The following is a 72,089-nucleotide window of genomic DNA, read 5'->3' as shown; positions in this document are numbered from 1 at the left end:
TCCATGATCCCCCGAGTCTCTAGCTCGGACCCGGGTACTGCCAAACTACCTTTCCCGGGGTTTCACTGCAGCTGCTGCTGCTGCCAACCCCTCAGACAGGTTTCTGCCCTCCTGGGGTCCAGCCAGGCTTGGCCCAGGAAGGCAGAACAAAGGACTTCCTCAGAGAGAGGGTGTTACACCCTCTCCCTTTGGAAAAAGGTGTCAGGGCTGGGGAGGAGTAGCCTCCCCCAGCCTCTGGAAATGCTTTGATGGGCACAGATGGTGCCCATCTCTGCATAAGCCAGTCTGCACCGGTTCAGGGATCCCCCAGCCCTTCTCTGGCGCGAAACTGGACAAAGGAAAGGGGAGTGACCACTCCCCTGACCTGCACCTCCCCTGGGAGGTGCCCAGAGCTCCTCCAGTGTACTCCAGACCTCTGCCATCTTGGAAACAGAGGTGCTGCAGGCACACTGGACTGCTCTGAGTGGCCAGTGCCAGCAGGTGACGTCAGACTCCTTCTGATAGGCTCCTTCAGGTGTTGCTAGCCTATCCTCTCTCCTAGGTAGCCAAACCTCCTTTTCGGGCTATTTAGGGTCTCTGCTTTGGGGAATTCTTTAGATAACGAATGCAAGAGCTCATCAGAGTTCCTCTGCATCTCTCTCTTCACCTTCTGCCAAGGAATCGACTGCTGACCGTGCTGGAAGTCTGCAAAACTGCAACAAAGTAGCAAAGACGACTACTGCGACCTTGTAACGCTGATCCTGCCGCCTTCTCAACTGTTTTCCTGGTGGTGCATGCTGTGGGGGTAGTCTGCCTCCTCTCTGCACTAGAAGCTCCGAAGAAATCTCACGTGGGTCGACGGAATCTTCCGCCAACAACCGCAGACACCAAAGAACTGCATCACCGGTCCTCTGGGTCTCCTCTCAGCACGACGAGCGTGGTCCCTTGAATTCAGCAACTCTGTCCAAGTGACTCCCACAGTCCAGTGACTCTTCAGTCCAAGTTTGGTGGAGGTAAGTCCTTGCCTCCCCACGCTAGACTGCATTGCTGGGAACCGCGTGTTTTGCTGCTACTCCGGCTCCTGTGCACTCTTCCAGGATTTCCTTTGTGCACAGCCAAGCCTGGGTCCCCGGCACTCTAACCTTCAGTGCACGACCTCCTGAGTTGTCCTCCGGCGTCGTGGGACCCTCTTTTGTGACTTCGGGTGAGCTCCGGTTCACTCCACTTCGTAGTGCCTGTTCCGGCACTTCTGCGGGTGCTGCTTGCTTCTGAGAGGGCTCCTTGTCTTGCTGGGCGCCCCCTCTGTCCCCTCACGCAGTTGGCGACAACATGGTCCCTCCTGGGCCACCGCAGCATCCAAAAACCCTAACTGCGACCCTTGCAGCTAGCAAGGCTTGTTTGCGGTCTTTCTGCACAGAAACACCTCTGCACGACTCTTCACGACGTGGGACATCCATCCTCCAAAGGGGAAGTTTCTAGCCCTTGTCGTTCTTGCAGAATCCACAGCTTCTACCATCCGGTGGCAGCTTCTTTGCACCCACAGCTGGCATTTCCTGGGCATCTGCCCACTCCCGACTTGATCGTGACTCTTGGACTTGGTCCCCTTGTTCCACAGGTACTCTCCTCAGGAAATCAATTGTTGTTGCATTGCTGGTGTTGGTCTTCCTTGCAGAATTCCCCTATCACGACTTCTGTGCTCTCTGGGGAACTTAGGTGCACTTTGCACCCACTTTTCAGGGTCTTGGGGTGGGCTATTTTTCTAACCCTCACTGTTTTCTTACAGTCCCAGCGACCCTCTACAAGGTCACATAGGTTTGGGGTCCATTTGTGGTTCGCATTCCACTTCTAGAGTATATGGTTTGTGTTGCCCCTATCCCTATGTGCCCCCATTGCATTCTATTGTGACTATACATTGTTTGCACTGTTTTCTATTGCTATTACTGCATATTTTGGCATTGTGTACATATATCTTGTGTATATTTGCTATCCTCATACTGAGGGTACTCACTGAGATACTTTGGCATATTGTCATAAAAATAAAGTACCTTTATTTTTAGTATATCTGTGTATTGTGTTTTCTTATGATATTGTGCATATGACACTAGTGGTACTGTAGGAGCTTCACTCGTCTCCTAGTTCAGCCTAAGCTGCTCTGCTAAGCTACCTTTTCTATCAGCCTAAGCTGCTAGAAACCCCTCTACACTTATAAGGAAATACCTGGACCTGGTGCAAGGTGTAAGTACCCCTTGGTACCCACTACAAGCCAGGCCAGCCTCCTACAAAGAGTCAAGGTCAGATATTTCATCCAGATCCAGCCTCTCCAATTGCACGCATGGCTCCTGAATTCCATGAGTTCAGGGCATGAACATTGACGAGGAATGCAAGATAATTTTGTCCGGAGCACGATCTAACAGTACAAACAAGGCTTATAGGCTCAAATGGAGGAGGTTTTGTATCTGGTGCCAACAAACCAATATACATACGTTAAAGGTCTTGCCGGAGCAAATATATCATACCTTGTTGCTCTATCTAAAACTGGGTTCGGACATGCATCAGGTAAGGTTCATCTGGCAAGGTTCATCTGCCGGCTATATCATCATACAGACGCTCTGCAAATGCACCCTCCTTTGATTCATCCAGGCTTATAAAACAATTTATGAAGGGTTTGTTTCGCACTTTTCCTCCTGTGCGACCACCTCCTCCTCAGTGGCATCTAAAATGTTTACACAATTTCACAATTAATGAAAGCTCCGTTTGAGCCCATACACAGAGCGGATCTGAAGTATCTCAAATGGAAAGTGGCAACCCTCCTTGCACTTACGTCTACTCGGAGAGTCAGTGATATACAGGCCTTTACCACCAAGGAACCCTACCTCACTTTCTCAGACGACTTTGTTCTTCTCAGAACAAACCCAAGATACATCCCTAAGGTGCCGCCATCTTTTCACCTAAACAAAATAGTGATATTGAGAACCTTCTTCCCGAATCCATCAACTGTGGCTGAAAGGACTCTCCACACGCCGGATATCAAATGATGCATGAAGTTCTACCTTCACCTTACTAAACAACTCCGTAAGACAGACTAGTCTCCTATGGCCAAGGTCGTCAGGGTATAGGAGTTACTAAAGGAGCGATAGCTCGTTGGATTGTATCTACCATACTAAGGCTGGAAACCACTAACCAGCCGGCCTAAGGCACACTCCACAAGAGCAATTTCAACATCAGTTGCTCTATTTCAAGGGATTGCATTGGACAAGATATGTCAAGCTGCAACATGGAAGACTACACATTCTTTTGCGCAGCATTACTGTTTGGAATCAACACAAAGAACTGATTCACTCATAGGACAGGCGGTCCTGCGTCATCGATTTCATTAATGTGAGCTTTTTTTCTTGAATGTACATGTTTAATTTGATATGCAATGGCTTCTATCTCCTGCACAATTATTGCTTGTTATGTATTAACGGATATATGTTGAAATGTGTGTGTGTGTATATATATATATATATATATATATATATATATATATATATATATATATATATATATGTTTTATTTTTTGGGGGAGGGGATGCTCGCACCCACCACGGGCATAACAGTTATAATGAGTACTGCTGGCTATTCAGATTCAAGCATATGAATTTATGAAAGATCCAATACTGGATAAGAAAACAAGGGCCAGATGTTTCAAGCGATTTTGCATTCGCAAACGGTGCGAATCGCAAAATTTGTCCGTTTGCGAATGCAAAAATGCCTTTCAGAATGTATGAAAGGCATTCGCAGTGCAATTTTAAGGAATCACTAAAATAGCGATTCCTTAAAATTGCGACCCCAATTAGAGAATTGCAAATTGCGATTCTCTAAGTAGGAAATCGCAAATAAGGAATCCTTATTTGCGATTTCTTAAGCACATGTATCAAGCTTTTCCTAAATGTGAATTGGCCATTTAGGAAATGCAATTACCACCAACAAAAGTTTGGTGGTAACCATGTGCAAATTTTAAAAATGCATTTTAACTGCATTTTTAAAATTGACATGTAGCGCACACATGCCCCCAAGGCATGTGTGTGCTTCACATGTCTGTAAAAATATTAGGCCCCCAGCACCATGGGATTTGCATTTCCTAAATTTCCTAACTGGAATTCGCAATTTAGGAAATGCAAAACCATTCACAGCAGGCCCTTAGGTGCAAATGGAGTTGGATTCTCTATTTGCGATTAGGTAATAGCATTTGCGAATTTTAAGAAATCGCTATTACCGAATCGCAAAAATCATACATACCATTTTGCATTTCTTAAATAGCGATTTCTTAAAATTCGCTATTTAAGAAATGCAATTTGGTTTTTTGATACATCTGGCCCCAAGTTACTTACCTGTAGCTACAGTTATCCAGCATTGGCATCTTTCATAAATTCACATGTGACCCACCCTCCTCGCCTTTGAGGCTCACATTTCCTTTCCATTGCACACTCTTCACTCTAGTGCTATAAAATCTGAGGGAATGAGCCTCTTTGGGGAATATTCTAGAGGGTGCTGGCGCCTGATTGGTCATAAGTCAAATTTGGTTATTTTGTACAAAAAGACATGGATAGGCTATATGTTTGAGTTTGCTAGCATTATAGCCTATGGAAGTTTTTACTTACTGCTTTTTAGGATACCGTGGGACTCCCACTTCAATGACAGGGATCATTCAAGCATGTGAATTTATGAAAGATACCAATACTGGATATCTGTAGTTACAGGTAAGTAATTTGTTTTCTTACTTTCTAAACCTGGGGGTGCAGGTGACAAACACCTCGGATGGAAAGAGATAGTTCAGGTATGTTAGAAGTCGAAACTAAAACGCATCCTGCTACAGGGCAAACTAACCCTAATAGCCCAGATGTTTTCCCTGGTACCCCCCATTCGCCACACACACATCTGCCTTATGAAATTTGAGTGTGTCATTCTTTTACATAATCTACTCTAAGGAGAAAAGCTGTTCAGTAGTAACCACTTGTGTATTTGGCAATGCGAAAGTTATATAACAAACCAGACACAGCAAGCAACCAGCCTTTGTTTATATGTTCATCTGGCTTAGAACCCAGCTCTCATCTTCATGCCTCTCCAGGTCCCTCACCACCATCCTCCCTCCCTTCACCACACAGACCCACCTTAACCTCTTGGGTGCCTTGGACGAGATGATCTCGTCCAAGGCTACAGTTCCCCTGTGCCTTGGACGAGATCATCTCGTCCATGGCACAGGGGAACTTGGGGGCGCGCTAGCGCGCCCCCCGTGCACCCCCCTTCCCCCCCCAAGTCGGGGATGGAAGGGGAAGACCTTCCCCTTCCACCCCGACCCCCCCCAGCCCCCCCCCCGTGACGTCAGCGCACGCGCGCGCGCTGATGTGTCACAGGGGCCTCCCTCGTCGCGCTGGAAGCTCTGCTTCCAGCGCGATTGAAAAAGAAATGCAAAAGCATTTCTTTTTCAATCACTTGGGAGGCCCGGAGGGGCTTCAAAGGGAAGGAAAAGTATTTCCTTCCCTTTGAAGTCCCTCCGAGGGTTTCAAAAGCCGGATTGCTTGCAATCCGGCTTTTGAAACCCCACTAGACACCAGGGATTTTTTTTTTTTTCTTTGAAATTGACAAAAGGGAGCGACCCCTTGGGCAAGGGTCGCTCCCAGGGGGGGCATTTTTTTTTAAAAGGCCTTTTCTGCCCCCCCTGGGGGCAGAAACCTCTAGGCACCAGGGACCATTTTTTTTTTTTTTCCTTTTTTTTTATTGAGGTGGGGAGCGACCCCTTAGGCAAGGGTCGCTCCCCTTGGGGGAAAATTATATTTTGGCCATTTCTGCCCCCCTTGGGGGCAGATTGGCCTATTTTGATGAGGCCAATCTGCCCCCAAGGGGGGTAGAAACCACTAGACACCAGGGATTTTTTTTTTTTTTTATTGTTATTGACAAAAGGGAGCGACCCCTTGGGCAAGGGTCGCTCCCAGGGGGGGCATATTTTCGGGAAGGCCTTTTCTGCCCCCCCTGGGGGCAGATCGGCCTACTATTAGGCCGATCTGCCCCCAGGGGGGGCAGAAACCTCTAGGCACCAGGGACCATTTTTTTTTTTTTTGTTTCATTTTTTTTTTTTTGGGTGGGGAGCGATCCCTTAGGCAAGGGTCGCTCCCCTTGGGGGAAAATTATATTTTGCCCATTTCTGCCCCCCTTGGGGGCAGATTGGCCTATTTTGATGAGGCCAATCTGCCCCCAAAGGGGGTAGAAACCACTAGACACCAGGGAGTTTTTTCTTTGCGTGAATTTCACGCAAAGGGAGCGACCCCTTAGGCAAGGGTCGCTCCCTGGGGGGGAGGGCGATTTATTTTAGGCCATTTCTGCCCCCCCTGGGGGCAGATCGGCCTATTATTAGGCCGATCTGCCCCCAGGGGGGGAAGAAACCTCTAGGCGCCGGGGCAAATGTTATTTTTTTTTTTTTTTTTTTTGTTCTTTCATTTTTTTAGAGATGGGGAGCGACCCATCAGGCAAGGGTCGCTCCCCTGGGGGGCAAATTGTATTTAGACCATTTCTGCCCCCCTGGGGGCAGATTGGCCGATTTTAGGTCAATCTGCCCCCAAGGGGGCAGAAACCACTAGGCACCGGGGATTTGTTTTTTGGCGCCAATGTCACGCAGGGGGAGCGACCCCGTAGGCAAGGGTCGCTCCCGGGGGAGGGTTGGGGGGGCAAATTTATTTTAGGCCATTTCTGCCCCCCCGGGGGACAGATCGGGGGGCAGAACACTCTAGGCGCCAGGGCAATTTTTTTTGTGTTTTTTTTTTTTTGTTGTTTCTTTTTTTAGAGATGGGGAGCGACCCATCAGGCAAGGGTCGCTCCCCTGGGGGGGCAAATTGTATTTAGACCATTTCTGCCCCCCTGGGGGCAGATTGGCCAATTTTAGGTCAATCTGCCCCCAAGGGAGGGTGGGTGGAAGGAAATTTGTAGCTCCTCTCAGATTCCAGAACTTTCTGCCACAGAAATGTGAGGGACATGTGGTTTTTTTGCAATATTTTGAGGTTTGCAAAGGATTCTGGGTAACAGAACCTGGTCCGAGCCCCGCAAGTCACCCCTCCTTGGATTCCCCTAGGTCTCTAGTTTTCAGAAATGCACAGGTTTGGTAGGTTTCCCTAGGTGCCAGCTGAGCTAGAGGCCAAAATCTACAGGTAGGCACTTCGCAAAAAACACCTCTGTTTTTTTCCAAAATTTAGGATGTGTCCACGTTGCGCTTTGGGGTGTTTCCTGTCGCCGGCGCTAGGCCTACCCACGCAAGTGAGGTATCATTTTTATCGGGAGACTTGGGGGAACGCTGGGTGGAAGGAAATTTGTAGCTCCTCTCAGATTCCAGAACTTTCTGCCACAGAAATGTGAGGGACATGTGTTTTTTTAGCCAAATTTTGAGGTTTGCAAAGGATTCTGGGTAACAGAACCTGGTCCGAGCCCCGCAAGTCACCCCTCCTTCGATTCCCCTAGGTCTCTAGTTTTCAGAAATGCACAGGTTTGGTAGGTTTCCCTAGGTGCCGGCTGAGCTAGAGGCCAAAATCTACAGGTAGGCACTTCGCAAAAAACACCCCTGTTTTTTGACAAAATTTAGGATGTGTCCACGTTGCGCTTTGGGGTGTTTCCTGTCGCCGGCGCTAGGCCTACCCATGCAAGTGAGGTATCATTTTTATCGGGAGACTTGGGGGAACGCTGGGTGGAAGGAAATTTGTAGCTCCTCTCAGATTCCAGAACTTTCTGCCACAGAAATGTGAGGGACATGTGTTTTTTTAGCCAAATGTTGAGGTTTGCAAAGGATTCTGGGTAACAGAACCTGGTCCGAGCCCCGCAAGTCACCCCTCCTTGGATTCCCCTAGGTCTCTAGTTTTCAGAAATGCACAGGTTTGGTAGGTTTCCCTAGGTGCCGGCTGAGCTAGAGGCCAAAATCTACAGGTAGGCACTTCGCAAAAAACACCTCTGTTTTTTTCCAAAATTTAGGATGTGTCCACGTTGCGCTTTGGGGTGTTTCCTGTCGCCGGCGCTAGGCCTACCCATGCAAGTGAGGTATCATTTTTATCGGGAGACTTGGGGGAACGCTGGGTGGAAGGAAATTTGTAGCTCCTCTCAGATTCCAGAACTTTCTGCCACAGAAATGTGAGGGACATGTGTTTTTTTAGCCAAATTTTGAGGTTTGCAAAGGATTCTGGGTAACAGAACCTGGTCCGAGCCCCGCAAGTCACCCCTCCTTGGATTACCCTAGGTCTCTAGTTTTCAGAAATGCACAGGTTTGGTAGGTTTCCCTAGGTGCCGGCTGAGCTAGAGGCCAAAATCTACAGGTAGGCACTTCGCAAAAAACACCTCTGTTTTTTTCCAAAATTTAGGATGTGTCCACGTTGCGCTTTGGGGTGTTTCCTGTCGCCGGCGCTAGGCCTACCCACGCAAGTGAGGTATCATTTTTATCGGGAGACTTGGGGGAACGCTGGGTGGAAGGAAATTTGTAGCTCCTCTCAGATTCCAGAACTTTCTGCCACAGAAATGTGAGGGACATGTGTTTTTTTAGCCAAATGTTGAGGTTTGCAAAGGATTCTGGGTAACAGAACCTGGTCCGAGCCCCGCAAGTCACCCCTCCTTGGATTCCCCTAGGTCTCTAGTTTTCAGAAATGCACAGGTTTGGTAGGTTTCCCTAGGTGCCGGCTGAGCTAGAGGCCAAAATCTACAGGTAGGCACTTCGCAAAAAACACCTCTGTTTTCTCCCAAAATTGTCGATGTGTCCGCGTTGCGCTTTGGGGCGTTTCCTGTCGCGGGCGCTAGGCCTACCCACGCAAGTGAGGTATCATTTTTATCGGGAGACTTGGGGGAACATAGATTAGCAAAACAAGTGCTATTGCCCCTTGTCTTTCTCTACATTTTTTCCTTCCAAATATAGGAGAGTGTGTAAAAAAGACATCTATTTGAGAAATTCCCTATAATTCACATGCTTGTATGGTCACCCCGGAATTCAGAGATGTGCAAATAACCACTGCTCCTCAGCACCTTATCTTGTGCCCTTTTTGGAAATGCAAAGATTTTCTTGATAGCAATTTTTTACTCTTTATATTTCAGCAAATGAATTGCTGTATACCCGGTATAGAATGAAAACGCACTGCAGGGTGCAGCTCATTTATTGGCTCTGGGTTCCTCGGGTTCTTGATGAACCTACAAGCCCTATATATCCCCGCAACCAGAGGAGTCCAGCAGACGTAACGGTATATTGCTTTCCATAATATGACATTGCAGGGAAAAGTTACAGAGTAAAACATAGAGAAAAATTGATGTGTTTTTCACCTCAATTTCAATATTTTTCTTTTTCAGCTGTTATTTTCTGTAGGAAACCCTTGTAGGATCTACACAAATGACCCCTTGCTGAATTCAGAATTGTGTCTACTTTTCAGAAATGGTTAGGTGTCTGGGATCCAGCATTGGTTTCATGCCCATTCCTGTCACTGACTGGAAGGAGGCTGAAAGCACAAAAAATTGCAAAAATGGGGTATGCCCCAGTAAAATGCCAAAATTGTGTTGAAAAATTGGGTTTTCTGATTCAAGTCTGCCTGTTCCTGAAAGCTAGGAAGCTGCTGAGTTTAGCACTACAAACCCTTTGTTGATGCCATTTTCGGGGGGAAATCCACAAGCCTTCTTCTGCAGCCACTTTTTCCATTTTTTTTAAAAAAAACGAAATTTTCACTGTATTTTGGCCAATTTCTTGGCCTCCTTCAAGGGAACCCACAAAGTCTGGGTACCTCTAGAATCCCTAGGATGTTGGAAAAAAAGGACGCAAATTTGGCTTGGTTAGCTTATGTGAACAAAAAGTTATGAGGGCCTAAGCGCGAACTGCCCCAAATAGGCAAAAAAAGGCCTGGCACAGGAGGGGGAAAAGGCCTGGCAGCGAAGGGGTTAAGCAACCGTTTCGTCTAACTGCTATGATTCCCCTTGCAATGCAGGCCTTGCTTTCCCTGCTTAGGAACTAACATTGTTATCATGCTCTGCCCTCCAACAGTTAGGAAGTCACCCTGCTCCCTGGTCCAGCCTCCCCCACCATAAGGAATACCACTATCAGCCCGCAGTCACACACATCTCCTTGGCCGCTCTTCCTTCACTGGCAGGTGGATAGCCTTGGTTATATCAACAAGCCTCTTGTGTGAACATATTTTCTCTCTCTGAAGGACCAGCAGAAGAAGAACCCAACTGTGCAATCCCCATCCTGATGAAGGTCACACTCCACTAGCTATCACCCGCAACCCTTTCTTTGCACTTCCCTACAAGTCCCCACCACTCCACGTTCAAGGTTGTGCCTCTCAGTGCAAATCATGCATGTTGAGAATATTCACAACATCATCACAAACTCTGCCCCCATGTCCTTGCGAATTTTTAATCTCCTCCTGAACGATAATGGCATGTTTACAAAAATAGAACCCTTTAGTGTGGAGGCAGAGTTGCAGCAATCGTTCCATATACCATTACATGCAAAAGCTCTCTGATCCCCAAAGTCTGCCTCAGGGGTGTATCACTGAGGTCCCCTTTACTTGGGCATTAATTTACAACACTCATAAAAAGCAAGCCACCACTTTTCCTACTGACCTCTTAGGACCCAGAATAGCACGGACTAACCATCTTAAAGTTCTGCATCCTCATAGGTGCTTGAACATTGGGTGGATGACTTAGAGAACCAATATGGCCAAGGTCTTTATCAAAGCCATTCTCAGCCTCAGTGTGGCGCAACTGGTCAACCCACCCACAAAGCAGGGAATCACACACATTTGTAATAAAAGTGGTATGGTCAACATCCCATACCAACTTGACGGGTATAGATGAAGGTCATTTGGTTACTAAATATGTCCACCAGCAAAGACAACCGCAGATATGACCTAATTCTCTCGCTGGTCTCCAGCTTCTAAAATCGTTAAGTACCTGGCTTTCTCATAGCTCCACACCATCAATAATTTCTCCATCACGGATGGTTGAGTTACTAACGATGTCTCCTGAGTTAATGTTTTAATTAAGAACCTCAACAGGCTCACTGCTGTGGTCTTTCTGCGTGCCCTGGCAGTCAGAGTCCTTCTGTGGAATAGCATCCTGACTGATATACTAACCAGTATTAACAGATGTATATCTCTTGCCCTAGTCCATGTGGCTCTTGCGACAAAAGTGAGTCCCAATTGGCAAAATATGGTAACAGCAAATGCTTCACATATCCACCAGCTAAAATGCAGTGGAAGAGTCTTGAAAAAGGATGAAATGACACTTCCCTACCAACTATAAAGCCTTCTGTACGAACAGAAAATTGATTGTTTAAATAAGTCTACTTCGAGGTCCGCATTTCAGATGGAGGCACTCAAGTAAAGGACTCATCTCTGCCCCTCATCCAGCGACAGCAGCCACATCATCCTCACCCCCAAGCCTGCCACATCCCTGCAATGCGTGAGAGCCTCCGACCCACCACTCTATTTTGTATTTACTAAGCCACTCAAAGCCTAATTTGTGTGGATTTCTTAAAAAAACAAAAAATAAAAAAACATAACTTGTGCTACCTTACATGAGGGAGGCGTTACACGGATGGAGCATGGGCATTCCTTCCGGCACAAAACCCATTTTAGGCATAACGCAGACATCCTAGCGCCATGATGCCTGCATTGGAGCAAGGCAACCAAAAGTTCTCCAGCTCTACGAGAGAGCATAACTGCACCACTTCTTACTATATATGGCACCTTTCTTCTCTCTCCATTTGGTGCCATACAGCACAGCATCGTCCCTTGCTGCATTGCGGCAAAGTATAGAAGATCTGGGGTTGTAGCAATAAAAATGAAGCTGTAGCAATAAAAATAGTCTTCGGGCAGAAAGCTCCATCATTATTGAACCAACCAACATCCAGCTCTTGTGCAACCATTCCTGATCTGCATTGTGCAAAAGTATCTGTTCGCAAGGCTAAGGTAGCTAAGATTATCAGTTCATCAAAACAATTCCCCCTCGAAGGCGATCTGTAGTGCCGACATCTTCAAATTGGCACATCACACATTATTGTCGACCTCTGAGCTGCATTCCACATCTTCATCACACTACCCTCTTTAACCAACTTTCTTAATTCCTTGGACAAGAACATAAATTTGATGCCATCGAGATAAGAATAAATGTCAGATTGCAGAGTGGACCTGTGCCACGGAGTCTCTGAAATTGTATCTGTATAATGATAAGAATGGTACTTTCTGGCATTAACAGGAGATATTTTCCTGTGCCACTTGCATTGTATTCAAATCCAGGGGACTGACGACGATACCTGTCCACGGGCATCTTCTGTACTGCAAAGTAGAGCTGCCATCTAGTGGTCATGCAGAGAACTGCACCCAGTATGCTGTTTATGGACTGTTGATGATTTAAGAATAAGTGAACTGACAAGCTGAATTCTTGTCACTGGATGACACATTTAGGCCCAGATGTAAGTACACTCCATTTTGCGATTACCTAATTGCAATTATTTGCGATGCGCAAATAGGTAATCGCAAAATCGAATCACTGTACGTTAATCCCAATCCCAATGTGCGAGCCGCAAATAGAGTAGCAATTATCCATTACCAGTTTAGCAAATGGAATCGTAAATTGCCATTTCGAAATAGCGATTGGAATTGCAATTTGCATACCCTCCCTCAAGTACATGAAAGGGCTTCCTGGGCCAGGTGCCTGATCCCAAACCAGGAAGTACTTATCATTTCCATATTGTGCAGCCTACTGAGAGAAGATGGAGCAGCCTGCTGCTGTGAGTGAGAGTGTTGAGGCAAGGAGAACACAACTCCTACTAAGAATGGCATGACAAGCCAGGGTGCGGATATCGGGTCTGGAAGGAGAAAGAGAAAACTCAAATGTACAGAAAAGGAGCTAGAAATCCTCATTGAGTAATGCTGCAGTTATGAACAGTTCTTTGGCAAGGTCTCAGTGACGGGCCCTGAGGATCAACAAGGAAAAATCTATCTGGAAATGCAGGCCCGAATCAACGCCTTTGGAGTGACAGAGCGGTCAGTGGATGAACCTTGCAAGCGGTGGTATGACCTCAGGTCAAGGATTAAAGAAAAGTTGGCCGCTCGCCTGGCTGAGAGTCTTGCCACATGAGAAGGCCCTTCTACAGCATCACCACTCCCAGCCATGGAGACCCTAGTGGAAGAGACCATTGAGCCAGAGGCAGTTGGTGGATTTGAGCACATAGACACCTCAACAGCAGGTCCTAACCCAGGTAAGTGCAGCACGTCCACTGTCACCCTAAAATGTAATATGTATGCAGACACATATATAGCTAGCCTTCAGTACAGCCATACAAGTGAATCATGGCACATGTAGTACATTCGACATAGTGTATTTTGTACATAATTTAAATGTGTAGTAACCACAAATAAATATTGTGCAGATACAAATCAAACACAAACAGTGATTCTAAGTTTCCTCTGTACCACAGACAGTGCTGCACAGCACACAGAATGGCTGACTCAGATGAAGGCAATGCCACTCATATAGATACGGAGGACAATCAACATCACACATACTATGGATCCCCCCATCACAAAGGCACACCAATAATTCTGTATGTTCACTGCAGCCTGCATGTGAAGAGGGGTTCACTGCCCAGGCACAGCCAAGCGTTGACACCGCTCCTGTAGTGACACGCCAGCAGCGCCTCCTGGGACATGGTAGGGCACGATGAAGGCCAAGACCTGTTGCACAGGCAATCCCCTCCAGTCCACAGGCTGTTGACAACATCCAGGTATTTGGAGGCATAAATAACTCCATGTTGCTGGTTCAGTGCCTACAACAAAACCAGATAAAAACCATGAACATGACATTGCAGACCATGCAACAAACAATGGCATTCGGATTGGTTAATGTGTCCAGGCAGTTGGCTGAAAATCAGAATCATATTGGCATGAAGATGGCAGCGTGACAGCTGCAATAGAACAGTTGTGCGTCCCACTTGTTAATAATGACACAAAACAAAAGCACATAGAGCGGCACCTTGCTACCAAAATGGACACACTAAGCCGGTCATTTACCAGATTGGCAGATGCCATGACTGCGCTTTGCAGGTGAACTGTTAATGTCCAGGTTGACCTGTGCCACTGCAGTGGTGACGTAGCAAGGGGTTTGCAGCACATAACAACTCTTGTGCCGTTGAGGCACTGTAAACAGGGTGCAGTGCAGGTGGCTCAGCTGGTGACGATGAGGGGATTGAGGACCACTCTAACATCAGTAGTGTGTCCACTGATGGTACCACAACCCAAAGATGCTGCAGCTGCACACATGCTAACTTTAGGAAAGTGGATTATTCGTAAGTGCAGGTAGGTACCTACACTTAGTAATAGAACACAGTCCCACACTAGGTCCAGTCAAGGTCTCAATAAATTAATCATTTCTCAACCATTGGTAGCTCGGCCTACGAGCGGTTAGGCTTAGCTTAGGAGATAGGTGTGTAAAGCATTTAATATCAGCAAAACAGTAAATAAGTAAAACAAAACACCAATGTGTAGAATAAAATTACACCAAAACGACAAAAGTCCAATGTAGGCAACCGTAAATATGATTTTTTTAAAGATGAAAGGTGTAAAATGTTGCATTCTAGTGCCTAAAAGCAAAAAGCATCAACCACAGGCATCTGGTTGTGCTTGACAGGGGCAAAGTGAAAGTTTGAGGCCGAACACAATGGAGCCCAAGTCGGATACCATGAGCGGTAGACCTCAGTCAAAATTTTACTTTCTGACTTAGTCTTTTTTTCTGGAGCTTTTTCTCTCGTCGTCGGGTGAGGTTCCTCTTCAAGCTGGCTTGTGATGCAATGTTGTCGGCTTGGCACAGCGCGAGGTCATAGTCAACTCCTGGAAGTATCGTCAATAGGGAAAAGCTCTGGGGCTTCAGTTGGACAAACCTGAAAATCAGGCCGGGTCGCAGTTAGACGTCGACGGCTTGAGTCTCGACGACGGTTCAGTGACCTTGGGCAGCTTTTTTACAAAGTTGCTCCAAACTTCTTGATCTTCTTCCAGAAGTCGTCTTTAGGGTCTTGAAGTGTCCACAAACTTGGCCCAAGGTTCCAGAAGTTCTGAGTTGCTCCTTGGGAGTTGGGACTACAATTCCCAGAATGCACCTGGTCAGAATCCTCAAAAGGACACTGGATGCTGGTCAGCTGGGCTCTTCTTGCAGGACGTGATGCAGGGGACCCTGGATAGCTCCTTTGTACCCGTTGCCTCTGGGGAGTCCACTCCTGGCACTGTAGAAGCAAAGCAAAGTCCTTTTCTTGGTGAAACCTAGAGTATGCCACTGGTGCAGTTCTTGTGGGTGCAGTCCTTCAGGTACAGATCAGTGGTTCAGCAGAGCAGTCCTTCTTCTCCAGACTTTTCTTCCAGCAGAATCTGAATTGCTCGGCAGCTCTTCCATATTTATCCTTGTCCTGGGTTGGCATGCAGGGGGGCACTACTGACCAATGGTTTGTATGGTGCCACCCTCTGGGGTGACCATTTCCTGCAAAGTGTTGCAAAAATCAATCCCAGAAAGCAACATTCTTTAAAAATCTAAGATAGAGAAAATCTCTCTGTGGAGGTTACATCTTGCTGAGCTCACCGTGCCCCACTCGTAATCTAATTACTGGGTCTCCCATGTGTCCTCCTTTGAAAACCAGTTTGGCCACTGAACCCCCTTCCTGCTCTGCCATCTGCTGTAGCAGTTCTCCTCCCACCAGATGCTTCCTTTGTTTCAGCCCAGGCCACTTCACACCTCATTAAGGTAGCTTGGCTCAGGCTGCCAGAGGCTGACCAATCACGAATGGGCACTACAGGGCTGATTTTGGTAACTTTCAGAAAGCGTTCTAAAACTCTTTCCCTGGGATAGTTATAATAAATCCAACATTGGCAAGTTGGCTGATTTATTATAACTCTTAATTTGATATCAAACATGACATATTGAGCTCCTTCCTAGCAAAAATGAGACTTTATTATTTTTAAATAATGTCTCCCAATATTAGCCTATGGAGCTAATGTACTACAAAGGGAAAACAATTTTGACAGTTCTTCTCTCACCAGGGCTTATAAAACATATTTTATAAAGTACCTGCTAATATTTAAACTGCACCCAACCCTTAGTGCACCTAGGTCCGACCTTCGGGGTGACTTATATGTAAAAATAAGGTAGTTTGAGGCTGTGGAAGTACTTTTAATTCTAAAGTAAAATTTGGTTTTTATTTTATTTTAAAAGTAGCCAGTAAGGCAGGCCTGCCTTAAAAATGACACGAGGCGCCACAGCAGTGCATTCAGGTGTGCCCTAACTCCACTGGGTTCGCTAAACCTTCATGCCTTACCATATAGTAGAGTCTTATAGGTAGGTTGTCAGTCAATTTTATTATACCTAATTTGCATATACCATTTTAAACAGAGCATTGGCCCTGGGACTGGTTAGCTGTGCCCGGGCATAGTCAGAGTCCGTAACCACCAATATCAGTTAAAAAGTTTGGGGTGGTCAAAGCCAAAAGGATGCCTTTCTCACACTGACACACGAGCAGAGTACACTATAAGGTTGGATATGCAGAACGCATTAATGTTGTAAAATCAATGTGTTTCCTATATCTGGAAAACCACATTTCTGATGGATTAACCAGCATTACCTACTTTGCAATTTCTTTGTAAGTTAATGATGTAATTAACATATATACCAGCCATTAAAGTAAACTCAGACTGAAAAAAGAACATAGGAGGTTGCACCATCAATTAATATCCATAGCCAGAGATGTCTTATGAAATCATCCTTCCTTTATTAATCTTCCATCTTGGCAGATGACTCAACATGCAAAGATAGTACGCTTTGTTCCAAAGGTTCTTGGATATAGACAGCACATACATCCAGCCAACGTGTTTCTTCTACAGAATGTAAACTTCTTCAGGGCATTAGTTTGTTGAATCTCAATCATGTACCCAACTATACATTAATATGATCATATTGTTCCACGGGGCATGCAGTTAGTCAACTAGCACCCAATACTCTTATTAGTCCTAAAGTTAGGATGCCCCTTTATGACACCATGATACATGCCACAGTATTTTCCTAAATAATTGTTGACAATGTGGTTCCGTTGCTGTCTTCCATCCACTGATCTCCTTTCTTCTGCATGCTGCTGTCTTTTTTGGTGATGTGTAGTACTCTCCTGGTGGCACTGTTGTGCAACACTGCACAAGATGCTGTAATTGTGCATGCTGTTTCTAGTGCATACTATAGTGCTCTTCCACTCTTGTGCAAACACCGGAATCTGTTTTTCAACAGCCCAAAAATGTGCTCAGTTATTTTTTGGTTGCATGTATGTGTAATATGGTAGTGCTGCTCAATGGGTTTATTTGGTGAGCGGTATGGTGTCATTATCCGGGGCCTTAAGGCATATGCGCTGTCACCTGTGGAAGACATGCACAAGTGTCTGGTCACAACATGAATGTCACAGTACTACTCTTCAAACATTGCTGTACGCTGCATTATCTAATAGATATCCATCTATTCTCCCCATTTTCTAGCCGTCAGGAGATGCGTCTGTGCCTAAACATGAAGGAATCATGAGTGCTTTCAGGATACTGGGAGACATCAGTGATGATGTTGTGTTCACTACACACCACTTGTATGTTAACTGAATGTGTATTTTAGTGGTCTTGGAATATGTATTCCAGATGCGATGGTGGGCATATGGCCATATGTTCCACTCACACACCCTACCACATGCGAAAATTGGCAATCCTGTAGAAATCCAAATTTGTGGCTTGGATTTCAGTGGCGTTTCTGGGTAGATTGAAGTATTGCTTGATATGTGTTAACAGGGCATAAAGGAAAGCGTGAAAATACTGTGACAATGCACTCTGCACCACCAGCAACAGCAATGACACCCTGGTAAGTACCAGATGCTAACAGGTGTACTGAGCACAGCACCTTCAAGTGTGGGGGATGGCATTGCTGTGCAGTGTGTTGCTTTCAAGTTGTGGTCTCAGGAGTGCAATCCAATCTAATATTACAGCACTACTCAGCCTGTATTTGTAATAGATCTCCTCCTCTGTCTGGTTGAAGATGGTCACCCTGACTCTGTATATTCTCTCCTGTCTCCTCCTTCTCCTCCTCAGCTGAGCCAAAATCCTCATTCTCCTTGCTATCACATACAAAGCTGCCATTTTGGAAAACTTCTGATGCATTTTGGGCTTTTTTTTTTGTAGATTGCAGTCAGTTACCACCTTCTCTAACTTGATGCAAATTTGCACATATTAAATTGCGACCGACTTCCCATTCGCAAATTGCGACTGTATTGAACATACAATTTGGGACTCGTTATTTGGTATTTCCTAATAGAGAGTCACAATAGTTAGTCGTAATATTTAGGAAATCGCAAACCATTCGGTTTGCTATTTCCTGATTGTGAATGGGTTTTGGACATACCGTTTCATCAAAATAGTGATCACAAATCACTTAGAGCCACATATATGAAGATCAGGTTTTGTGACTCGCAAATTGCGAGACATAACGACTTGCAATATGCGAGTCGCAAAACCTGATGTACAACAGTATCAATGACACTGTTTGCGATTCACAATGGGGTCGCAAATGACCTACCTCATGAATATTCATCAGATAGGTCGCAATTTGCGACCCCATTGGGAATGGCGGCACTCACAGGGATGGTGGCCTGCTGGGGTCAGCAGACCACCATGTCTGTGACTGCTTTTAAATAAAGCTGTATTTTTTTTTTTAATGCAGCCGTTTTCCATAAAGGTAAACGGAATGCATTTCGAAAACAAAAATGAAAAGTTTTCTTTTTAGTTTTTCACAGCAGGCAGTGGTCCGTGGGACCACTGCCTGCTCTGAATTTTTTTTTCTCGAATGCATTCACAAAGGGGAAGAGGTCCCATAGGGACCCCATACCTTTTGCAAATGGGTTAGAACCAATTTGAGACTGGTGCTAACTGCGATTGTTTTGTGACCGCATTCTCGGTCCCAAAACAATCATACATCGGACTGCGACGCGCAATTAGGAAGGGAACGCCCCTTCCTAGTTGTGACTCGCAAATCCTTTTTGCGATTTGGTAAATAGATTAGCGAATCGCAAAAGTGGGTCTGTACATACCAAAATGCATTTTTTTCGCCGCAAACGGCCTGATTCTGCGAATCGGGCCGTTTGCAACGAGAAAAAAACTACGTACATGTGGCCCTTAGCGACTGATTTGCGAGTCTCTAACACTACATATATCTAGCCCTAAATTCTGTAGGTATGAAAATACGTTAAACTGAGATTTTATATATATATATATATATATATATACATACACACACATATATATATATATATATATATGTGTGTGTGCATATATATATATATATATATATATATATATATATATATATACATAATTCATACACAAGTCCCGGAATACAGGAGCTCCATACAGCGGTCCTGAATGGGCTCCGAGAGGCCCTAATAAATCCTCCAACACTCCCTTCAAATATCAGGAGAACCAGGACACCTCCAAAATGAAAAATATTTCTTGAATTAATTTATTCTAGCATAAACATCCAACGCGTTTCGGCAACCGCCTTACTGAGTCGCGGCGGTTGCCGAAACGCGTTGGATGTTTATGCTGGAATAAATTAATTCAAGAAATATTTTTCATTTTGGAGGTGTCCTGGTTCTCCTGATATTTGAAGGGAGTGTTGGAGGATATATATATACATATATACATATATATGTGTGTGTGTGTGTGTATATATATATTGGCGTGCTTTGTTTTGAATATATATATATATATATATATATATATATATATATATATATATATATATATATATACACACTCACACACATTTTGATTGCTGATATTAGTGCTGAGTAAATAACTTCCTGTGCCCTCTCTATTCCATTGCTCTCAGATCCAAGGTGGTGATAACTTGACACTTCAACAGACTCCTGTACTACGAGTAAGGGCTGACACCCAGTGGTCATACCTAGAACCGCACGCCGCGTGTAGTGGGGCCTGTTGGTTATTAGAGATCTCACCACTATTACTGTTTATAAGATCTATGTATTTATTATAAGCAGACGTTTAGAGACACGGTATTAAAAAAAGCATCAGGGACTGAGAACCAATGTAAATGTATTAAATCAAAGCATTAGTGCCCGGATTCATTACAGAGGTCGAGGCATCTATTTGCGAATCGGTGTAAAATTCATTACACAACGTCTGTTCTATTCCATTGTTGTCTAGGACATCTGATAAGCGCAAACACGACTGACTAATCAAATTAGTCAAGCAGTTCCCTGAAGGCTGGAATACATTTCTAACCATCTTGCCTGACACACTGAGCCCTTAACCAGGGCTTTAAGTGGGATGAAAAAACTGGGGGGGGAGAGGGGTTCTCTCAAATGGGCGTGGCCGATGTAATTGACGGCGTGGCTTAAAAACATGTAAGTTAAAATTCTGTGCCTAGCACAGTGTGCTTCCTTCTGTTGTTTCATCCAGATATGTAATAGAACAAGAAATATTGAAACGCCTACTCTCTAAATTGGCCCGCCTGGCAACAACCCCTCTATTTTAAATGCCAAAAATAATGAACACCATGCCATAGTGTGCCAGGAGACTGCACCCTGCAGCTTGGAGATGCGCCATGAAAAGTTGCCTTGGGTGAAATCCTCTCTACCCATATGCTTCTTTTTGAAAACATCGTGAACGCGATCGATGTTGTCCTACCTAAACAAAATTGACTTTATCGTTTTCATGCATTTTCTTTTGTATCAATTCTATTCTTCCGTATTGATGGTCACAATTATTACTATATATTTCTCAGTCTGTTATTAGTGGTTTAAAAAAAAAAAAAATGAGCCTTGCTTCCTTCCCTCCTCTAACCACGGACAATGTTGGTTTCAGTAACTCCACGAGCAAACACGGGTTCATAGGACATTTTCATTCTGGTTGAAGTAGCCATGTTGCCTCTCTCCAAAACCGTCATTTTTTATGTCATTGAAATGTGTATGATTATACAAAAGCGTTTGTAGGAAGTTGGCTCTGTATGTGCTATTTCAAAGTAAGGAATAGCATGCACAGAGTCCAAGGGTTCCCCTTAGAGGTAAAATAGTGGTAAAAAGAGATAATACTAATGCTCTATTTTGTGGTAGTGTGGTCGAGCAGTAGGCTTATCCAAGGAGTAGTGTTAAGCATTTGTTGTACATACACATAGGCAATAAATGAGGTACACACACTCAGAGACAAATCCAGCCAATAGGTTTTGTTACAGAAAAATATCTTTTCTTAGTTTATTTTAAGAACCACAGGTTCAAATTTTACATGTAATAGCTCATTTGAAAGGTATTGCAGGTAAGTACTCTAGGAACTTTGAATCATTACTTTAGCATGTATACTTTTCACATAAAACACAATAAGCTATTTTAAAAGTGGACACAGTGCAATTTTCACAGTTCCTGGGGGAGGTAAGTTATTGTTAGTTTTCACAGGTAAGTAAGTCACTTACAGGTTTCAGTTTTTGGTCCAAGGTAGCCCACCGTTGGGGGTTCAGAGCAACCCCAAAGTTATCACACCAGCAGCTCAGGGCCGGTCAGGTGCAAAGGTCAAAGAGGTGCCCAAAACACATAGGCTTCAATGGAGAGAAGGGGGTGCCCCGGTTCCAGTCTGCCAGCAGGTAAGTACCCGCGTCTTCGGAGGGCAGACCAGGGGGGTTTTGTAGGGCACCGGGGGGGACACAAGTCAGCACAGAAAGTACACCCTCAGCAGCGCGGGGGCGGCTGGGTGCAGTGTGCAAACACGCGTCGGGTTTTCAATGGAAGTCAATGAGAGATCAAGGGATCTCTTCAGCGTCGCAGGCAGGCAAGGGGGGGGGCTCCTCGGGGTAGCCACCACCTGGGCAAGGGAGAGAGCCTCCTGGGGGTCACTCCTGCACAGAAGTTCTGTTTCTTTGGGGGCTGGGGGCTTCGGGTGCAGGGTCTTTTCCAGCCGTCGGGAAATGGAGTTCAGACAGTCGCGGTCAGGGGGAGCCTGGGGATTCCCTCTGCAGACGTCGCTGTGGGGGCTCAGGGGGGACAACTTTGGTTACTCACGGTCGTAGAGTCACCGGAGGGTCCTCCCTGAGTTGGTTGTTCTCCACCAGTCGAGTCGGGGTCGCCGGGTGCAGTGTTGCAAGTCTCACGCTTCTTGCGGGGAGTTGCAGGGGTCTTTAAATCTGCTCCTTGTAACAAAGTTGCAGTTCTTTTGGAGCAGTGCCGCTGTCCTCGGGAGTTTCTTGTCTTTTTCGAAGCAGGGCAGTCCTCGGAGGATTCAGAGGTCGCTGGTCCCTTGGAAAGCGTCGCTGGAGCAGGGTTCTTTGGAAGGCAGGAGACAGGCCGGTAAGTCTGGGGCCAAGGCAGTTGGTGTCTTCTGGTCTTCCTCTGCAGGGGTCTTTCAGCTCAGCAGTCCTTCTTCTTGTAGTTGCAGGAATCTAATTTCTAGGTTCAGGGAGAGCCCTTAAATACTAAATTTAAGGGCGTGTTTAGGTCTGGGGGGTTAGTAGCCAATGGCTACTAGCCCTGAGGGTGAGTACACCCTCTTTGTGCCTCCTCCCAAGGGGAGGGGGTCACATCCCTAATCCTATTGGGGGAATCCTCCATCTGCAAGATGGAGGATTTCTAAAAGTTAGAGTCACTTCAGCTCAGGACACCTTAGGGGCTGTCCTGACTGGCCAGTGACTCCTCCTTGTTGCTTTCTTTGTTTCCTCCAGCCTTGCCGCCAAAAGTGGGGGCCGTGGCCGGAGGGGGCGGGCAACTCCACTAAGCTGGAGTGCCCTGCTGTGCTGTGACAAAGGGGTGAGCCTTTGAGGCTCACCGCCAGGTGTTACAGTTCCTGCCTCGGGGAGGTGTTAGCATCTCCACCCAGTGCAGGCTTTGTTACTGGCCTCAGAGTGACAAAGGCACTCTCCCCATGGGGCCAGCAACATGTCTCTAGTGTGGCAGGCTGCTGGAACCAGTCAGCCTACACAGATAGTCGGTTAGGTTTCAGGGGGCACCTCTAAGGTGCCCTCTGTGGTGTATTTTACAATAAAATGTACACTGGCATCAGTGTGCATTTATTGTGCTGAGAAGTTTGATACCAAACTTCCCAGTTTTCAGTGTAGCCATTATGGTGCTGTGGAGTTCGTGTAAAACAGACTCCCAGACCATATACTCTTATGGCTACCCTGCAATTACACTGTCTAAGGTTTTGCTTAGACACTGTAGGGGCACAGTGCTCATGCACTGGTACCCTCACCTATGGTATAGTGCACCCTGCCTTAGGGCTGTAAGGCCTGCTAGAGGGGTGTCTTACCTATACTGCATAGGCAGTGAGAGGCTGGCATGGCACCCTGAGGGGAGTGCCATGTCGACTTACTCATTCTGTTCTCACTAGCACACACAAGCTGGTAAGCAGTGTGTCTGTGCTGAGTGAGGGGTCTCTAGGGTGGCATAATACATGCTGCAGCCCTTAGAGACCTTCCCTGGCATCAGGGCCCTTGGTACCAGAGGTACCAGTTACAAGGGACTTATCTGGATGCCAGGGTGTGCCAATTGTGGAATCAAAAGTACAGGTTAGGGAAAGAACACTGGTGCTGGGGCCTGGTTAGCAGGCCTCAGCACACTTTCAATTCAAAACATAGCATCAGCAAAGGCAAAAAGTCAGGGGGTAACCATGCCAAGGAGGCATTTCCTTACAGCGTTCTACATTTATATTTGTTCCCCAGTCATTTCACAATTTACATAAACGAGTTCCCGGTTGTTGCTACCGAAATAAACCTCTCGTCACTATATGAACACGTATTTTTGAGCGCTGCCTGTTCTCTATTTTTAAGTTGATACCGAGAGGCAGAGGGTCAGCTTTTTACATCAAGACCCCGAAGTTGAGGGCAAAAATGGAAAGACTGTTAGGGACCCGTCTCAGCACCTGCTTTTTAGAACCGCCAGTGCTAGCACCGGCAGGGCCGGTTTGGGGTGGGGCGGCGCGCGCACAGGTGTGGGAGGAATTTTAATAAAGTAAAAAAATAAACTTACCTTCACTCCACTTACTCCCGTCGCTGCAGACAGGCACATACATGCTCCCAGCCGCCCTGCGGCCAATCCTGACGCTGCTCGGAGCTGGCTTGGCGCTCCCAGGCAGACTAGAAGCCTGTGTTTGCCTTCTCCAGCCCTGCAACATGGTGCCAGGCTGGAGAGAGCACACTGCACATGTGTGTTTGGCTGGCCTGAGACTGCCGGCCAAACACACATGCGCCCTGAGGGTAGTGCACAGTGTGCTCCCTTGGTGCTCGCCCCTTTCACAACAAAGGGATAATAAAGGAATAATAAACATAGTTTATTATCCCTTTGTTGTGAAAGCTTTGCAGCTTCTGCTGCTGGTGGGGGGAGGGGGTGGAACGCACCTTCGCCATAGCGGGGGAGCCGCAACTGCCAGCAGTTCCTTTCACACTTGCATCTGGAGTCCCCCAGAGGAGCCAAGGTCAGAGCACTGTTGACAGGACACCCACATGGTTACATTCCTTGTTAATTTCTAGTCATTCTGCACCATGGTGCCAGTTGCTACTCTCTCCAGTGGCACCAAGCACGATTTCAACTGCGGAATACTGCGCCATTTGTAGCACAGTGTGCATTTAATGAAAAAACACAATGCTACCTATCCTGCCAACTGCATGCATGGGAAAACACATGTCTCTGCTACCTCACAACACAACTCCTGCCTCATACCTCCCTGCTGAACATTACTGATCACCAACTTCTAGTAACCTTTCCATCCAGACCACTTACTGCCAAACTCTTTCTCGTGCCGGCCTTCAATGCACGTAGTCACAGTGTGCATTAATGGGGAAACAGCCTCTACAAACACTGTGTTTGTATCCAGAAATCCTTTACCATGCAGTGCCTTTACCATGCATAACTTTACCACCCATGCATTTAACTCGCTAAGTGTGGGTATATGTATGCATGAATATATATATATATATATATATATATATATATATATATATATATATATATATATATATATATATATATATATATACGCACTTAAAGAGCCAAAGGTTAGAGGGACGTTATAGTTAGGAAATAGAATTTAAAAAAATCTTAGAAATTCACTGGAAAAATTAAAGGTTACAGGTATGTTACAGTTAGGCTCACATTTCACTCATACAAAACCAGTGAAATTCAGCAGTTATAGTTACCTGAGCTAACTATGACTTACTTCCCCCCAATGCACTGCTTATGACCTCACATATTGCATCACTCATGACATGGTCAGTGACATCACTGATGACATCTCAGTAGCCCTCACTGATGACATCACTGATGACATCTTCCACAGAGGCACTCACACCCCTATACAACTTCTCATACACTCACGCACCCACACAATCACTCACATACCCATTCAAAGGCCCATACAAGTACACACACAACCACTCACTCATCCATAGAGCTACTCATACGACCAGTCATTTACCCATACAGCCACTCACAGAGCCACACACTCACCCATATAGCTACTTACACACCAACTTACTTACCTATACAGCCACTCACACACCCACCCATACAGCCTCTCAACACAGCCACTCACGCACCCAAGCACACACACTCACTCACACACCCACACAACCACTTACATACCCATTCACAAATCCATACAAGTACTCACACATCCACTCACTCACCCATACATCTATTCACAAACTTACTCTACAATACAGCTACTCACACACTAACTTATTTAATCAAACAGCCACTGACTCACCCAAACAGCCACTTACACAGCCAGTCATTCAGTCATACAACCATTCAGACACCAGTTCACTTACCCATCCATGGGCAGCCTCTTTTGTAGAACCTTTTCTTTGCAATCTCAAGTTGCTTTATCATGTCTCTGTCATCCGAGCAGTTGCGCTTAGTTCTTAAAAATTCAGTATACCGGATACTTTTCAGTAAGACTTTAGGAGGAAAGCTCGTTCCATGTAACCCACTATTGGTGGTTGTTGGCTTTCTATAGATGGTAGTTTGCAGGTTGTTGTTTTGTACATATACCAAGGTAGTCAATTTGAGCAGAATCCATATGGCATGTGAATTTAAGACCACAGTTGTTATCACTGAGCAGATCAAAATACTCCTTGAACTGCTCTTTAGTGCCATTCCAAATCAGAAACAAACATCTATAAATTTAAGTCAGATGACAATTTTGGTCAGATATAATTTTGGTCAGATATAATTCATACTGTTCATTCCATGCAATCTCTCCCTCCCACCACCCCTTAGTGAGATTGGCATAGCTTGGAGAGAATGAAACTCCCATCACAGTCTCACAGATTTGTTGGTATAACTGATGATTGAATAGAAATATATTATTTTAAGACACATTTCTGTCAACTTCAGTAGGATCTTGGCGTGGTCAGTTTCTCTGCTATTTCTCTACCTTAAAAAAGACTCAACTGCTCTTAGTCCTATATCATGTTGGATGGATGTATAAAAAGAGACTACAGGAGACAATCTTCATGCCATTAATTGTCTGCAGTTTTTCTTTTTAGGGGGGAGACTACACAACCCCTCACTTTAAAAAAAAAAAATACATTATTTGTTTTATTTGAGGGGAAACCACCCCAAACCTCCATTTATTAATTATTGTTACTATCCTATGCCCTTTCCCACCCCTAAACGGTACTAATATTTTTATCACACCATGCCCCTACCCATCCCTAACCTCTAAAAATACCCTTCCCACCCTTTACCCCTACTCACCCCTGAACCCTAAAAAATCACTTACTACCCTATACCCTTACTTACCACTGACCTCTAAAATACCCTTACCACCCTATACCCCACCAACCTCTAAATCCTAAACCTTACAACCCAATACCCAAACCCACCCCTAAACTCTAAAGATACATTTACCAACCCAGGACCCTACCAACCTTTAAACCCTAAAAAACCCTAACCACGTTATAGCCCTAATCATCCCAAATCTTAAAAGAACCCTTACTACCCTATGGCCTTACCTGCTCCTAAACCCTCCAATACCTGTACCACCAATACCCCTACGAACCCTTAACCCTAAAAAACACCTTTACAACCCAATACTCTTACCCACCCCTAAACCCTAAAATGACCCTTATCAACCTACACTCACTCTAAACCCAACCCTAAACCCATATATAAATGTATGTGTGTGTGTGTATATGTGACATATACACACACACACACATATATTCACTTAAAAAAACAAAGGTTACAGGGATGTTATAGTTAGGTTCTGAATTTATTTGTACAAAAACATAGAAATTCATCAGATTTAATTATCTCAAGTAACTATAACTCGTGCCCTAAGGTAACTATAACTTGAGTCCCCGCCATGCAAAATTTTTTCGTCAAAAATGTAACTGGAAATATTACATTGATATTATCAGTGATGTTATCAAAGATGTCATAATTGACATAATTTGTGGGGTAATTACCAGTGCATAGTGAGGGCATGAGTTATATTTACCAGGCCCTGTGGCCAACCCCCTATAACCACCCAACCTTGCGACACAAATGGCCATACGCAGTGGTGTTGATCGCAGGGCCTGGAGACAGAGAGAAAGTAATTGAGAGATTCAGAGAGAGACAGCGATTTAGGCTTTGATGAATGATATAGCTAGAATGAGATATTTTAGGACAAATTAAAAAGAAAAGTGAATTTGTCATTTAAAACAAGTGAGATCACCTTTCAGTATGAACCCTTAACTTTTGAAGTTTAAATTAAATTAAAGAAGGGAAAATACCACAGACAAACCTGGAGTATAATCCTCAACTTTCAGTGTGAGGATCTGTGACCTTAACCATTACACCACAGGTGACTCCTTACCTTGCTGTTTCCAGACATACCTATGACATTCAACCCACACATGTAATAGGAAAGAAACATGAATGTTCCTTTACTAGCAAGGTTTAACAGTCAAAACCCTAGTCAATAAACAAACACACTGCCAAGCGATACTAGGATTTGCACCTTCAGCCTCCTCATTGACAGCACAAAACCTTGACCATTAGGCCAGCAGTGACTCTGTCCGCTCTGCATCCAAATGTACGTATAACATTCGCACCAAACATCTTGCCAGTCTTACTCTTTGAAGTCATTGCAGGGAGAGGCCTTTGCAATGACAATCTCTCTCTCTCTCTCTCTCTCTCTCTCTCTCTCTCTCATACTATTATGGGGTGGAAGGACCCCCCAAGTCCTGCGTGTGCTGCCATTGCTTCCACAAGCAGGGAGCTCTTTAAAAATCAGCTCCCTGCTGGTGGGAGCGATGTTTTCATCTTTTTCCCTGCACGCATATTTCTGTGTAGGGAAACAGATGAAAACTCTGCTTTACTCCAGTATTGGAACTTTCATAGATTCACATGCTTGAATCATTCCCCGTCGTCGAGATGGGAGTCCCGGTATAATTTTCATAAGTAATGTTAAAACATATTGAAGAGAAAAAGGCCCTAGGCCTCTTCAATTTGATAGTCTATCAGAGTCATTTTGTGAAAAAGGACCAAACTTGATCCTCCACCAATCAGGCGACAGCACCCTTCAGAACCTCCTGAGAGAAGCTCTAGCACCTCAGATTTTCTACCGCACGTCGTGCTAGGGAGTCTCTTCAGAGCTTTGCTCTGTTTTCACACCTTTATTCAGCTCTTTTTCTCTCAGAGAAACTCATTTATTTGGATTTGTCAGCTAATTTTCAACTATGTCTGACAAGGAAAAGAAAAGTCTCTTTAGAGACTGCAAGACTTGTGGGAAGAAAAGACTTCATTCTGAAGATCCTCATCAAGATTGCATTTACTGCCTCTATCCAGATCATTCAGCCAAGGACTGTAAGATTTGCCGTACTTTTTCTTCTAAGACCTTAAAGGATAGAGAAGGCAGATTATTAATATGGCTGCAGAAACTGAAACATGGGAAGGATCCAGTTTCTGATTCTGAGAGTGAGGAATCATCAACATCCAAGAGATCAACTAAAAGGGCAAGATCACGCTCTAGATCTCCCTCACAAACCTCAAGGAAAGCCCTCAAAAAGACTGCCTCAGGGTCTTATAAGGGTCGCAGCCCATCTTCTTCCCCAACTAAACTCTCAAGTAAGGAGGGGAAAAGACATTCTTCCAGTTCTGAGAGGCACAGGAAATCCTCATCTGTTCCACCATCTGTGCCTTTCAAAAAGCCATCTTCTGTGACTGGAAGAAAGGCCTCGTCGACGGATTCCCCGTTGACGGCACCGTCCGTGGGCACATTGCCGACGACTCCAGCTACTTTAGGTGTTCCATCGTCCACGGCTCCGTCGGCGACATTGTCAATGACTACACCGTCGACGAGAACTACAACGACGACTTCAGTCGATGGTAGACTCGTCGGCGAAGCTTGCGGCTATTAAAATAACAGTGCGTCCAGCGTCGACGGCACCGTCTACGACAAAGTCAGTTTACACATCGTCGACGACACCGTCGACGAGGGAAAAATATAAAAAAAGAACAGAAAAATTAACTCCAACCCACACTTCACCTAGTAAGGTATCCTCCCTGGTACCAGTACATCTTTTGGAGGGAGATGAAGATTCAGATGAAGATGGGCCTTTTGGTACAGCCCACACCCCCTCTGAATTGAATGTAAAATATCAGGAAGAGGAGGAATATGAGGAAGCTTATGATCCCCAGGCTTCTTTGGAGCATCAGCAGTATCAACAGGGAACGTATATCCCTTCCGACCTGCTTACTGGCCTTAGAGCCATGTTGGTGGACTATAACAGAAGGTTTCCTCCACAAGGCGAACAGCCTCATCCATCGCCCATTTCTGGTCCTTCTACTCCACATCAAAGACCAACGTCTTTGCATCTCACAGATGTGGCCACCCCAGACATGACAATTCCCCAAAACACTGACATTTCAGAAGGAGATCAAGAAGAAGGAGAGTTCATAGATACTCACTCAGAGTGGGACGAGTATATTATTCCTGCTCCATCTTCTCCTTCTCATTCGAAGGTGGAGTCCCCACCTGAGGACATTGGAGGTTTTCACAATCTCTTAGAGAGGGCAGCCAAGCGTTTTGCATTACCGCTACCTACGAAGCAAACAGATTGTTTCCTTTATGATTTTAAAGAGCCCTTCCAGAAGTCTGTGCGCTCTATCCCGATGGTGAACTACTTGTGGGAAGAAGGCCTTAAAGTCATGACTAATCCAGCAACAGTCACAGCAGTTTTACCACGTCTGGATAAGAAATACAAAGCTCCTGATGATGCCCCAACATGCTTGACAGGCCATCCTCCTCCAGATTCGGTAGTAGCTCAAGCGGCTCAAAGAAGATCAAAGAATCCTTCTGCTCCGATTTCCGCGCCCCCAGATAAGGAGGGTAGAAGGCTAGATAACATAGGAAAAAGATTCTCTTCTATGGCCAGCCTAGTGCTTAGAGCTGCCAACTCCTTGGCTATTTTGTCTCGATACGACAGACAGCTTTGGGCGGATATTGCACCTTTCATTAATCAACTGCCAGAAGACGTAAAATCAGAGGCAAATAAGACTGTGCAAGAGGGTCAACGCACGTCTGCAGATCTTATAGACTATGCAATGGATATAGCGACCACTGCTTTCAGACAGCTTGCAGGTGCTGCTGTACTAAGAAGACAGGGCTGTCTCAAAGCCACCTCATTTTGTCCAGAAGTCCAGAATAAGATCCTAGACTTACCCTTTGATGGCCAAGCGTTATTTGGCAAACATGTGGACGAAGCCCTACAGTCAATTAAAACGGACACGGACACTGCAAGGTCACTAGGGACCCTGCAATATCGGAAATCGTCCTTTCGTCCTAGGGGGCGCGGCCAGCCCTCTTACAGAGGGGGATATCAACAACAGAGATACTCTTCCTATCCATCATCTTCACAACAATTTCGACCATACTATTCCCAAAGACAACCGACTCAACCAGCCTATAATAGACCGGCAGGCCGTGGACGCTCAACCCGCCCTGCTAAAGACTCAGCTCGTAGAACCTGATGTTTTCGAGGCGCCGGCTACGCCCAGTCTTCCTCCTGTCACCCTGGGCGGAAGAATTTCCTTATTTCTCAGTCAATGGCAGACCATTACGTCAGACAAGTGGGTCCTACAATTAGTGGAACGGGGCCATACTTTAGAATTTGTCCAGAAACCTCCCTCCAACCCTCCCCGCAGGACTCCTTCAAGATACCCTCAACAACTCAAAGAAGAGGTCTACAAGCTCCTTCTCAAGGGAGCTATAGAGAAGGTGCCTCGGGATCAACGAGGAACAGGATTTTATTCCAGGTTCTTCATAATTCGAAAAAAGCGGAAGGATTGGAGACCGATCCTCGATTTAAGGCAACTAAATGTATACCTAAAGAAGCAATCGTTTCGAATGATCAGCCTGCAAGACGTCCTTCTGCGTCTCAATCAAAGAGATTTTATGTCATCGCTAGACCTCAAGGACGCATACTTCCACATACCAATCCACCCTGCCCACAGAAAGTATTTGAGATTTACCGTAGCTGGGAGCCATTATCAATATCGCGTCCTTCCCTTCGGGTTCAAATCAGCCACAAGAATATTTACCAAATGCCTAGCACCCGTGGCAGCCTTTCTCAGAAGAAGAAAGCACCAGGTCTATCCATACTTAGACGACTGGTTAATAAAGGCAAAGACTTACACAGGAGCACACAAGTCAACAAGAAAGTGCGTTTCCTTGCTGACCAATCTCGGATTCACGATCAACTGGGAGAAGTCCAACCCTCTACCAGGCCGCAGTATTACTTTTCTGGGAGCAAAACTGAACACGGAATCCGGCATCGCATGTCCCACGTTAGAGAGACAACAAAGGTTATTAACCCTAGGGACTTTCATACACAAAAGACGAAAGGTTACAGTCCGTCTCTTCAAATCACTATTGGGCATGATGTCTTCATGCATACCTCTGATCCCTCTGTGTCGGCTGAAGATGCGCCCCTTGCAGGAGCAGTTAAACCGCCAATGGCTTCAAGTATCAGGAACTTTCGAAGACCAGATACAAATTACTCCGATAATGATCAAAACCCTCAAGTGGTGGTCTCAAAAGCATCATCTCTCAATCGGTCTCTCGTTTCTTCAACAGCCAGCTCCGTGGACCATAACAACAGATGCCTCACTGGAAGGCTGGGGCGCAGTATTACAGGACCTGAAAATAAGTGGCAAATGGCCAACTCATCTGGCATCAAGGCATATCAATTGGCTAGAACTCACGGCAGTGCACCTCGCCTTACAAGCGTTTCTCCCAAGAATCTATGGATCGCGAGTGGTGATAAGAACGGACAACACCACTACGATGCACTATCTCAAGAAACAAGGAGGTACAAGATCTCTCACCCTCTCCAGGGAAGCCCAAGCGATCTGGAACTGGGCCTCGCAGCAAGGCGTCACACTATGGGCGGTGCACTTGCCGGGAATAAACAACAAGGCAGCAGATGCACTCAGCAGGCAGAAATCGGACTGCCACGAGTGGGAACTAGACCAGACGGTACTCACCCAGATTTTTTCCCAGTGGGGAACACCAGCAGTGGATCTGTTTGCGAAGAAAGACAATGCCAAATGCCAGTTCTTCGCAAGTTGGCATCACCAAAAGGGATCTTGGGGGAATGCGTTTTCGATAGTCTGGTCAGACATCTTTGCTTACGCCTTTCCTCCCATTCCGTTGATACCAAGGGTCCTCACGAAGATGAAAACAGAACCGTGCACTCTCATACTGATAGCCCCGTACTGGCCGCGCCAACATTGGTTCACAGAGCTCCTCATTCTCTCAGTCAAACATCATATTCCGCTGGAGCCGTTACCTCATTTACTAACAATGAACAACAGCCAAGTTCGACACCCCGATCCGCAGTCAATGCGGTTAGCGGCATGGCTCCTCACCACAGAGAATTTGCGCATTTGAATATCCCGCAGGACTGCAGAGATATTTTGTCACAGGCCAGAGCGGATAGCACTAACAAGGCGTATCAGTGTAAATGGAAGAGATTCTGTGCCTGGTGTCATCAGCGTCAAATCGACCCTTTTCTTTCACCACCAGAAGAGATGTTGCTGTATCTCTTAGAGTTAGCTCGATCTGGCCTAGCACACTCGTCCATTAAAGTTCATGTAGCAGCCATAGCTGCATACAGACGTTCAGATGACACACCCTCGCTCTTCTCTTCTCGGCTGATTAAGAGATTTCTAAAGGGGCTCTTCAGGGTTTACCCTCCTTTCAGACCTCCACCTCCTTCGTGGAACCTGAACATTGTTTTGGCACAACTGATGAAGCATCCTTTTGAACCGATCCACTGTGCTTCCCTCAAACATTTATCGTGGAAGGTTGCCTTATTGATAGCTCTTACATCAGCTAGGCGGGTCATTGAGGTACAAGCGCTCTCCATCCAAGAGCCATTCCTACAGTTTAAACAAGATAGACTACTAATGCGCACTAACCCGCATTTTATTCCAAAGGTTCCGTCAGACTTTCACATTAATGAACCTTTGGTCTTCAAGTCTTTTTTCCCTCATCCATCTACGCCAGCGGAGAGAGCATTACACTCTCTAGACGTGAAAAGATGCGTTCAATTTTATTTGGACAGGACAAAAGCTTTTCGGTGCTCTAATCAGCTATTTGTGGCGTACAGTGCCCCTAGAAAGGGGTACCCGCTATCCAAGCAGAGTATTTCAAGATGGATCGCCTCTGCTATTCGCTTCTGCCATCAGGCAGCGGCCAAAACTTTGCAGTCATCTGTGCATGCTCACTCGACGAGAAAAGTCTCATCGTCAGCGGCACTGTTTGCCGGAGTGCCACTACAAGACATATGTAGGGCAGCAACATGGAAGAGCTGTCATACCTTTACTAAGCACTATTGCTTGGAGTCCCTCTCGCACGGAGAGGTAGCAGTGGGCCAAGCGGTTCTCAGGAATCTCTTCAGGTGAAGGTGAGCCATTTCTCCTACATCCTTCCATCCTAGAAAAGGTATGCACATTGAAAAAAAAAAAAAAAAAAAAAAAGAAATGTATCTAAAGATAATAGAACACTATCATAATCCCATAAGTAAGCGGGTTATCAGATATTGATCAGGTTACATTAGTGTCTTATGTTTTAATACTGGTTTGTTATTTAAATTTCATCATGTATCTTCACAGGAATATCCCTATTTATATTAGCGATAAAAGGATACTTATATTTAAGTATATATACGTGTGTATAGATAGATGTGTATATATGTATATGTATATATAGATATATATGTAGGGACATATGTCAGTACACTTATATACTTCATCAATTTATACATGATGATGATAAGGCTTTATAGTCTGAGATAACCTGTTTATTAAAGGGGTTGTCATTGTACAATGTGCATAGTTATTGCTTTCTACTCTGATTCAAGCATGTGAATCTATGAAAGTTCCAATACTGGAGTAAGAAAATAAGTTACTTACCTGTAACTGTAGTTCTCCAGTATTGGAATCTTTCATAGATTCACATGCGACCCACCCACCTCCCCGGAGAAGCTCACTTCACCTCTTTCTTTCTAGTAGTACATATACTCATCGTAATATACGCACTTGTGCGTGGAAAATCTGAGGTGCTAGAGCTTCTCTCAGGAGGTTCTGAAGGGTGCTGTCGCCTGATTGGTGGAGGATCACGTTTGGTCCTTTTTCACAAAATGACTCTGATAGACTGTCAAATTGAAGAGGCCTAGGGCCTTTTTCTCTTCAATATGTTTTAACATTACTTATGAAAATTATACCGGGACTCCCATCTCGACGACGGGGAATGATTCAAGCATGTGAATCTATGAAAGATTCCAATACTGGAGAATTACAGTTACAGGTAAGTAACTTATTTTCTTCTGACATAGGGAGCTGGACACACATCTATGTCCTGGGGTTGGGCACCCTTGGACATAGCAGGAGCTGGCCCTGAGGGGTGGTGGTCCACAGGGCCATTATTGGCTCCGTGAGGGGCGCCTGGCCCCTATCCAACAAAATCTAGCCGCAGGGAGGTGCTGGTACCAGGGGCTCTGCAACTGACCCCTTTCATTCTTCTATTAAAGCTTTGGGGAGGTGGTGGTCCCTGGGGCTGTGGAGGGAGGGAGGGTACACAGTTCTCCTTTTATTCTTTTATTAAAGCCATGGGGAGGTGGTGGTCCCTGGGGCTGTGGGGGAGGGGTGCGGGGGGAGGGTCAGGCCGCCCTCTTGTTTAATTTGATAAATCCCTGGGGAGGTGGCGGTCCCCGGAGTTTCAGGGGGGGGGGCAGGGGGCCCTGCACATTCCATTGTATATTTGCCCCTAGAAGGTGGCAGTCCCCAGGGCTGCTGGGGGCTGGCATTAAAATGGCAATACTCTTGGGACTTGGCCCAGCCGGGGCCTCACAGTAACAAACACAGGAGATCGTGCTTGTTTTTTTTTTTTTTTTTTTTTTTTAAATGTCGCCTGATCTGCGTATCTGCCGTGACTCGTGGAGAATTTATTTGTTAAAAATGCGTTTTGGTTCTGTGGGAACCCAGCACCATATCTAAGGGGTCAGGGCAGGGTGTCATTAGCCTGGCCCCTTTTGTGTTTTTTCCACCTTTTTTTCTGGGACTCGGCTGGAGCAGAGTCCCAACATGGTTGCCAAGACTTCCTTGCTGAAATGTTGGCAGCCAATCCAATCCGATCTCAGCATGAGATCGGGAGGGTTTGCGAAGCCTTTGCGTCTTTATATATACACATTTGGATTTTCTTTAATTTCTCTAAAACTACTGAACGGATTTACACCAAAATACTAAAAAAAAGGGCTCTTTCTGAACCAAGAGCTACCTTTCTACCAAATTTGGTGCTATTCCGTCCAGTGGTTCGGGCGCTAGTGCTGTTCAAAATCCCTACAGAAAAATGCATGGGGTAAAAGTGTTTTGGTACCCCCTCTCCGCTTTTTCTCTGCCTTTGTTTGATGGATCACCCAGAAACTTTCCAGACAGACGCTGAAGGGAGCATCGTATTTACTTGGAAGGTTTTGTGAAGATTCGTCAAACGGTGCCAAAGTTATTAGCAAAACAAAAAACACTTTTTCTATAGAACGTGGGACCGTTGCACCAGTTTGTAAAACCTTGCACCACATTGTACATGTGCCAGGTATAATGTATGCGAAGTAGGCGTTCCCTCGTTAAAAGCCACACACAACTGGCTTTTCTTATGTTACGGTGTTGAATCCATAGAGGTGAGATGCAGCAGTTAGTATCACATTCAACACTCATATGCTGAGCTGGGGTGACAAGCAGTTGGGAGTGCTGCTCAGTGCACCCTGTTGTTTAGCAGCATCTCACAAGATGAGAGCTGTATAGATAAAAAAAAAAAAAAAAAATTAAGATCCAGTGCTCTCTCACGATCCAAAACAAACACAATGTGTGATGTGGAGGAAATAATCTCCATGCATGAGCCGAAATGGAGGTTATGATTAAAGATACCTTGAATTCTGCATTGAGGGAGCTCCTTGTTAAAAGACAGTCTTTTGACGTTATATGGAAGAGGATCAGGAAAAAGGTCCTGAAGCAAATATGTATATTTCCTGCATGACTACTAGTCTGGCTTCAGATCACGCCGCTGCAAGGAGACTGCCACTTTCTACATTGTAGATGATGCCCCTTTGACCACAGATGAAGATGACCCCTGCCCCTGAGATTGCTGGACATGTCAGCTGCCTTCGACACAGTTGACCAACCCACCCTCAAGTCATGACTGGGATTCACCAGCAGTGTCCTTCAGTGGTTCGCTTCCCTTTCCAAACGACAGCCATTTGTTCACATTGGCACCTGCAGGTCACAAAAGATCCCTATCAGATATGGTTCCACCCAGGGTTCCATTCTGTTTCCTGTCATTTTCAACCTTTACATGGAGCCTCTTGGTTCTCTGCTCACAGATAAGTGTCAAGATTCACTAATATACCGAGCAGCTCTGCTTGAAAGTCTCCTTTGTCTTAGACATCCAGTGCCTCAAACACTGTTTGCATATGATCCACAACTAATCTTCCTTTCCTGTTACTTGCCAATTTTAAGCTTGGTTTGTGTTATACAACTATCATACGCATACGTACATACATACATACATACATACACAGAGGCAGCAATTACAAAATTATGTTTGAAACATATTAGAGAGATGTTGAATTTTCAAAGTAAAACTCATCAAGAGGAAGAAGAGTTTATTCCCAATATACAGCTGCCAAAATGGATGACTTACCACTCCATAATTTACCAGGATACATAGCGCTTAGTTTAGCTCTTGGCAGAAGAAGTAGTGTCCATCAGGTTATACAGGATGGTTGTTCCCATGAGGAGCAGGGTCATTGCTGATTTGCATTCGGTTGGCCTCTATTCTATTACAGCTGCATCAGAGTACCGTGTCCGCCAAACTCCATATATGCCCGCCTGATTTTGAGTCAGGCAGACCACAAGTTTTGTGCAGATGGAGTAAAATTTATGCAGTGGGTGTAAAGCTTTCTCTGGCTGCCCAATGGAGTGGGGGGGCCGTTGGAGGTGAACCATCTGACTCTCCATCCTATCTAGAAAGGACGGTCCGGTTGCTTTTTTTTAAGCTGCCTGTCACCGCCAGATATAACCTGGCACTGACAGAAGGTAAAAAGAAAATAAAGAATAGAAAAGAAAAATGTCCTTCACACCACAGGAGATAACATTTTTGTGATTGGGGAGGGGTCATTAGTTTTATTTTCCAAAGACAAACTCCCGCTTTAGGAGTGTCTTCTTGAAAAATAAAAAATTTGGAAAATTTGATGGCTGGCGTTATGTTATAATGTTTGATGGAACCATCCATCTTCACAGGAGGTGCCATGAAAGCTGTTCCTGCCAATGTATAGAGATGTTGATGGGTCTGGGGACACCTCTACATTTTGTGGGCAGAGTAAAGGCAGGGTGGCTGATGGAAAGTTCTTTGCCACCCTGTCTGCCTTTACTCGGGCCACTAAACCCTAAATCAGGCCATCTGTTCAGAGGGGCACAGTTGGTGAAAAACGATTTGGAATGCTACCCAAGCAATTGCCAGTGATTAGACTATTAGCAAGCCTTCACCTGTTGGGGAGTTGATTGCAAGAACAATATCTAGAAACCTGAGACTGATGCAGCTTTCCAAGCCTACTACTGCCAATGTTTGTGTCTTCCAAAAGGTAGTTCATTTCCATCCATTCAAAGAATACTTAAATGGGTGCTCGTTTGCTACTTTTGACAAACCAGTCACTGTGTGTGTGTGTGTGTGTGTGTATGTATATATATATATACACCTATCACTGGAAAAAAAAAAAGCCAGGATGTTATAGATAGCATGTTAGCATATAGAATTTAAAAAACATAGAAATTCACTTTAAAGAAACAAAGGTTACAGGGACGTTATTGGTAGGTTTACATCTTCAACGTACAAAACCATAGACATTCACCTGATATAGCCCTGAGGGATGGCAGTCCCCAGAGCCATTATTGGTGGCCCACTCCAACGTAATCTAGCCCCAGGCAGGTGGTGGTCCCTGGGACTCAGGGGTCCATAACGGACTCCCTTCATTCTTTTATTGTAGCCTGTGGGAGGTGGTGCTCCCCCGGGGCTGAGAGGGGCTGCACGACCCCGCAAATGTCAATGCACCAAGGACCTGGCCCACCTGGGGCTTCTTAAAAACAAGAACGGCAGCCCACGCTTGTTTTTATTTTACATTTTTCCTGCAGATTCACTATGTCGCAAAATTGCAGCAAACATTTTTTTTTTAACTTGTTTTTTAGCCCTGGTAGGTCCCTCTGGGGCCTCAGCACCAGAGCTTGTGGGTCAGAGTGAGTCTACCCAGCCCCTTGTCTTATTTTTCAATCTTTTTTTCTGGGACTTGGCTAAAGCTGAGTCCCGAGATGGCTGCCAACACCTCCTAGTTGAAGTGTTGGCAGCCAATCAGAGTTCTGCATTTCCCTGCAAGAGCTTGTCATTATTCGCAAAGTCGTCCCTGCCGGAGATACACAAATTTGGATTTCCTTTCATATCTCAAAAACTACTGAAGATTTACACCAAATAACTGAAAGCACAATCTGCATACCGACAGCTACCTTTTTGCCATATTTGGTGTAATTCTGTCCAGTGGTTCGGGGTAGTTGTGTTCAAAGCTCCTATGGGAATTAACCTGCTTTACGGATCACCCCGAAACTTCCTGTGCAACAACATTCACCGGCACACTTTTTTTTTGGAAAATATAGTGAAGATTTGTCAAATGGTGCCAAACATATAGGCAAGTCAAAAAATGCTTTTCTATAGAAACATGGTCCGAACTATAACTACTGGCTATATATATATAATCTTCAGAACTGGTTCTTGGCAGCGCAGCATTGTTATTTTAATGAAAGTTAAGCACTTGGCAGAAATCAGTGTCAGATGTGTTTCAGCTCTCTCAGCCTTTTACACAACACCTGCGCCTTTCAGTCACGCCATATTTCTATGTGCCTTCTTCCACAATACCAACAACACAAATAATGAACAGCTAATCCGAGATCAATTAAATCGCTATCTTTGACTGGTCTGAATCTTGTAGTAAACATTATGATAAAATAATATAAACTTAATTCATAAGCGTATTCCATGCAGGGACAGTCTACCATAGTTGCATCTTTATAATCAAGTAGTTGCATATTGCAGCAGACAATATTTCACAATTGTACAGGTAATCTTATATCCAATGCCATGCTTTCTCGGGCATCTTGGAACAGGTATCATCCCATTTAATGTTCACTTCTAAAGTCCACAGTCCACACGTTTGCCAAAACATCTCAAATTTATCGTATTTCAAAGTGACACTGTTTCTGCACGTTAAATACAATATCATACAACTAATGAAGCCATTTGTTTGTCTTACACACATGAAGCCCTTATGGGCTGACTCAGTGATTCCAAATATGCTCCATCACTTATTCACATGGGACAGTGTATTCGGTATAACTACACTGTAAATTCTCAATAAAATGGCTCATTAATCTTTGAACTATTGGCACTTGTTGCCATCACTGATGATTACATCCAAACAACCTCTTCCCTTAATACTGCAATTAGTCTAATCATCATTTGTCACATCAACATTGAGCCCCGGTGGCTAGCCCATTATTCCGAGTAATTAGATTCTAGGTGCAGTAAAAGTAACAATGTTATTTCCTGTTCAAGTTCGGTGTGAAACGAAATACACTTCTGCCTCGATCTCTCCTATTTCCAGGCATCTCTACGGACTGATTCTACATAGACTGACCCACAACACAGACATACATAAAACAAAAAGGGAAGAAAGGGGTATTCTGCAGATATGGCTCATTCCTGTCCTTTTCTTTCCATGCAGGGCAGCGCAGCAAGAAGGCTTTTGGCACTGCATCTTGTCGATAAATTGTAAATATGCCACCCAGTTCAGGTGCCCCCTCCTCAACCGAGCCTGTACCTCACCTGAGCTGGCAATGCATTAGCACCTTAGTCAGTTCTACCCTTTGTGAAAGCTCCTGTTACGGCCCAGCCTTTTTGTCCGCCTGTAAATTCAGGTAGGAGTATGAAAATGTACAAAACACCTGCAGTCAATTCCCAGAATATGCAGAAAATATCCAACATCTCCGAAGATCAATGGAATCTAAAGCCTGCGCTTTCACAGCCCTGCAGATATGGAATGTGACGTCATAAAATTCAATTCCCATACAATGGCGCGTTGGGCTCATGTACCTTATTCAAAGCTCTGTACAGCTTGTATGCACGAGGATTATTTCCAGAGAGCGTCTCTAGCGTACAGATTGTCGGGGCACGTCACCGGTTTTGAGCTCAGTAACAGAGGGTTAATGTACCAATTGCATACATGCTAGAAGACCCGATTCAACCAGGAGACTCCCAATTTTCAAAGCAAAATATTTTGGCTGAAACTGCCTCTGCTTGAATAGAAGTCAATGGGAGAAATGCATTCTCCCGATTATTTATTTATTTTAAATCTCCCACTCTCTTTTTTCTAAAATGTTGTCATGTATCCTATTGCAGATATCCGTATGTAATTTGCGGGCCCCAGCATCAGATCACAGAAAGGTTTGGGACGTGGGAGCGAGGGTGACAACCCATAGCTCATTCCAAAGCTATGAAGCTAAACTTCCAAGCGTCACTAACACCAGCTGTCACCACTTCTGTGCCCACTGGTGTTCTGTACTGTGGGTGACTTAGAAGAGGGTAGGTTACCATGGAGACACGTCACCACAAAGAGCATTCAAGAAGTAAATGTGCTTGTTGCAGAAATCTGTGTGCAGCTCGGGAGCCCAATAAGATGGACGGGTAGATAACGTCCAGAGATATGTGTGCAAGCAGGGCTGGCTTTAGGGCGGTGCAACTGGTGCGGACACACTAGGTGCTGACCTGGAACGGGGGGGGGGGGGGGGTGCTGACCACTTGGGGGCCCTCTGTGTTTAACAATAACTTACGATTTAAAAGCACCTGCTGCAGAGTTCCTTGTATGTCCAGTTTTCAGGCAGCAATAAAAATGTCAAGATAACTCTTGTGATTACTGTTCCTGCTAGAGAAAGAGACCTGAGTTTTGTCTAGTGGAAGTTTTGACTCAGCATAACGTAGTGCAGAGGGTTAATATGCTTGCTGCAAAGAACACATCTGTATTCTGTGGTGAAGCTAAGTGGATTAGTAAAACTAGCCGTTATCAATGCTATAAAACAAATTAAATGTATGTGAGAGAGCACTATGGAGAGTTGAGGAACACCTTTGCCTGTGGTGGTGAGGGAATTTGAGGAAGAAGTCGGGGGGGGGAGCACCAAAAAAAGATTATTGCACTGGGCGCTACCAGCGCTAAAGAGAGCCCTGTCTGCAAGCAAGTCTTCAGTCCCACGCAGCGGCGGCCGCCACAAATTTCAAGAGGAGGGACGGGCGGGGAGTGGAGTTGGCGGCGAGAATAAAGTAATCATATTTTTGCTTAAAAATTTACTGTTTCTGTGGCCACATCGCTCCTTTTCCGATAGTGTTGGTGTTCCAGCAGTCCCTAGGACACCAGCACAGGCGCCCCATGCAATTGTGGCACGGCTATACCTAGCATGAGAGCAGTGTCAGGACTGGTCTGGGTGGCTTAGTCTGCTGCTCAGACAGTGCACTGGAGTCTGTAGTTTCTCCATCCCGGCCGTGTAACACAGCCATGTTGAAGAAACCTAAGTGCCCAGTTTGGCCAGCCTAAGACGGGAAGCCAAACTGACATGCGCACTTGGTGCACTCACTCGACTCCTCCCCATCCCATGGCCCAGCCTGCCACTCCCTGCACACGCTGGCTCAGCCAGCAGCTGAAAAATAAAACAATAGTAAAATATTGGTTTATTTTTCAGCTACTGGCTCAGCCAGTGGGGCGACGTTCCTTCACCATTGCGAAGGAGCCACCCCTGGTCCCAAGGCGGATGGAGTGAACCCAGCAGGTTTCATACCACAGACACGATAACACCGTATCTAATAAGGACGGCCTCACTCTTCTTCCGGCAACATATCCAGAGCGGGTTCCATGAGGACAGATAGATACCTTTGTAGGGAAAGTTACACAGAGGAACCACAGACCACAGTACACACTTTTGAGGTATAAGTGTGAAACACTTACTCATCACCTGCCTACCGCAGCCTCCCACAGGAAGAGGGACACACCCAGCCTGAAGGTGTAGATATTCAGCCACACCTCACCTTGAGCTACCCGTCTCAGAGCAACTTGGGCAGCAGCAAGGTAGGGAATTTCAGAAACTTCACCAGTATTTGAACCCGAGGTGCGTGACACTTGTCTGGGCTGTCTCTCAATACTAGGGTGGATGGTCATGTCAGTCCCACAAATAGCTCCACTGACTTGTACATCCTATCATGGGAGACAAGTTCACAGAATTAATGGTGAGGGCTGGGTCGGGAGCACAACAGGTTATCCACGTGTGAAATGCAAACAATTTTATCGAAATATTTTCTTTTCCAAATTCTCGCTCCTGCACCCTGTGCACACACACTGTCCCATCTGCTCATAAACTGCCCTCTCTGCTCTCTTCAGTGTTTGCTTACCAGTGGCGACTGGTAATCTTTAGAAGTGGTGGACATCATGGGGCAGATTTCATAATATTTGGTGTTGGAGTTGCTGTCACTTTAATGGCGCACCAATGACGCAAAAAAGTTTTTGGCATTTACTAAGCTACACAAAACCACTTTGTGTGGTTTTTGTGGCTTAGTAAATACAAATTAACGCAACACAGCACATAGCGCTGTCTTGCGTTAATTTACATGAGGGAAGAGTAGCATGGATGGAGAATGTGCGTCGCCATGCATCTACCTATGAATTTTGGCGCATTTCGAGATTTTCTAAGGTCAGTAAACCTGGGATCACGCCAAAATGGTGCCCCTCCCAGACACAGGTGTAATGAGGAGAAATATCTCTATTTCTTCTTATTTCTTACTTTTTCTGTCTGTGGTGCATTCTGCTTCATAAATAGAAAAAGGAAACTGCCTTGAAGAGTTCCTTTTGTGCAGGAAGGCCAGTTCCTACACAAAAACAATCCTGCTCATAACACAGGCATTCTCGTAGCATGGCACAGTGGTGTCTGCATTAGCGCTAGGCAGCACACAGTGCACCAGTGCAAGGAGAGAGCAGAAATGCACCATATCTTTTTAGATATGGCATATTTCTGCTCTCCGCATTTCACACAATGCAACACAGCAGCTTTGCTTGTGTTGGGTGAAAACTTAGTAAATTTGCCCTTTTATTTCCAGGGAGTGAGCCAAACCTCTTCTAAGAGGACTCCCAGGAGGTGTTTCCCCCCTTGACAATTTTGAAAAACAAATGGGTCAAAAAGAGCACTGTAAAGCACAATTGTTGAGTAAATTTGCTAAAAAGCCATAGGCTATTAAATGGCACATAAGGAAATATTCCATTACTTTCATGGTGTGCCAAGAAATCCTGGTCCTCCCCAGTACCTGACCCAATTGTTTGTTTTTTAAATTGCCATAGGCTTTACCCTATATATCAGGACTTCTAACCAGTATTCCAGGCCCTGAATTTTGCTAAAGGTGTCAGTGCTTGTTTTTGTGCATCATGTGGATGAGATAGAGCACTTCCAAAACATAGGTGAGCACAGTTTATATTTGGTTTTATATATGGACCAAGCAGTAAAATTGTTGGAAATAGAGTAGATCACTTTGTAAAATTGGTAAAGATAGCATCCAAGCACTTTTACATCGTGCATGCTGTTCCTCGAGGACGTCTCAACTTTTTAGCCAGTAACATCTTGCACATCGGGACCCAGATTTACTAAGGGCTTGCATTGCCCTTGAGTCATGGAACGCAACGCAAGGCAACGCAAGCCCTTAAGTCATATTTACTAAGCCATACAAAGTAGGGCTGGCTTTGGGGCAATGTGACTGGCAAGCCCACACTGGGTGCTGACCTGGGGAAGGGGTCACTGATCTCAGGGAGGGTGCTGTGTTTAGCAATTACTTAAAATTTAAAAACACCTGCTGCAGAGTCTCTTGTGTGTCCAGCTTTCAGGCAGCAATACAAATGTCAAGATAATTCTTGTGACTAATGTCCCTGCTAGAGAGAGATCAGAGTTTAGTCTAATGGTAGTTTTGACTCGCCATAACGTAGATCAGAGGTTTAATATTCCTGCTGCAAATAACATGCACCGTGCAGATCACAGATCAGTATTTTATGTAGATAGCAGAGTGGATTACTGCTTTTGTCACAGAGATCTTTTTGTACCGTATTTTATAAGATACAGCCCTAACAGAGAACTGTGACTGTTATGAACTGTCATCAAAGAGCTGCATGCAAACTGCATACAATAGGTTAGGATGCTATTTTTTTTGCATTCTGCAGCACACATACAAAGAGGACTATACCTCTAAGTACAGTCCTGTCTGTAGTGCAGGCACCCCTGCACTGTGACACCAAGGCCCATATTTATACTTTTTTAGCCCCGAATTTGCACCACTTTTTGACGCAAAATCGGCGCAAACTTATTGCTTGTGTTGGTGCTGGGTAGAAGACAGTGCACCCGAGCAGGAGTGTGTCATATCTTAGTAGATATGGCACATTCCTTCTGTCTCCCTGTCACTCAGTGCGGATAATTGTCTTGCTGCATTGCTTTGTGTGACTCTTTGTGAAATGTGGGGCTGAGATTTTGAAACCATATTTAGAAGGTTAAAAAATACCTACACCTTCCGGAATGCAGCATTGTGGTTGCTGAAAAGCGAGGACTGGTGGAGTGCATCACACATGACAATAAGCCACTTGGCAAATAAGTAAAATGTTTTAAAAATGAATTTAAATTTCAGTTTCTGATTTTTGCCCTTTATTTTTGTATACAATCAAAGATTTTTCACTCAAGTAGTAAATGGGCAGACAGCGCATTTCCTATGCAGATTTTAGTACTTATGGACAGATGTGCAGATTTTCCTAACTACGACAGTGAAGGAAAGTCCTGATTTTTACTTAAGACACAGAAGCCAAGATTATACTTTCTTCTTGCTAATTTTATTGTAGAAGCTTCAAATCACAAAAAAACTACACTTCCCAGCAAACCCTGGGCCACGAACTACAAGTTGAGGGGGGGTGAAACCTCCAGTCAGTAATGAGCTTAGTCTGTATATAGCAGTCACCATGAAGTAACTACTACTTTCTCTGTGTGAAGACACATGAATGAAACAGAAGAATATCAGAAGAAACCCAACAGAAACAATAGAACAACTTCTTTCAAATCCCAAGACCACTCGTCAGAAGCATTCATAAGCCTAGAAGCTTGAGCTTCATATGTGTCCTGTTGAGATGAAGCTTTAGGAAGAACCAAGAATTGTCGCAATTACAGAACATGTAATAGTATGTTAAACAAAATATCTGACAAGATATAGACAGTGGAGAGATAATATTTGCATCATTGCCTTTGATACATTCAGGACTTTCCTTCACTATTCTTGCTATGAAAATCTGTATTTTAAATCCAAATATTAGGCTCATATTGTGCTTGCAAAAAGCCCATTTACTTCTACCACAGGTCTGCAATAAAATGTCTTGATACTCTGCACCAGTCAGCAGATCGAAGAATATTCTCTAACCTTCAACTAAAAAAGCTCTAGGGACCATGTACACTTTGGAATAAGCCCTAAATATTTTTGTACCTTTTCCAGCCAAAGACATGGCCGTAGCCCACTTCTCTAAAATAGGAGAAGATACAGGAGCCTGGCTTTTTTTTTTAGAAAGATTAGCAAGTGAGGAAAGGGCATTTTTGAATATTTTTTTTTTTTTTTTTTATTCAGCAGGTAAAGCTTGCATTACATATATTCATCCAACTCACAGCATTGCCTTATCCATTGATACTAGCCATATTTACTTATGACATAGAATGTTTTGAATTTTTCAAAAATAAACATCTTCAGTTTACACCCTCAGCTTCCCCTCCCCCCGCCTGATTTATCACAGAGTTAGTCATTTTAGCCCATATCCCTTTGTATCTTTGCATGGCTCCTATCCACTGGGCATATATTTTTTCTTTAACCCTAGTGGACTCCATTTTCACCTCCCATTGTGCGTATGTCGGGGGACTGGTGATTTCCATGCCTGCAGAATAAGTGATAAGGCTGTTACAGTACCCACAATTACCATTTGTCTGGATGGAAAAGAAAGATTTGTATTCTGCGTAATGCCCCAAAGAGCCACCAATGGGCTAGGGGCAATCACATGGCCTATCCAGGAACTCAACCTCTGAAAAACAGCTCCCTATACTTTGCCAGAAGTATACAAGAAAAGCACATATGTATCCAATCCCCCTGAAATGTTTGACAACGTGGACAGGAGCCTGATGTCTCTGGATGCATTTCTCTTATCATAACGGGGTATAGTACAACAACCACTTGGAAAACAGGGTGATCCTAGAATCAGTAGGCTTTAATTCATACAGTTTAAGGTCACTACGCACAAATTTGGTTGAGAAGGAAAATAAATATTCTCAGCACTAGTGGAGGCATTCTTCATGTGTCTGGTAACAGAAGAGAATGTCAGTGAAGGAAAATACTACCTTGTAGAAACACCTTTAGCCCTATCACACTTTCATTAAGAAACCAAGCATATTAGTGGGGATAGTTTTGCAATGCTAGAGAGTCACTGTTAGCCCATGTTTGGAACAATTGCAGAATTAGTTTAAAATGCCATGTTAACAGAGTTTAGAGGGTGGAATATCTGATATCCATCAGAAATATACAGACTAAAGGATGTTCACCTATGAGTTTGTCTTAAAAAAAGTTGCAGGACCAGCAGAATAGGTAGGGTGTAGCTATTAATAGCCCTGAAAGACTTGCCTTGAGATGCCAGTGAAGCAAGGAGATACACAATTGAAGGGACATTTGCTAGAGATAGTGGTTTCTTTGCTCATACCAACCAACTCCAAGCTTGCAAACGTTCTTTTAAGTCTTGACGGTAACCAGGACCAACATATATTTTATGGAGCTAGCAACTGAAGATAAAGGCTTCTCAGTGACCAAGAATACCAGAAAGTTTCAAAGCTATCAACTGTAGATTAACGGATAGGATCATATTTTGACTCTCGCTGTGGGAATCTTAGAGGAGGTGAAGTGAAAAAGAAGCAATATAGGAGTATCTATGGCCATTTTGAGGAAATTCTGGACCTGAGCCTGAGCCACCCAAAGCGGTGAAATTGTAGCCACTAAGGTTTTCTGTCTAGGAATTTAAGCCAGGCATCTGGAGGAAGAGGGTAAATGTGACCAATCTTCCAAGAACATGTCTATGGCAGGAGAATATTTTAAAAGTGGGGCATGCGTGAGTTCAAACACGAAACCAATTGGCAACAGGGCCCAGTGATGATTCAGTGTTTGAAAACTGCTGGATGAAGTCTTATGTCATGAAGGTGCCTCGCGTGCCAGATTGCCACCATGAGAATGACAGGAACCAATTCTGCCCCAATAGTACTCCCAAGATGCCTTTACCAACCTTTAGATTTGACACCTTCCAAATGGTTTATATATTAGACCATGGAAATGTTGTCCATCCATAACACTGCAGTAAAATATGCCTTGCCCTCGTTGAAACTGAATGGCAGAGAAGCCTGCAAAAGATCTAAACAACCAATATACATTGATAATTCTTATAAAGGTCGTGTCCCCCCAGTTGAGTACTAAACACTCCAGGAACCTTATCTCCACAGACTGGAATGTGATTAAGACCAGACCACTGGAATTTTGGAATTGTGTGGCCGCAGCCATTTTCATATAGTTATAGATTTGCCCACATTTGCCACATAAACCATCATCTACCACATAATCTGTAGAATTAAACAAAAAACATTTGTTTCTAGCTGAAGCAGTTCAAAAACTACTAAAAACTCAGCTACATGTGTTGAAGTGCAGTGGAAGACCCGTTGCAAAGATTGACTGGTCACCTTTCTATTGCTTTTGCTTTATTTGGTAAAACTGGTACTAATGAAGTGCAACCAATACCCAGGCAGTGTTAACAAGTTTACAAATGACAAAATAATAAAGTAATACTATCACAAAATGTAGTGCCTTACACAGCATAATTTGCCTTTTCTTGATGCATAATTTACTCAACCCTGCTGCACAATTTGGTGCTCCCTCCCATTAATTCCAATGGCCCTGATTAAGACTAGTTCTGGGGATCTGGCAAAGATGATACAACGATTCCAAGCAGTTAAAAGCCCTCACCCCCAAGTAATCTGTATTTAAGTTTCAACGCCTAAAGGTAACTTGCTCCAGTTGAGAAACCCTTCCATAAATGTCTGATATTGAGACATTATTGTGCATGGTAATGAAGAGGTCATATAAATATTCCTGAAATAGACAGCACTGAAAGCCCTTCTTATCTGGCCAAGTGTGTGATGCGTATATGAATATGTGACATTGTTCTTATTTTATTTGCTAAGAGTTATCTTGGACTCTGAAAGATTTAACATTTATTATTGGAACCCTTTACAGAAACTTGGTGAAACATGGAGGAAAAGACAGAATCAAAGGGGTGAGATATAAATTGGTAAACCTTGATGTGCCAATTAAATTAAAGGAATCTTCTATTTTCCATAAAAATAGAGAGAGGTAAGTGTCTTGCCTAGTTTTACCATACATTTGGTGTGAAAAAAAAACATCCTTCGATGAACAGTGACCTCCATTTTGAAGTGACTGTACTTTTGTGTTCTTCTATTTTCCATTTCTTTGTCACACTTGGTCACAAAACCTCTTAGGATGGAGGGAACGCTCTAGTGATCTTTGTTTCATGACTCCTTTGGAAATAAGCTTTCCTATATTCTATATGCGCTCTAATTCCTCTATGTATAAATTAATTGGTCTTAGAGACCTTGACAATTTGAACACAATTTATGCCGGGATGAACAAAAAAACTCACCAGAAAGCTGCAGACCATTCAGAACCCAGCAACCAGAATCACTCTCAACTTACTCCAGTATTGGAACTTTCATAGATTCACATGCTTGAATCCTTCCCCGTCGTCGAGATGGGAGCCCCCAGTACATCAAAACACCTATACATACTGGCTACTGCAAAGAAAAAAGGCCTAAGACTTCACTTTAGTAGCCTACCCTCATCATTATGAGCAAAAGGACCGAAACAAGGCCTGGCCAATCAGGCTTCCCCTCCCTCTAGAACCCTCCTGAGAGGAGCTCCCTTCCCTCAGATTTTCTACTGCACGTCGTGCTAGGGAGTCTCCATTGAGCTCTGCTCAGTCAACACTTCAGAGAAGTTCATTTTTGCTGTTTTTCATCAGAAAAAGGATTTTCTACAACATGTAAAGTGTCTTCTTTTTACCTTGCTAAAGAGAACTCTGTTTAGGAAAGAATTCACCATGTCAGATAAAGAGAAGAAAAGCCTTTTCAGAGCCTGTAAGACCTGTGGGAAAAAGAGGCTTCACTCTGAGGACCCACACAGGGACTGTATTACCTGCCTCTACCCTGACCATGTGGCCAAAGACTGCAAGGTCTGCAGGACCTTCTCTAACAAAACCCTCAAAGACAAAGAGGGTAGAATATTAATTTGGCTCCAGTAACTGAAGTCCAGATCTAACCCAGTCTCCGGCTCTGACAGTGAGGAATCTACAACTTCATCCAGAAACCTCACTCAGAAGATCTTCCTAGAAAGGCTCACAAGAAATCCAAAAGGGTATCCTCTAGACCTGGAAGTCCTTCCATTTCTCCTCACAGGAGTTCTGTTTCTTCAAAAAGGCATTCAAAAGAAGGATCTGTCTCCTCACAGCACAGCAAAAGAGCCTTTTCTGAGCCTCCAACACCCCCTCCTGTGGTGAAACATGTTTTTAAGAGGCCATCTGGAAAATCTACGATGACGACACTGTCGACGACATCGTCGACGAGAACACTGTCGGCGGCGGTGTCTAAAGGTGTCTGCACAGCATCGTCGTTGACTGCTACTACTTCTACAATCTCCATGGCGTTGTCCTCTTCATCGACGATCGTGTCGACGACGTCCTCGTCGATGGCGTTCATGGTTGCCTCGCCCATCGTCTCTCCTACATCTATGTTACCGCCTGTGAGACCGTCGACGTTGACTTTACTGTCGTCGTTTTCCTTGTCGACGAGAATTTCTCCATCGATGTCTCTGTCGACAACTCGGTCGGGGCTGCCGTCAGCGACGCTGATACAGGCGACGATGCCGTCGACAATGCTGTTGGTGATGCCGACGAGTGTACCGTCTACATTCCCGTCGATGTGTTGCCGTCGACAATGCAGTTGGCGATGCCATCGACGAGGGTTAAGACACATAAGGAGTCTTCTTTCCTTTCACCGTTGGCAACATCTCCAGGTAGAGTTTCAACCTTGGTACCTACGCATCTGCTGGAGCAAGAGGACTCAGATGATGAGGGACCTTTCCGGGTTGCTCATAGCCCATCAGAACTGCATGTCAAGTGCCAGGATCTAGAGGAGGACACCCAGCATGATCCGCAATCTTACTACCCACAATTCCACCAGTATCCTGATCAGGAGCAGATGGTTTCCTTGCCAGGATCACTCATAGCTGACCTACAGCTTATGTTGGACGAATACAGAAAGCGGTTTCCACCAGCTGGCTTGGAAGTTCAGCAACCTGTTGCATCCTCTATACCATCTACCCATGTCCATCCAGGAATCCAAACATCCCAGAGACCGCCACAAACACCGGTTTCCATTCCTGTGCAGAATTTGTCCTCCTCTGAAGATGAAGATGATAGAGAGGAAGGAGAGTTGCCGGACGCAATAACTGAACGGGATGACTATCAAATTCCCACTCCGTCCTCTCCCTCTCCGGTTCCTGTAGATTCCCCTCCGGGTGACATCGGTGGTTTCCTAAACCTGCTGGAAAGGGCTGCTAAAAGATTTGAGTTGCCCGTGCCCACCAAAAAGATGGACTGTTTTTTGTATGATTTTAAGGAGCCTTTTCAAAAGAGTGTTAAATCTATGCCAATTGTGGACTATATCTGGAATGAGGGCATTAAAGTTATGAAGAACCCAGCCACGGTCACCCCAGTTCTATCTCGCCTTGATAAGAAATATAAGGCGCCTGAAGATTTTCCGGCCTGCATCACAGGTCATCCCAGACCCGACTCAGTAATTGCTCAGGTGGCTCAACGCAGATCAAAGAACCCTTCAGCACCAATCTCTGCCCCACCCGACAAAGAGGGTAGGAGATTAGACAATATAGGAAAAAGTTTTTCGTTAATGGCTTCGCTTATTATACGAGCTTCTAACTCTCTGGCTATCTTAGGCAGATATGGGCTGACATTGTGCCCTATTTGGATCAACTGCCTGAAGACTCTAAATCAGAAGCAAAGAAAGTCTTGCAGGAAGGGGAGAGATCTTCTTCAGAAATTATAGACTGCGCTATGGACATCGCTACTACGGCTTTCCATCAGATGGCAGGTTCTGCTGTTCTCAGAAGGCAAGGTTGGCTCTGAGCGACTTCATTTAGGCCCGAGGTCCAAAATAAGATCCTTGATCTTCCCTTTGATGGTGAAGCCCTTTTTGGGAAGCACATTGATGATGCCCTTCAGTCAATCAAGACTGACACGGACACGGCCAGGTCCCTGGGTACCCTGCAGTTTAAAAAGCAGCCTTTCCGAGGAGCTCGAGGCCGTGGCTACTCATCGTACAGACCAGGGTTTCAGCAGTACAGATATCATTCAGTCTCTGCGGCATCCCATTCCTTTTGTCCTCAATTCCAACAGAGAATGCCTGAACAGACTTATTTGAGAGTTTCCCAGAGAGGAAAAGCTGGAAGACAACCAAAAGACACAGGCTGTAGATAATGACTTGCTATCGTCTCCGTCTACAAACCTTCACTTGTGTTCAAAACCAGGGGGAAGGATTTCCCTCTACTTCCACAATTGGCAGAAGATAACATCAAACCAATGGGTCCTAAATCTCATACAGTGTGGCCATACCTACCCTGGAGTTCTTGCACTACCCCCCCTACGAAGCCTCCCCTTCCTCCAAAGGTGAAGCACTTGCACCTGCTCAGACAGGAGGTCGAGTCCATGCTTCTCAAGGGAGATATAGAAAACGTTCCACATCGGGAGAGAGGAAAGGGTTCTTACTCCCGATTCTTCTTAGTCCAAAAGAAACAAAAAAGTTGGTGCCCAATTTTAGACCTCAGGGATCACAACATTTATCTAAAAAAACAATCATTCCATATGATCACCTTATCAGACATTCTGTCCCTTCTAAATTCGGGGGATTTCATGGCCACCCTCGATTTACAGGACGCATATTTTCATATCCCTATTCATCCCTCCCACAGAAGATATCTCAGATTTGCAGAAGCCGGAGACCATTACCAGTTCAAAGTCTTGCCCTTTGGCCTGAAGTCGGCTCCCAGGATCTTCACCAAGTGCTTGGCTCCAGTCTCAGGAGGCAAAACCATCAAGTCTTCCCATATCTGGATGACTGGCTGGTCAAAGCCAGATCCAGATCTCAGGCGCAGAAGTCCACGAGAGCGTGTATCGAGCTGTTTACGAGCCTGGGCCTAACGGGCAGTCACGAAAAATCAGCTTTCCAGCCCTTAAGGAGAAGAACTTTTCTAGGGGCAGTACTGGACACTTCCACCAACAAGGCAGCCCCTACAGAGGACAGACGGAGAAAGCTCATCTCCCTCGCGAAGCGTTTACAAAAAAGAAAGTACGTTTCAGTTCGCCTATTCAAGTCCCTGTTAGGGATGATGTCCTCCTGCATTCCTCTGGTACCTTTCTGTCATCTAAGAATGAGACCCCTCCAGGAGCAGTTAGATCTTCAGTGGGCACAAGCCATGGGGTCTTTCAACGATATCATCAGGATAACGAGGCCCATGATGCTCTCTCTAGCTTGGTGGACTCAGGAGTCTCACTTAGCGAAGGTACTTTCTTTTCTTCCCCAACAAGCATGTTGGGTGAAAACTACAGACACTTCTCTCGAAGGATGGGGTGCTTTCCTCCAACACCTGAAAGTAAGAGGCAAATGGAAGCTGCATCAGAAAGTCTTTCACATCAATTACCTCGAATTGAAGGCGGTTCGACTAGCGATGTGCGCTTTTCTCCCGAAAATAAGAGGTTCCTCGGTTCTCATCCGGACGGACAACACAACAACAATGCATTACATAAACAAGCAGGGAGGAGCCAGGTCTCTACTCTTATCGAGAGAATCTCTGCGCATTTGGGAATGGTCTATCAGCCATTACCTTCGAGCGGAACATGTCCCATGTATACAGAACGTCATTGCGGATTCCCTGAGCAGATCACGGTCGTCCAACCATGAGTGGGAATTGGACCAGAAAGTCTTGAATCAGGTTTTTGCCCATTGGGGGAAACCGAACTTAGATCTCTTCGCCACCCCGCAGAATACGAAATGCCATTTCTTCGCAAGTCAGGATCCACATCGGGTCTCTTGGCGGAATGTGTTTTCCATGGCATGGTCAAGAATTTATGCCTACGCTTTTCCTCCCATTCCCCTGATTCCAAGGGTTCTGGAGAAGATCAAGATCTAACGCTGTAAGCGCCTTCTGATTGCTCCAGCATGGCCTGGTCAGTTTTGGTATATAGAACTCCTTCATCTCTCGCAGAGCCGCAGCATCCCTCTACCAGCTATATCCTCCCTACTTACGATGAACGAGGGCCAAGTTCTCCACCCGGATCTGGCTTCACTTCACTTGACAGTCTGGCTCCTGAACACCATAAGTTTGTGCATCTGGATTTGCCATCGGATTGCAGGGCCATTCTTGACAGAGCTGTAGCTGAGAGTACCAACAAATGTTATCGTCTGATGTGGAAGAGATTCTTCTCTTGGTGTGCTCGGGTCCAGGTGCACCCCTTTTCGTCATCACCGCAGCAGAGTTTGCCTTATCTTCTGCTCCTAGCCAAATCGGGTTTGGTGATTTCTTCGATTAAAGTTCACCTGGCAGCAATTTCCCATTATAGGCGTATGGAGAACGAGCCTCCCCTGTGGTTGGCGAGAGTCATAAAACTGTTTCTGATGGGTCTGTTCAGGTCCTTCCCTCTGGTTTGGCCTCCACCTCCTTCATGGCAGCTTAATTTGGTCTTGTCTCAATTAATGAAACCACAGTTTGAGCCAATCCACAAGGCAGATATATAGTTCCTATCCTGGAAAGTCTCTCTTCTGCTCGCTCACACCTCAGATAGAAGAGTAAGTGAAATACAGGCATTCACGCTCCAGGATCCTTTCTTACAATTCAAAAAGGATAGAGTAATTTTGCGAACAAACCCAAAATTCATACCTAAGGTGCAGTCCGATTTTCATATAAATCAACCGGTGATACTGAAAACATACTTTCCTAATCCATCGACGCCAGCAGAGCAGCCTCTACACTCTTTGGATGTTCAGAGGTGCCTGAAATTTTACCTGGACAGAACTAAACAGTTTAGACAATCTAACCAACTTTTTGTGGCATTCAGTGCTCCATGCAAGGGGCGAGCTTCATCTAAACAAGGAATTGCAAGGTGGATAGCCTCTGCCATTAACTATTGTTATACATCGGCAGGAAAACCTTTGCAGAATCCACCGCGGGCACATTCTACAAGGAAAATGGCTGCATCCATGGCACTTTTTGCTGGAGTGCCCATTCAGGACATCTGCAGAGCAGCCACATGGAAGTCTGTGCATACTTTCGCAAGACATTACTGTTTGGAGGAAACTCAGCAAGGAGATATGGCGGTAGGACAAGCAGTGTTGCGATATCTTTTCCAGTAGCGGTGAACTATTGTAAGTTCTTTATTCCTTTTCCCGCCAGCCCAGTCTAATTTGTGCCCATTGCATAAGTTTGTTTTTCTTCCTTTACGGCTCTCATATTCATAGTTTTGCCTGTTTTAACGTACCGTAAGATTTTGCTGATATATGGATGTTCCAAGGTGTGTGTATATATATATATATATATATATATATATATATATATGTGTGTGTATGGGTTTGTACATAGATGCATTTGTGTGTGCATGTATCAATAACTATACGTATGGTTTAATGTTATACAATGTGATTCATTACTGCTTGCTATTCTGATTCAAGCATGTGAATCTATGAAAGTTCCAATACTGGAGTAAGAAAATAAGTTACTTACCTGTAACTGTAGTTCTCCAGTATTGGAATCTTTCATAGATTCACATGCGACCCTCCTTCCTCCCCTGGGAAGCTCACCTTCTCCTGTCTTCTTCAGATACTCTTATACTCGTGCTTGAGAAAATCTGAGGGAAGGGAGCTCCTCTCAGGAGGGTTCTAGAGGGAGGGGAAGCCTGATTGGCTCGGCCTTGTTTCGGTCCTTTTGATCATAATGATGAGGGTAGGCTACTAAAGTGAAGGCTTAGGCTCCCATCTCGACGACGGGGAAGGATTCAAGCATGTGAATCTATGAAAGATTCCAATACTGGAGAACTGCAGTTAAAGGTAAGTAACTTATTTTCTTCTGGTGCATAACTGCAGCATACAGGAAAGGGTAGCTGCTTGGGGTGATGAGGGAAAAAGGAGTAAAGAACTCACACATACACCCAGACCCCAAATCTTCTCACCCAAGACTGATACACAGAAATTATATCACTCTGTGGACGTATTTGCTTTGTGACCTCCATGGTGAAAAATATGAATTTCCAACTCTTATTCAGCCACACCGGCCCCACCTATGGAGTTTTTCAAAGGTCACAGCGTTACACATAGTGATAGGCCCTAGGAGGATATTCCTGCGTCTTGCTGTGATTTTAACATATTTTATAGACGTTAACATATATTATTGTGTCTTGTGGTTATTTGTGTTTTTGAGTACATCCGTTTACCAGGAGCTTGTACTGCAGAAAGCTCTCTTTCATTTCGTGTGTGTAATGCTGTGCATGCTTTTGGCATCCTATCCTCAGTCCTTAGCATCAACTGCAAACTTGTTGAAAGTAAATCTTTCTCCTTCTCCGCTGTTCATTGTTAGTAGCAGTTGGGAAGTAGCAGTCCCTTTGCCACATCCTGGATAGGAATCCAGTTTCTACACTACAAGGTTTCAAATGCAACATATACTAATGGACCAGATGCTTTGGGTGAAAGCATTGTGCCCCTAAATGCTGTTAATTCAGATTAGGCTAAACATTGGGGCCCCAGTGCTATTTCCAGCTCAATATAAAGGGTTAGAAAAACAGGGCATTTACAGGGGCGTAGCTCGGTCAGTAAGATTAGTGGGGGCGGGGCGTGTTAGCTTCAGATTTCCCACAATCACGCTGGCACATGATGTTAAAATACATTATACAACAAGTAGGGCGCACAAGAGCAGCTTAAGGGGGCAGTGAAAAGGGAGAGGAATGTATATTGGTAGGTGTACTAAGTGAGAGAGAGACAATACTTAGTGAAATAACCAACATTTTTGAAGTCTTTCCAAATAGAGAGAGGGAGAGAGTGTGAATGCATTGTCTGTGTGCCTGTAAAAATTCCTAGTAAAATCCGACAGACAACTCACCATACCAGACTGAAAGCACCTGTACTCAACTATTTATCACAAAATACATTTGTTAGGGGGGTGTTACACCCCACACATCCCTGAAGCTATGCCCCTAGGCTTTTAATCTCCCCTTATATAGTGAGGGGAAAGAGAAGAAATACCCGAACACGTTACTTCTGGCAATACCGCACTGAGAGGCAGATTTAAGAGCCCCTTGCACCACATTAGCGCAGCCTTAGCATTATTTTTTTTACACTAAGGTGGTTTTAAAGTTACCTTTTTCTTGCTTTATATTTACAAAGTGGGGCAATGCATGCAGTGTGCCACTTTGTAACCCCTTGCGCCACATTATGCCTGCGCCACAATATGCCTGCACCAGGCCTAATGTATGCAAGGGGGGTGTTCCCCCGTTAAGGGGGGGCTGCAAAAATGGTACAGAGGAACCTAAGAGATCACACTGCATCATTTTGTGAGGCTACTTTTAACACCTGCACAGAGCAGGTAATAAAAGGAGGCACACCATTGTTTTCAATGGGCCGCTGGGTGCTTTGCGGGATTAGCAGCAAGATTTTTGAGCATCCACTGATCGCTCCTCACATCCCTCTGGAAAGCCCACGAATCTCACATTATTGCTGCCAGGATCTACCTTCCAGTGGGCAAGGAGTTCATTAAGGGGAAACAAAATTATAATACTTCTCCCCAAGCAAGCGGTCTTTTCTTACAGCAGTGGCAGGAACTCCCATCACAGTGGTTTCTGTCAATGCTTCGTGAAGTTTGGTGAATGGCTCCGTCAACGTGACGGAGTCATGCACCAAACTATTTTCTTTTGTATTTTCAAAAAGTTGTCTTTTTTTAAATACAAAACAAAATGTCCCCCACCCCGTCTGAGGAATCCTCTCCGATGGCGAGGGGAGCGTTTAGCAGTTTTCAATGTCCGTTACCACAAGGGTTTTCCTGGTGGTGACAAGCAGTGAGAACTGACCTCTAATCCTGCCTATCCAGATCAGGTGGGCAGAACTACAGGTCTGCCTCTGACGGCACAGCCCTTGCATCACAGGTCCATCAGGGGGATTTAATTGCATCATTAAACCAAAGGTTCACCCGCATATAAATGGGCGGGGGTGGGCAGGAGGGTGGGCAGACCACTTCTTGCTGGTAAGGATACTCCGTCACCGTTGCGACAGAGTATCCTTACTGCCAAGAATTAATTCAGCCCCTTAGTCTTTTAAAGGTTGTGCACGATTTATACCATATATTACATTGATGTAGCCCTGTTCGGATGTTGCTAAAAGATTGTTATACAGTGTAGGAAGTTGGCTCTGTATGTGCTATTTCAAAGTAAGGAATAGCATGCACAGAGTCCAAGGGTTCCCCTTAGAGGTAAAATAGTGGTAAAAATAGATAATACTAATGCTCTATTTTGTGGTAGTGTGGTCGAGCAGTAGGCTTATCCAAGGAGTAGTGTTAAGCATTTGTTGTACATACACATAGACAATAAATGAGGTACACACACTCAGAGACAAATCCAGCCAATAGGTTTTTGTATAGAAAAATATCTTTTCTTAGTTTATTTTAAGAACCACAGGTTCAAATTCTACATGTAATATCTCATTCGAAAGGTATTGCAGGTAAGTACTTTAGGAACTTCAAATCATCAAAATTGCATGTATACTTTTCAAGTTATTCACAAATAGCTATTTCAAAAGTGGACACTTAGTGCAATTTTCACAGTTCCTGGGGGAGGTAAGTTTTTGTTAGTTTTACCAGGTAAGTACGACACTTACAGGGTTCAGTTCTTGGTCCAAGGTAGCCCACCGTTGGGGGTTCAGAGCAACCCCAAAGTTACCACACCAGCAGCTCAGGGCCGGTCAGGTGCAGAGTTCAAAGTGGTGCCCAAAACACATAGGCTAGAATGGAGAGAAGGGGGTGCCCCGGTTCCGGTCTGCTTGCAGGTAAGTACCCGCGTCTTCGGAGGGCAGACCAGGGGGGTTTTGTAGGGCACCGGGGGGGACACAAGCCCACACAGAAATTTCACCCTCAGCAGCGCGGGGGCGGCCGGGTGCAGTGTAGAAACAAGCGTCGGGTTCGCAATGTTAGTCTATGAGAGATCTCGGGATCTCTTCAGCGCTGCAGGCAGGCAAGGGGGGGATTCCTCGGGGAAACCTCCACTTGGGCAAGGGAGAGGGACTCCTGGGGGTCACTTCTCCAGTGAAAGTCCGGTCCTTCCGGTCCTGGGGGCTGCGGGTGCAGGGTCTCTCCCAGGCGTCGGGACTTAGGATTCAAAGAGTCGCGGTCAGGGGAAGCCTCGGGATTCCCTCTGCAGGCGGCGCTGTGGGGGCTCAGGGGGGACAGGTTTTGGTACTCACAGTATCAGAGTAGTCCTGGGGTCCCTCCTGAGGTGTTGGATCTCCACCAGCCGAGTCGGGGTCGCCGGGTGCAGTGTTGCAAGTCTCACGCTTCTTGCGGGGAGCTTGCAGGGTTCTTTCAAGGCTGCTGGAAACAAAGTTGCAGCCTTTCTTGGAGCAGGTCCGCTGTCCTCGGGAGTTTCTTGTCTTTTCGAAGCAGGGGCAGTCCTCAGAGGATGTCGAGGTCGCTGGTCCCTTTGGAAGGCGTCGCTGGAGCAGGATCTTTGGAAGGCAGGAGACAGGCCGGTGAGTTTCTGGAGCCAAGGCAGTTGTCGTCTTCTGGTCTTCCTCTGCAGGGGTTTTCAGCTAGGCAGTCCTTCTTCTTGTAGTTGCAGGAATCTAATTTTCTAGGGTTCAGGGTAGCCCTTAAATACTAAATTTAAGGGCGTGTTTAGGTCTGGGGGGTTAGTAGCCAATGGCTACTAGCCCTGAGGGTGGGTACACCCTCTTTGTGCCTCCTCCCAAGGGGAGGGGGTCACAATCCTAACCCTATTGGGGGAATCCTCCATCTGCAAGATGGAGGATTTCTAAAAGTTAGAGTCACTTCAGCTCAGGACACCTTAGGGGCTGTCCTGACTGGCCAGTGACTCCTCCTTGTTGCTTTCTTTGTTCCCTCCAGCCTTGCCGCCAAAAGTGGGGGCCGTGGCCGGAGGGGGCGGGCAACTCCACTAAGCTGGAGTGCCCTGCTGGGCTGTGACAAAGGGGTGAGCCTTTGAGGCTCACCGCCAGGTGTCACAGCTCCTGCCTGGGGGAGGTGTTAGCATCTCCACCCAGTGCAGGCTTTGTTACTGGCCTCAGAGTGACAAAGGCACTCTCCCCATGGGGCCAGCAACATGTCTCTGGTGTGGCAGGCTGCTGGAACTAGTCAGCCTACACAGACAGTCGGTTAAGTTTCAGGGGGCACCTCTAAGGTGCCCTCTGTGGTGTATTTTACAATAAAATGTACACTGGCATCAGTGTGCATTTATTGTGCTGAGAAGTTTGATACCAAACTTCCCAGTTTTCAGTGTAGCCATTATGGTGCTGTGGAGTTCGTGTTTGACAGACTCCCAGACCATATACTCTTATGGCTACCCTGCACTTACAATGTCTAAGGTTTTGTTTAGACACTGTAGGGGTACCATGCTCATGCACTGGTACCCTCACCTATGGTATAGTGCACCCTGCCTTAGGGCTGTAAGGCCTGCTAGAGGGGTGTCTTACCTATACTGCATAGGCAGTGAGAGGCTGGCATGGCACCCCGAGGGGAGTGCCATGTCGACTTACTCGTTTTGTCCTCACTAGCACACACAAGCTGGTAAGCAGTGTGTCTGTGCTGAGTGAGAGGTCTCCAGGGTGGCATAAGACATGCTGCAGCCCTTAGAGACCTTCCTTGGCATCAGGGCCCTTGGTACTAGAAGTACCAGTTACAAGGGACTTATCTGGATGCCAGGGTCTGCCAATTGTGGATACAAAAGTACAGGTTAGGGAAAGAACACTGGTGCTGGGGCCTGGTTAGCAGGCCTCAGCACACTTTCAATTGTAAACATAGCATCAGCAAAGGCAAAAAGTCAGGGGGCAACCATGCCAAGGAGGCATTTCCTTACACAACCCCCCCCCAAACGAAAGAGGATGAGACTAACCTTTCCCAAGAGAGTCTTCATTTTCTAAGTGGAAGAACCTGGAAAGGCCATCTGCATTGGCATGGGCAGTCCCAGGTCTGTGTTCCACTATAAAGTCCATTCCCTGTAGGGAGATGGACCACCTCAACAGTTTAGGATTTTCACCTTTCATTTGCATCAGCCATTTGAGAGGTCTGTGGTCGGTTTGAACTAGGAAGTGAGTCCCAAAGAGGTATGGTCTCAGCTTCTTCAGGGACCAAACCACAGCAAAGGCCTCCCTCTCAATGGCACTCCAACGCTGCTCCCTGGGGAGTAACCTCCTGCTAATGAAAGCAACAGGCTGGTCGAGGCCATCATCATTTGTTTGGGACAAAACTGCCCCTATCCCATGTTCAGAGGCATCAGTCTGCACAATGAACTGCTTAGAATAATCTGGAGCTTTGAGAACTGGTGCTGAGCACATTGCTTGTTTCAGGGTGTCAAAGGCCTGTTGGCAGTCCACAGTCCAGTTTACTTTCTTGGGCATTTTCTTGGAGGTGAGTTCAGTGAGGGCTGTCACAATGGATCCATATCCCTTCACAAACCTCCTGTAGTACCCAGTCAAGCCAAGGAATGCCCTGACTTGAGTCTGGGTTTTTGGAGCTACCCAGTCCAGAATAGTCTGGATCTTGGGTTGGAGTGGCTGAACTTGGCCTCCACCTACAAGGTGTCCCAAGTAAACCACAGTTCCCTGCCCTATCTGGCATTTGGATGCCTTGATAGAGAGGCCTGCAGATTGCAGAGCCTTCAAAACCTTCCTCAGGTGGACCAGGTGATCCTGCCAGGTGGAGCTAAAGACAGCAATATCATCAAGATAAGCTGTGCTAAAGGACTCCAAGCCAGCAATGACTTGATTCACCAACCTTTGGAAGGTGGCAGGGGCATTCTTTAAACCAAAGGGCATAACAGTAAACTGATAATGCCCATCAGGTGTGGAGAATGCTGTCTTTTCTTTTGCTCCAGGTGCCATTTTTATTTGCCAGTACCCTGCTGTCAAGTCAAAGGTACTTAGAAATTTGGCAGCACCTAATTTATCAATGAGCTCATCAGCTCTTGGAATTGGATGAGCATCTGTCTTGGTGACAGAATTGAGCCCTCTGTAGTCCACACAAAACCTCATCTCTTTCTTTCCATCTTTGGTGTGAGGTTTGGGGACTAAGACCACTGGGCTAGCCCAGGGGCTGTCAGAGCGCTCAATGACTCCCAATTCCAGCATCTTGTGGACTTCCACCTTGATGCTTTCCTTAACATGGTCAGACTGTCTAAAGATTTTGTTCTTGACAGGCATGCTGTCTCCTGTGTCCACATCATGGGTACACAGGTGTGTCTGACCAGGGGTTAAGGAGAAGAGTTCAGGAAACTGTTGTAGGACTCTCCTACAATCAGCTTGCTGTTGGCCAGAGAGGGTGTCTGAGTAGATCACTCCATCTACTGTACCATCTTTTGGGTCTGATGACAGAAGATCAGGGAGAGGTTCACTCTCTGCCTCCTGATCCTCATCTGTTACCATCAACAGATTGACATCAGCCCTGTCGTGGAAGAGTTTAAGGCGGTTTACATGGATCACCCTTTTGGGGCTCCTGCTTGTGCCCAGGTCCACCAAGTAGGTGACCTGACTCTTCCTCTCTAGTACTGGGTAAGGGCCACTCCATTTGTCCTGGAGTGCCCGGGGAGCCACAGGCTCCAGAACCCAGACTTTCTGCCCTGGTTGGAACTCAACCAGTGCAGCCTTTTGGTCATACCAAAACTTCTGGAGCTGTTGGCTGGCCTCAAGGTTTTTGGTTGCCTTTTCCATGTACTCTGCCATTCTAGAGCGAAGGCCAAGTACATAGTCCACTATGTCCTGTTTAGGCTCATGGAGAGGTCTCTCCCAGCCTTCTTTAACAAGGGCAAGTGGTCCCCTTACAGGATGACCAAACAGAAGTTCAAAGGGTGAGAACCCTACTCCCTTCTGTGGTACCTCCCTGTAAGCGAAAAGCAGACATGGCAGGAGGACATCCCATCTCCTTTTGAGTTTTTCTGGGAGCCCCATGATCATGCCTTTTAATGTCTTGTTGAATCTCTCAACTAAGCCATTAGTTTGTGGATGGTAGGGTGTAGTGAATTTATAAGTCACTCCACACTCATTCCACATGTGTTTTAGGTATGCTGACATGAAGTTGGTACCTCTGTCAGACACCACCTCCTTAGGGAAACCCACTCTGGTAAAGATACCAATGAGGGCCTTGGCTACTGCAGGGGCAGTAGTCGACCTAAGGGGAATAGCTTCAGGATACCTGGTAGCATGATCCACTACTACCAGGATATACATATTTCCTGAGGCTGTGGGAGGTTCCAGTGGACCAACTATGTCCACACCCACTCTTTCAAAGGGCACCCCCACCACTGGAAGTGGAATGAGGGGGGCCTTTGGATGCCCACCTGTCTTACCACTGGCTTGACAGGTGGGGCAGGAGAGGCAAAACTCCTTAACCATGTTGGACATATTGGGCCAGTAGAAGTGGTTGACTAACCTCTCCCACGTCTTGGTTTGTCCCAAATGTCCAGCAAGGGGAATGTCATGGGCCAATGTTAGGATGAACTCTCTGAACAGCTGAGGCACTACCACTCTCCTAGTGGCACCAGGTTTGGGGTCTCTGGCCTCAGTGTACAGGAGCCCATCTTCCCAATAGACCCTATGTGTTCCATTTTTCTTGCCTTTGGACTCTTCAGCAGCTTGCTGCCTAAGGCCTTCAAGAGAGGGACAGGTTTCTTGTCCCTTACACAGCTCTTCCCTTGAGGGTCCCCCTGGGCCTAAGAGCTCAACCTGATAAGGTTCAAGCTCCAAAGGCTCAGTTCCCTCAGAGGGCAGAACTTCTTCCTGAGAAGAGAGGTTCCCTTTCTTTTGCTGTGTTGCAGTTGGTTTCCCAACTGACTTTCCTGTTCTCTTGGTAGGCTGGGCCATTTTTCCAGACTCCAGCTCTACTTTTTCACCCTGTGCCTTGCATTGTGCTCTTGTTTTCACACACACCAGTTCAGGGATACCCAGCATTGCTGCATGGGTTTTTAGCTCTACCTCAGCCCATGCTGAGGACTCCAGGTCATTTCCAAGCAGACAGTCCACTGGGATATTTGAGGAGACCACCACCTGTTTCAGGCCATTGACCCCTCCCCATTCTAAAGTAACCATTGCCATGGGATGTACTTTTCTCTGATTGTCAGCGTTGGTGACTGTGTAAGTTTTTCCAGTCAGGTATTGGCCAGGGGAAACCAGTTTCTCTGTCACCATGGTGACACTGGCACCTGTATCCCTCAGGCCCTCTATTCTAGTCCCATTAATTAAGAGTTGCTGTCTGTATTTTTGCATGTTAGGCGGCCAGACAGCTAGTGTGGCTAAATCCACCCCACCCTCAGAAACTAGAGTAGCTTCAGTGTGGACCCTGATTTGCTCTGGGCACACTGTTGATCCCACTTGGAGACTAGCCATACCAGTGTTACCTGGATGGGAGTTTGGAGTGGAACCTTTCTTGGGACAGGCCTTGTCTCCAGTTTGGTGTCCATGCTGTTTACAGCTATGACACCAGGCCTTTTTGGGATCAAAGTTTTTACCCTTGTACCCATTGTTTTGTGAAGAGGCTCTGGGCCCACCCTCCTGTGCAGGTTTTTGGGGGCCTGTAGAAGACTCTTTACTATTTTTAGTTTTGGTTGTCTCATCACCCTTCTGCTGGGGAGTCTTTGTGACCCCTTTCTTTTGGTCACCCCCTGTTGAAGTCTTGGACACCCTTGTCTTGACCCAATGGTCCGCCTTCTTTCCCAATTCTTGGGGAGAAATTGGTCCTAGGTCTACCAGATGCTGATGCAGTTTATCATTGAAACAATTACTTAATAGGTGTTCTTTCACAAATAAATTGTACAGCCCATCATAATTACTTACACCACTGCCTTGAATCCAACCATCTAGTGTTTTCACTGAGTAGTCAACAAAGTCAACCCAGGTCTGGCTCGAGGATTTTTGAGCCCCCCTGAACCTAATCCTGTACTCCTCAGTGGAGAATCCAAAGCCCTCAATCAGGGTACCCTTCATGAGGTCATAGGATTCTGCATCTTGTCCAGAGAGTGTGAGGAGTCTATCCCTACACTTTCCTGTGAACATTTCCCAAAGGAGAGCACCCCAGTGAGATCTGTTCACTTTTCTGGTTACACAAGCCCTCTCAAAAGCTGTGAACCATTTGGTGATGTCATCACCATCTTCATATTTAGTTACAATCCCTTTAGGGATTTTCAACATGTCAGGAGAATCTCTGACCCTATTTATGTTGCTGCCACCATTGATGGGTCCTAGGCCCATCTCTTGTCTTTCCCTCTCTATGGCTAGGATCTGTCTTTCCAAAGCCAATCTTTTGGCCATCCTGGCTAACTGGATGTCCTCTTCACTGGGGCTATCCTCAGTGATTTCAGAGGTGTTGGTCTCTCCTGTGAGGGAACCAGCATCTCTGACTATTATTTTTGGAGTCAGGGTTTGAGGGACCCTGTTCTCCCTAGATAGGACTGGTAGGGGGGAATTGTCCTCCAAGTCACTATCCTCTTCCTCTGAGTTGCCACCCTCAGAGGGGTTGGCCTTTTCAAACTCTGCCAAAAGCTCCTGGAGCTGTATTTTGGTAGGTTTGGGGCCCATTGTTATTTTCTTTATCTTACAGAGAGACCTTAGCTCCCTCATCTTAAGATGGAGGTAAGGTGTGGTGTCGAGTTCCACCACATTCATCTCTGTATCAGACATTATTTTGCTAAAAGTTGGAAGACTTTTTAAAGAATCTAACACTGTTTCTAGAATCTAATTTCAAACTTTTAACAAACTTTTTAAACTCTAAAAGACAATGCTAAAACAGGGACTTAACACACAAGGCCCTAGCAGGACTTTTGAGAATTTAGAAAAATTTCAAATTGCAAAAATGAATTTCTAATGACAATTTTGGAATTTGTCGTGTGATCAGGTATTGGCTGAGTAGTCCAGCAAATGCAAAGTCTTGTACCCCACCGCTGATCCACCAATGTAGGAAGTTGGCTCTGTATGTGCTATTTCAAAGTAAGGAATAGCATGCACAGAGTCCAAGGGTTCCCCTTAGAGGTAAAATAGTGGTAAAAATAGATAATACTAATGCTCTATTTTGTGGTAGTGTGGTCGAGCAGTAGGCTTATCCAAGGAGTAGTGTTAAGCATTTGTTGTACATACACATAGACAATAAATGAGGTACACACACTCAGAGACAAATCCAGCCAATAGGTTTTTGTATAGAAAAATATCTTTTCTTAGTTTATTTTAAGAACCACAGGTTCAAATTCTACATGTAATATCTCATTCGAAAGGTATTGCAGGTAAGTACTTTAGGAACTTCAAATCATCAAAATTGCATGTATACTTTTCAAGTTATTCACAAATAGCTATTTCAAAAGTGGACACTTAGTGCAATTTTCACAGTTCCTGGGGGAGGTAAGTTTTTGTTAGTTTTACCAGGTAAGTACGACACTTACAGGGTTCAGTTCTTGGTCCAAGGTAGCCCACCGTTGGGGGTTCAGAGCAACCCCAAAGTTACCACACCAGCAGCTCAGGGCCGGTCAGGTGCAGAGTTCAAAGTGGTGCCCAAAACACATAGGCTAGAATGGAGAGAAGGGGGTGCCCCGGTTCCGGTCTGCTTGCAGGTAAGTACCCGCGTCTTCGGAGGGCAGACCAGGGGGGTTTTGTAGGGCACCGGGGGGGACACAAGCCCACACAGAAATTTCACCCTCAGCAGCGCGGGGGCGGCCGGGTGCAGTGTAGAAACAAGCGTCGGGTTCGCAATGTTAGTCTATGAGAGATCTCGGGATCTCTTCAGCGCTGCAGGCAGGCAAGGGGGGGATTCCTCGGGGAAACCTCCACTTGGGCAAGGGAGAGGGACTCCTGGGGGTCACTTCTCCAGTGAAAGTCCGGTCCTTCCGGTCCTGGGGGCTGCGGGTGCAGGGTCTCTCCCAGGCGTCGGGACTTAGGATTCAAAGAGTCGCGGTCAGGGGAAGCCTCGGGATTCCCTCTGCAGGCGGCGCTGTGGGGGCTCAGGGGGGACAGGTTTTGGTACTCACAGTATCAGAGTAGTCCTGGGGTCCCTCCTGAGGTGTTGGATCTCCACCAGCCGAGTCGGGGTCGCCGGGTGCAGTGTTGCAAGTCTCACGCTTCTTGCGGGGAGCTTGCAGGGTTCTTTCAAGGCTGCTGGAAACAAAGTTGCAGCCTTTCTTGGAGCAGGTCCGCTGTCCTCGGGAGTTTCTTGTCTTTTCGAAGCAGGGGCAGTCCTCAGAGGATGTCGAGGTCGCTGGTCCCTTTGGAAGGCGTCGCTGGAGCAGGATCTTTGGAAGGCAGGAGACAGGCCGGTGAGTTTCTGGAGCCAAGGCAGTTGTCGTCTTCTGGTCTTCCTCTGCAGGGGTTTTCAGCTAGGCAGTCCTTCTTCTTGTAGTTGCAGGAATCTAATTTTCTAGGGTTCAGGGTAGCCCTTAAATACTAAATTTAAGGGCGTGTTTAGGTCTGGGGGGTTAGTAGCCAATGGCTACTAGCCCTGAGGGTGGGTACACCCTCTTTGTGCCTCCTCCCAAGGGGAGGGGGTCACAATCCTAACCCTATTGGGGGAATCCTCCATCTGCAAGATGGAGGATTTCTAAAAGTTAGAGTCACTTCAGCTCAGGACACCTTAGGGGCTGTCCTGACTGGCCAGTGACTCCTCCTTGTTGCTTTCTTTGTTCCCTCCAGCCTTGCCGCCAAAAGTGGGGGCCGTGGCCGGAGGGGGCGGGCAACTCCACTAAGCTGGAGTGCCCTGCTGGGCTGTGACAAAGGGGTGAGCCTTTGAGGCTCACCGCCAGGTGTCACAGCTCCTGCCTGGGGGAGGTGTTAGCATCTCCACCCAGTGCAGGCTTTGTTACTGGCCTCAGAGTGACAAAGGCACTCTCCCCATGGGGCCAGCAACATGTCTCTGGTGTGGCAGGCTGCTGGAACTAGTCAGCCTACACAGACAGTCGGTTAAGTTTCAGGGGGCACCTCTAAGGTGCCCTCTGTGGTGTATTTTACAATAAAATGTACACTGGCATCAGTGTGCATTTATTGTGCTGAGAAGTTTGATACCAAACTTCCCAGTTTTCAGTGTAGCCATTATGGTGCTGTGGAGTTCGTGTTTGACAGACTCCCAGACCATATACTCTTATGGCTACCCTGCACTTACAATGTCTAAGGTTTTGTTTAGACACTGTAGGGGTACCATGCTCATGCACTGGTACCCTCACCTATGGTATAGTGCACCCTGCCTTAGGGCTGTAAGGCCTGCTAGAGGGGTGTCTTACCTATACTGCATAGGCAGTGAGAGGCTGGCATGGCACCCCGAGGGGAGTGCCATGTCGACTTACTCGTTTTGTCCTCACTAGCACACACAAGCTGGTAAGCAGTGTGTCTGTGCTGAGTGAGAGGTCTCCAGGGTGGCATAAGACATGCTGCAGCCCTTAGAGACCTTCCTTGGCATCAGGGCCCTTGGTACTAGAAGTACCAGTTACAAGGGACTTATCTGGATGCCAGGGTCTGCCAATTGTGGATACAAAAGTACAGGTTAGGGAAAGAACACTGGTGCTGGGGCCTGGTTAGCAGGCCTCAGCACACTTTCAATTGTAAACATAGCATCAGCAAAGGCAAAAAGTCAGGGGGCAACCATGCCAAGGAGGCATTTCCTTACATACAGCCTTTAACATGCTGTATAAAAGATTTGTTTTGTGGTTTTCAGCTATCTAATTACAAGATCACACCCGTCCTGATGATGGCCTCATAAAGTGGACCAAAAGTGTGGAGTTTCTTGGACTGTTCCATTTTATATCTAGTCTTTTTTATTGCTTTGATGCTCAATATGGCATAAACCCTACGACATATATTCATACCCATATTTATACTTTTTTAGCTCCGCCTTTGCGCCACTTTTTGATGCAAAAACGGTGCAAACTTCCAAAATAAAATTATATTGTGTAAATTTGCACTGTTTTTGCGTCAAAAAGTGGCTCAAATGCGGCGCTAAAAAAGTATAAATATGGGCCTCAGTGTGCACATTGTGTTTGTCTGTAGTATGAATTCTGTACTGTGATATGTGTCCTAATATTTTAGTAGCTTCTTTCTCAATGCCAATCAATTCGCTGTATAAATATTTGACCACGTAATAATAAATATAGTTCATTGGTACTTTGATCACACCTGATTTGATTCATGCTTCTTTTGATGTTTGGAACATGACATGTAATTGATAATCAAAATTGCTCTAATTGGAACTGTAAGCTTCTGTATATCCTTTATTAGGCAGACAACCTAACCAGGCTCTGTCAGAAATGTAAGCCTCGTTAATCGTTTTGCCTCCTTTGACATTACATCTCACAATTTTCAGGAGGATCAGTGCTTTAAATGGGCCGGTACTCTCCGGTACTGAGTACCGGCACTTCTTTATTTTGAGAGGGAGAGTACCGGCATATCTTAAGAAAAACGTAATACTTTCAATTGGAGAGTACCGGCACTTCTCAGAAACAAGCAGGTACTCTATTACAGAGTACCTGCACTTCTATTTTTCCATTTAAAGCACTGAGGAGGATAGAATATTAGGGTTATGCTATTCTGTGAAATGTCCGGGTTGTTCATTCTCTAGGTCTGTCATGCCCGATGAAATTAGTTACCAGGGTCGCAAGGAAAATGCTTGCTGATATCACAGGTCTAATCGTTTTTGGAGCCGTCATCTTGAAGAATTCAATTCTTAGAAATTTAATCAGATTCCTGAGGTTGAGAACTGGTCGAAAGGAACCTGCTTTGAGACTAAACAAAAAAAGTATTAGGTGAAATCCATGAGGTCGGTTGCTTTGTAACAAGCTCATTGCCCCTTTGAATAAAACGTCCTGTACACCTTGAAGCATTCTGGCAATGCTGTACGTTTGAATGAAAAAATCAAAAGGTTCAGCTTCAACTAGATTCAGTATCCTTCTTTCATAATTGTGAGAATCCAAGGCCCATATTTATACTTTTTTAGCGCTGCATTTGCGCTGCTTTTTGACGCAAAAGCGGCGCAAACTTACCAAATACAATTGTATTTGGTAAGTTTGCGCCGCTTTTGCGTCAAAAAATGCCGCAAATGTGTCGCTAAGAAAATATAAATATGGGCCCAAGTCTCTTGGTCTGTTCGTGACCATTGAGGGAAAAATCCTTTAGCCTTCCTCCCACTTTTGATAGTACTTTTTGAGGTTTTTGAGTTTGAGAGGGCTGGATCTAGAATTTCCTACGAAATGCGGCCCCCTCGCCATGTAAGGGACTTTGGGACTGGACTAACGTCAAAATATAAATATGGAGTAAGTTTTGCGCAAATGTGCGTAAAAAAAAAATGACACAAATTTGGCACAATAGGGGTATAAATATGCCCCTAAAATTTTAATGGCAAGGTTGGATCTTTTCTGGATTCAATTGAGGCCACTAGTCATCCATAGTACATTGACATTCTGTTTCATACACTTGCACTGCTTCCATGAATCAAAATGAGGACACCAACTTAATTTTTAGCCCTCGATTTTAAATTCCTTCACATTTATAGAACATTTTAAATGTTCAGATGTACTTAAAAAAAAAAAATGTGTATACCCTTCAATAATCTTAGGCCTATATTTATACTTTTTGACGCAAAACTGCGCCGGCGCAGTTTTGCGTCGAAAATATTACCGCCGGCTAACGCCATTTTGGTGCGCCATGCGGGCGTCATATTTATACTTTGACGCACGGCGGCGCAAACCACAGGTGGGAGTCATTATCTTCGACGCACACCGCGGCGTCAAGTCGTAAAGGGAAACGACGTTAACGCGGCGGAAATGACTGTGGGTCGATTTACGACACCGCAAACCGGATATGCGCCGTTTTTTTTATGCAATAGCATTAAAAAAAAACAGCGAACACTACCATTTCACCAGAAGAGAGCCAAAATGGATCCCAGATGCCACTACAGACCCCAGGAAGATGACAGCAGACCAGGAACCAGCGAGGATGTCCCACACAAGAACCAGGACACTTTTAAGAAGAAAAGAAAGTGTCGCTTTAGTGCAGAGGAGCAGGAAATTCTGGTTAAAGAGGTGACGGAACACCAGCACCAACTGTTTGTCACATCAAAGTTGCCAATCAGTAGGAGAGAGGCCATATGGCAACAAATTGTCGACAAGATTAACAGTGTGGCTGAAGTACGCAGAACTGTCATTGAGTGCAAGAAACGCTGGCATGACTGCAAGCGCAGGACCAAGGAAAAGATGGGCAGGAACAGGAAGGCAGCACTGCAGACTGGAGGGGGGAGTCCAGCACACCAGGAGGCCCTGGACCACATGGAGGAGATGGTCGCAGCCGTCATCCCTGAGGAGATCGTCACAGGGATTCAAGGACAGGACAGCGCAGACTAACAGGAGACAACGCACATGCAGGGTAATTTGCATGGGGAATTAAAATGCAATAATGTCATCTACAACCGGGGGTGTATACCGACCACTAAATGCATGGAAGTCATCTAATACATGGAGTGGCATGGGTAAAGGTGAACGGCAGGGGGGCATGGCCCGTTCTAAGATGACCTGGGGCACACCATTACACAACACCAACAACAGTCCCATGGGGGCATGTTGTCATGCCAACGATGGATCAAAGGGAAAGCCACGCAAGGAGGGAAGGCCACTACGTCAAACTGACATCCCGGCACACGTCAGCCAACATACCCCCTACATTAACTAGGGCCCTATTAACAACCTCTAGCCATACCGACAACTGGAATGTAACTGCGACAACAGTTGCCACTACCACCTCTGCTCTGTGTGCAGCTCAAGTAGCCAATGGCAGTAACCTCCCCATGGATCATACACACCTAAATTAGGGGGTGAGGATGACAACTGCAACAATCCTCAGAAACAAGACAAAGGCCCCAGTACTCTCAAATGTCAATGCCCATGGTTGTCGCAAACATCAGCCAATGTAAACAACAATAGGAGCTACACAGCACTAA

The sequence above is a fragment of the Pleurodeles waltl genome, chromosome 7 (genome assembly GCF_031143425.1).
Source record: "Pleurodeles waltl isolate 20211129_DDA chromosome 7, aPleWal1.hap1.20221129, whole genome shotgun sequence".
NCBI lineage: Eukaryota > Metazoa > Chordata > Amphibia > Caudata > Salamandridae > Pleurodeles > Pleurodeles waltl.
Note: the sequence above shows the minus strand (reverse complement) of the source record.